General features: G+C 35.8%; 2 protein-coding genes across 2 annotated transcripts; both read right to left on the reverse strand.

Annotated features, from left to right (window-relative positions):
* Window positions 1-42,887: 42,887 nt before the first annotated feature.
* On the reverse strand, window positions 42,888-43,642 carry LOC124541381. Its single transcript, XM_047119236.1, has one exon. The coding sequence runs from the start codon at window positions 43,640-43,642 to the stop codon at window positions 43,019-43,021; it is 624 nt and encodes a 207-aa protein (XP_046975192.1). The 3' UTR covers window positions 42,888-43,018.
* Window positions 43,643-50,204: 6,562 nt separating this feature from the next.
* Window positions 50,205-51,755, reverse strand: LOC124541506 (MFS-type transporter clz9-like). Its single transcript, XM_047119420.1, has one exon. The coding sequence runs from the start codon at window positions 51,753-51,755 to the stop codon at window positions 50,205-50,207; it is 1,551 nt and encodes a 516-aa protein (XP_046975376.1).
* Between the last annotated feature and the right edge of the window lie 15,553 nt (window positions 51,756-67,308).

Here is a 67,308-nt window from a genome sequence, read left to right on the forward strand (position 1 = left end):
TGCCTATAGCAAGGGGTTGAAAAACGAAAAAAAACTTACTCGAGGGGAGTTCTGCAGGGGGTTCATATTGATACAATACCTCTGTAGAATAATCTGACAATTATATTGAGGGATATCGTTATTCTGACCATTATATACATATATGTATATTAACAAGATATTCGCATTTTCATATAAAATAGTTATAATTTATTCATATACAAAATTAAAAATACATCATTACAAATAAAAACCCGTATGTATAATTGACGTGTGAAATATAAATGTTAGTCTTCATCTTCGCTGGATGATTCATCTCCGTACTTTGTTTCTTCAACTTCCTGGACGTCCTCGTCATCTAGAGGTTCTGTAACCATGAATGGTTATGGTAGATCATTGTGCTGCATTTATGTTATGATATTATCATGATATTATATAAAAAAAACGTACCTGAATCAGAAGTGTCACCTCAAATATCAGGTGTTATTACGATGTCTTCATATGCTTCAGGAAGTTGGTTTCCAAGGAACCAAGTCGGCTCCAATTTTCCATCCACATTTCTCCATCCGTATTCCAAAGGTGACATCTCCGTCGGAACATGTTTGTAAGCGTTTCTCCACAAACAAGCGATGTATTTTGTTCGCAGTAAATGCGGTTGGAGCTCCGATCGGCACGGTGGCAAATTACAAGCATCGTAATTACGCACATTGAGTGAGAAAGGTTGTGATCTATCACTCACTTTATACGTTTTATTAAATATTTCCATTCTTGCGGTATTGACGTCTGTTAGCTTCTTAAATCCGTACAAATGGCAGATGAATGACTCTACGATATAAGATGATGCCTCAACATTATATTCTTCAGAGCCCAACTTTTCAAATACTTTTTGTATATTTACTGATCCCATTAAAATATCTAGAGGCTTATTTTTACCTCGTCTATAAAAAGCTGGTTTGTAGTCACATCCCGTGAACGCATGTAGAGCTGGTAGTGATTTTGATACCAGTGGGCCTAACTTAATGAAAAGAGCGGGAATGTCAATGCATCGCCGTGAATTTCCTACTCCGAGATCAATCCAGACTTTTACGGACGATTTCATATTTTCCATGTTGGCTAACATAATGACTACAATATCTGTATCAGAAGTTCTGATGATGACCGTAGAGTCTTCTTTCATTTGACAAGCAAAAAAACAGCTTTTGTGTCTGCTTCTTCATGGTCAGGACACGACAGGTCATGATCAATGGTTCGCGATACTTTATTATTAATAACAGAGTAGACGTAACATAGATCATGGATTAAGAATATTTTCTTGCTGCCAATAATTGATTTCATCTCCTGTCCAGCCCAATGTTCGATAAGAAATTGTACCAATGCTTCTTTAAACTTGATGTTTTTTAATCCTTGGAGAAGTCAGGAGTTCTACTTTGTTGAGGACCAGTAATATAAAAATCTTTATCATCTATATTGCGTTGAAGAGCATGTTCACAATCTTTTATCGAAGGTGTGAAGTAACGATCAATCAGAATTACGATTCGGTGAGTTATGATTCAGTGAGTTATGATTCAGTGAGTTACGATTCAGTGAGTAACGATTCAGTGAGTTACGATTCAGTGAGTAACGATTCAGTGAGTTACGATTCAGTGAGTAACGATTCAGTGAGTTACGATTCAGTGAGTTACGATTCAGTGAGTTACGATTCAGTGAGTTACGATTCAGTGAGTAACGATTCAGTGAGTTACGATTCAGTGAGTTACGATTCAGTGAGTTACGATTCAGTGAGTTACGATTCAGTGAGTTACGATTCAGTGAGTTACGATTCAGTGAAGTCTACCTATCGGGAAATTTTATTCGTTCAAATGACTTTCATCTACCTCATCGACCCCATCATCTTCCTGGCATTCGATATTATAAGTCCTGCGAGTTTGGATTTGGGATAGTTTCTGCGAAGTGGCATTTTGAGAATTATTTGGCGAAGGACGATTTTGGTATTTACGGCTGTTATTGTATTGCCGTTTGCGGCAGTTTTCCAGCGTGTGCCCCATATTTTTGCAATAACGGCAAACTAGATTTCCCGTTGTGATTTCTTGTCGCGCATTTTGAGCGCTAAAGGAGCGTTTAAATAAAACCAGTTATACCTGATTTGAATCGCGTATATTAATTATTTTTGGCATCCCGACGTTTCGAGCACTTTACAGCGTTCGTGGTCACGGGTAGACTAAGGTGGCATTTGTCTATTTGAGGAACAAAGAAATATTATTTACAACTACCGCCAACGATTTCTCAATTGGTATCTTGAGTAACGTTCCGGTTGCACGCAGAAGGCAGTCTGTTGGATTTGGGATTTTAAATTTTTAATAAGTGGATCCCAGGTGTTAGAAAGTCTCCAACCATCTTCTCTATTGAAGTTCGGATGTTTTTGAATTTCAATAGCCTCGCGTATCATTCTAGGAATGAATCTGTGTTCTTTAGCGAGGATCTGTGGTTTATCAAATCGAATAAAATGGTTTCGTTAGAACTTTGTAGAGTATTTAACATTTCGTAGCTGGAATTTATCGAGGCTGCTTCGGAACTTTCTCCCTTGCCAATCATTCCATCTTCATCACCGCTACTTGCCCCATCACTTGAGTCAGAGTCTGCATTCTTTTCAGGCACTGAGGATAAAATCCGCCGCTCTTTCACTCATAGCAGTCTAAAATCAAAGCAAAGAAACATGCAAAACAACCATCCCAACCATCATGTTAGTTAAGCAATAGTGTGTTATAGATAGGTAAATACTTTATTATTGGTCCCATAATGAAGAAAATTATTCATGCAGTATTAATAAATAATGGGTAACACAAAATAATAATAATAGTTATAGTATTTTTATGGGAATCGAGCCCACAACCTCGTGAGTGTCTCAGCAGACGATTTCTAAAAACAACTGGGTAGTACGTTCTTTTTAAATTATAATAAAATTGATTCAGTAGTTCAAATAGAAAAAAAGATTGCAAGTATCTTCAATTTATTTTTAAGTTAAGTAAGTTTAGAGTAAAACAATATTGATATCGTGAAGTTAGCAATGTATATTATTCTATACACATCAAATGAAAGGTAAAATACTCCTATTGTGGCATTGTATAGTATAATATACGTTAGTAAAAAATACGACAAAATCATGCTAATTCGTATAGCGACAACAGCACTTTTATAAAAATATGTAAGTACAGACATTAGAGAATGTTTATTTTATAAAAAAAAACATACACATTAAAGCGCTAAATAATAAAAATAAAATAAAACTTACCTTGGATGAAAAATAACGGTTAATTGTGACAGTTGTTTTTCAAATTTCATATAACATTATCACAGATAACATAATATTTTTATTTTTTAAATATAAAGAAACTACTAGAAATGTCATTTGTTCAATAAAAGTTTGTTAAAGTATATTTGTTATAATTGTATATTTTTGTGAAGTTATACGTATGGTATACTATACAAAATAAAGATAAGGGCTAAACTACTCTATCAGTGTAAACAAGAATTAGTAAAGTAATAATTTTAATCAAAAATCAAAATAATTTATTTATCAAATAACAATCAAAGCAATTTCGTTGATTAAAGCATATTTGTAGTTACACCAGGGTTAAAACAAGAATAGACATTATTTTTAGCAAAATTATATATTTACATTTTAAAGCTATATTTAATAATTATTAAATATATTTTTGGTTCGAATAAGGTTTATATAATATTTGAATGATAAGTTGAAAATTTATACCCTTTCTATGTAATCAGTTAAACAAAATTCAATAAGAAGTAAAACGTTCTTTAACAGTAAGGATATTTTCTAAACTGGTAACCCTACAACTATAAATATAATACATATGTACTCTGTGGATTTAATTTGTCACATACCCCAGATTCCAAGATGTCAAAACTCAAAGCAGTTACAACTTTAAAATGTAGATTTTTTTTTAGATTTTTTTTTTTTTTTTTTTTTTCGCTTGCGTTAGTGTTGGTTAACACACGTGTTAAGAGATTTTGAGTGTTTACGTTTAGTTTTGTAGTGTATTTTACTGTTAATAGTACTATTAGTTGATATTTGGGTTAGTGGTGTTACTAACATTTATACATATTGTGAGTATTTGCTGTATTTTAATATTCTGTAGTTTTTAAGTTTTATAATGGAGGTTGATACTCCTCCCGAACCCCCTGATCCAGGTGGCTCAGTAGATTTAGTTCCCGACAATTGTTCTTCTCCTTCTATACCTTCTCGTAAACGACAAAATACTAATGATTCGATTAATTCCGACTCCAACACAAAGAAAACGGTAATTCATCCCACAACCGCAACTCCCTCCATCCAAACGATTTATACCCATCCTTCCTACTCTGAAGGCCCTAAAAGTTATTTAGACAGTGACAAAGGCCCTTTCATTGTTCATGTGTCCCGGGAAGTCTCTGATCCTGCTTCAGGAACTACTATACGGGCTATCAAATTTGGGCAATTTCTACATACTCACAAAATTAGTGGTATTATTAACGATGGTCTTAAAAATGTAGGACGCAATAAAATATCTGTTGAGTTTTCAACAAGCAAGGCAGCAAACTCCTTTCTAGCAAACCCTGTTATTGAAATGTGTAAATACAAAGCTATTGTACCGACTTTCAATATTACTAGAATGGGTTTGATTAAGGGTATTCCCGTGGACTGGACAATGGATGAATTAGCATCATCACTCGAACTTCCCTCTGGATGTGGTGAAGTTTTAAAAATCAGACGCCTTAACAGGAAAACTTTTACTGATGGTGTTATCACATGGGTCCCAACCCAATCTGTGGTTATCACATTTAGGGGGCAAATGCTTCCCAATAAAGTGTTTTCCTATCATACTTCCCTACCTGTAGAAATGTATAAACTTCCTACGATCCAATGCCTGAACTGCTGCCGTTATGGACACATAAAAACTCAGTGCCGATCACAACCTAGATGTTTTAAGTGCTCCAAATCCCACACAGGTGAGTCTTGTGATGTAAGTAAGGATAACGCCACTTGCTTACATTGCTCAGGTGTTCATTTTACTACGGATAAGGACTGTCCTGAATTTTCACGCCAACAATCCATAAAAATTGTTATGTCCCAAGACAATGTGTCATATATAGAAGCATCCTCACGGTTCCCTCCTGTTCGTAGATCCTATGCAGAGATTGCAAAAGAGATGTTCACCCCTCCTATATATTCTCCAACTATCCCAAACAAATCTATCCCTTCACCTATCAGATCCTATCGTAAGACTGTTTTAAGTACTCCTCGCCCAAGATCACCGCTTGGAAAAGGATACGATAAACAGGCTCACCAATCCATTGTTAGCAATTGTCCCTCTACTACTCCCAATGGTTGTGCTCTCAACCAAAATACTTCTCTCCCCGTAAATAACAATCCCAACTTCTTGGAAATGTTAACGAAGATTCTTCTAAGCATTATTTCAACCTGTAATGATATCCCCTTACCGTCCAACGTTGCTCAAGACTTAGGTCAACTATTCTCAATCCTTAAAAATGGCCCCAATCAGCTTCCTTCAATGGAACTGCAAGAGCGTCCGGCCTAAAAAACATGAACTCCTCTCTCTAATTAATCTCCATAAACCTGTCATTATTGCCATCTCTGAAACTTGGTTGATCCCTGGATCCCGATTTCGGGTACCGGGCTTCTCCTGTTTGAAAAATGACAGGAGTGATGGTTATGCCGGGAGTGCCATTTTTATCCGGCACTCCCTTCCCTTTTCCCAAATCCCTCTATCCCTGTCCAGCCAGCATATTAATGCTGTTGCTGTCAGAGCCCTCAACATCTCTTTTCTCTCCCTGTATATCCCTCACCCTAATCCCGCTTTAATTCCCGATTTATCCGCCATCTTCTCTAGTCTCCCTCATCCTATCCTTGTCATGGGTGATTTTAATGCCCACCATACCTCCTGGGGTTCACATTTTTCTGATTCGTTTGCTCTCTTGTTGATGGACATATTTGATGATGCAAACCTCTGCATCCTCAATAATGGCTCACCAACACGTAGAGTATACCCCAACCAAAACCCAAAATCCGTTGTTGACCTATCCCTAACCTCTCCTGCCCTTGCTTCTCAATTATCCTGGAATGTCCTATCATCCTCTTTTGGTATTGACCACTTCCCTATCCTCCTTTCTTTAAATAACCGATCCATCCCATACTCCAACCCAAATCCTTTATTAAAATATAAATTAAAACATGTTAATTGGTCTGCATATGCTGAATCTGTTGACGACATGATTGACTCCCTCTTTGCGTCGCAAGACTATCGAAATGTAATCCTTTGCTACGACCTTTTCGTTAATGGTATTTTAACTGCAGCTGATCTCCATTTCCCCAAAAAACACATCTCAAAAAATCATTTGCTTTCCACCCCCTGGTGGGATGAGGAATGCAAACGATTAACTGAACAGAGACTAGAGGCTGAAGAAACATACACTATGTGTATGTCTATGGATAATTTTTACAAGTATCAGAGAATCGACGCCAAATTAAAACGACTGATTTCTAAAAAGAAAAAAGTCAGTTGGATTCAATTTTGTGAATCCCTGAGCCCTCGTTCCTCTTCCTCTGCAGTCTGGTCCCAACTTAAAAAATTCCGCCGTTGCCTTAACTCTGACAACCCTACCTCAAATACTCCTTCTGAGTGGCTTAACAATTTTGCTGATAAGCTTGCCCCCCCTTTTGTCCCATATGAGGACAGTTTTCTAATTTCTACGCCAGCATCTACTTTGGATGAAATGGATGCCCCCTTCTCTTTTTCCGAACTTCAATGTGCATTAAATGGTTTATCCGATTCGACACCTGGGGAAGATGGCGTTCCTTACTCTTTTATTTCCAAATTGAATGATAAAGCTAAACATTGTTTTTTAAATATTATAAACTCGGTTTTTATCAAAGGAATCATCCCGCAATCTTGGAAGTCACAAATTGTTATTCCCATTCTTAAACCGGGTAAGAACCCTTCCGATTTCAATTCTTATAGACCTATAGCTTTATCATCTACTTTGGCAAAGATCACTGAACATCTCTTGAAGAATCGCCTGGAATGGTTAATGGAAAGCAGAAACATACTTGCTCCCTCTCAATTTGGCTTTCGGAAGGGGTCGAGCACTATTGATAGTCTAAGCATACTTACAACAGACATTCGAATTGCCTTCGCTAAAGGAGAGTACCTTGTGGGAATCTTTCTTGATATATCTTCTGCATATGATAATGTCCTTCTTCCGTTGCTCAGGCAGAAAATGCAACAGCTGAGTATTCCTCCGAGGATAGTTCATTTCATATGTAATCTGTTAACTTGCAGATCAATAACGGTAAGACACCAACATCTCTCACTTCCCCCCAGATTCGTCTGGAAAGGTCTTCCTCAAGGCTCTGTACTCAGTCCTCTGCTTTATAGCATATACACTCATGACCTCGATTTGTCTGTTAACAACTTTTGTAACATCCTCCAGTATGCTGATGACATAGTTTTATATCATAGATCAAGTTCCGTTGAAAATTTATCATTTCGATTAAACTCTGCTTTGCATTACCTATCCCAATGGCTCTGTGACCATGGCTTGTCGCTGTCGATAGCCAAAAGTCAAGCAGTGATTTTTACGAAAAAAAGACGTATTCCTGCCTTTGATCTGTTTTATGAGGGTCAATGCATTAACTTTGTAGACAAAACAAAATTTCTTGGTATAATTCTCGATTACAAACTGAACGGAATTTCTCACTCCGATTACATAGCCAAGAAATGTGAAAAATCTATTAATGCCCTTAGAGCAGTGTCTGGAGTCTGGTGGGGAGCTCACCCTTATACATTAAAATTGATCTATAACGCAATAGTTCGTAGTCATTTGGACTATGGACTGTTCGTTCTAGATCCTTTTAATAAATCAGCTTCAGAAAAATTAAATAAAATACAATATAAATGTCTCCGTATTATATTGGGTGCGATGAAATCCACCCCTACTAATGCTCTGCAGGTTGAGTGTGTTGACCCTCCTCTACAGATAAGGAGGCAATATCTTTGTGACCGCTTTATCATCAGATTGTTACAGCTACCCTCCCATCATCTACTGATTAGATTAAACAAACTATCCCACCTTTGTAACCCAGATAATCCGGCATCCCCATTCCTATTAAACAGTTTCCTCAAGTATACCAAACTCCCCCATCCACTTACCACTTTTCCCTCTAATCCTCTTTTTTCCACCTCCTTTAAAGCACTTATTTATAATCCTCCGGTAATAACAAATCTTGGACTCGTAAAAGGTTCCCCTGATGCTAATATCCAATTTCAAACAATTTTTCATCAAAATTGGCCTAATCATCTCCCTATATATACTGATGCCTCTAAGCTCTCGCCGACCGGCTGCGTTGGTGCAGCTTGTTGGATTCCTAAATTTAAAATAGCACTATTATTTAAATGTCCCCCCGAAACCTCTGTATTCTCCGGTGAGGCCATCGCTTTACTGGAAGCCGTAAAGTATGTCACACAATATTCAGCAAACAATTATTTTATGTGACTCACTAAGCTGTCTGTTAGCCATTAAAGAGAATCCTTTTCGTAGCAGATCAAGACTTTCAATCGTTTTTAAGATCAGAGAGGCCCTGTTGTCCTGTCATCAACAAGGGCTACAAGTCCTGCTGGTCTGGATTCCTAGCCATTCAGCTATATCTGGTAATGAGATGGCAGACTCATATGCTAAGATTGCTATCCAATCTGGTACATCTGAGCATTTTGCCAACACATCTCAGGATTTGCTTTCTCTTGCCAAAGCTGAAATGATTAAATCCTGGAATTCTTTTTGGGTTTCATCAAAATTGGTCAAGGGTAAATATTATTCGGCGTTACAACCTGAAATTCCGAGGCGACCTTGGTTTTCATCTCACAGGCACGCTGACCGTTGGGTCACCTCCACCATCTGTCGGTTACGCCTCGGCCATTCATGCACACCTACTCATCTAGCAAAAATCAGAGTTCGTGATCACTCGCTGTGTGAATGTGGCCTAGACGAAGGCTCTGCAACCCATATCCTGTTCCTTTGCCCTAAACTTCTTCGTCCCATTTATGACATCCTCCCTCCTAAAGTCCCTCGCCCTATAAATGTTGAATGTTTGTTGACGTTTGTGTTTAGTCCATTTTGTTCAATCTTATGTAAATATATCAAATTAAATAAAATTAAGTTGTGAATAGTCCAATTTTTCATATTTTATTACATATATAGTTTAGAATACTAACAACTATTTTTTTTTTTTAATTATCTTATTATTAACTCTTAATGTTTGTGTTGTTCTAGGTTAAGGATTAACAAGGAAATTAATACTACTATGCTTGACTTTAAAATTCAATTGAGTTTAGTGTCTCAACCGTACCGATCAATCTCATTCGTGTCTTCTCCATCCTACGTGACATTGGCGAAATAATCTGTGCCCTGCCGGCACAACTACAAGCCATTAAACTAAGAATTGAAATTGAAATTGAATTTAAAATGTAGTGCCCGTGGTTAATTTATTGAATCAGTTCATAAAAATGAGATGTGTCATTGAAACGAAGTTGAATTATTCAAGTCTTAATCAGTTACGCTTTGATTTAAGCATTAAGAACAAAATCATGGAGAAAAAAAAGCAAAAATACCCTGAAATTTTATAGGTAATTACTTATTGCATTTTTTTTCTTGTTATTGGACTAGTGACCTGCTGATTACTACTGCAGTTTAATATTAAATTCATCATTTGTCTTGGTACAGATAAAAGCATAACTCAAGCGATAACCTTTTCGAGAAAGCCTTGCTCACGACGTTTTATTATAGAAGGATCATGAGACATAATTGAATAATATTTATTAAAATACTACATGGTGTAGAGGAAATACTATTAAAATACAGTGCTCCCATTTCTGTTTAATTGTATTTTATTTGTAATGTGAAAAGGAATTGAAAAAAGTCTAAACAAAATGGTGAGTTAGTATCATTTACAAACTTGCTGTAATTGTTCATTTAGACTATTTGATTGGTAATAACAATAAATATACATGAATATTAAATATAACTACCGCATGCAATGGTGGCAAGAATGCTAGCAGCGTTTCCCCATTGAATCGCAATTCCAATCCTCTGGGCTAACGAACCAGCCAGTGGAGGCAATGAGGCGAGGTGTTATAATTTTCATGAAGCTTTTTGTACCACTACTCCAAAGGCCAAGCGTTTCGATAGCAAATGGAACAAAAAAGTAATTTGATATAAGACACAAATATCTTTTATGCTTCAGCTTTTTCCGCAGCTTAAATTTTTTTGTTGATACTAGTTGTCAGTCTTAGCTTTGCTTATGTTTGAGGTAGTGGTCATATGTTAGGTGTAAAATTAGCCCTTATGGTACAATATACTTTGAGCCAAATACTATTAAATTTGCTTCAGTATTATCACTATGAAAACATAACAGATAAAACAGTTACTATCACTACACTTTTAGTATTTATATAGATTACATAAGTACAAATAGTGAGTTAATTATGTTCTTGTTTTAAAGGTCGTTGATGATGATGATGCACTTAATTTGAGTTTGATAATATTACACAGAATAGTATGATAATTTATTTATGTATTTATTTGAAACACCATCGGCATATTCACAAAAACACTTATGTAATAAAAGTACACGGACCAGTGCAGTGAGATACACCACATACAGGCATTTACAGCACTGTTAAATTAAATAAAAAGTAATACTCTTAAATACTATTAAAAACTTTAGCTAGAACAAACATAGACAAATACGGTTTAAGGCCATACAAAAACAATACAGGCAATACAAATAAAATAAATAATTATAAGACCCTAAAAATAAATTAAAAAAATAAAAGCATAATAACAACATATTAATGTTATTAACTTACAGCGCATAATAACTATTTCTTAAAACTAAAAATACATTAATTATCATTAAATTTATTTATTTAATTATATAATAATTATACTACTTATTATTTATCAAATTATTATTATGATCTAAACATGTAAGTTATAGCTCAAACAAATTAATTCTCTAAGAATCTGGAGAATTTCACTGTCAGTTATGTTAAGTTGTTATTATATTTTGGTTTACGGCTACTGGTTTTGAGGTTTACTTTGTTGAAGTCTGGAAAAGGTTTTGTTAATTGTTGTTTGTGTATTTACTTTTGAATTAACATTAATAATAAGGCTTTGGTAAAGAAATTCAAGGCCTTTGTTGTCTAATGATGGAAGTAAATGGCGTTCGAGTTGGAGTTTCACTTGATTTATAAAAGTTCACTGCTGGGGTGGAAGAAGTTGTTATATTTGTCTTGTTTTAAGCCTAGATAGATAACATTTTTCACTATATACTAAAGATAACCAAATGTGGACTCAACATGCTAATGTTTGAGTGAGCATATTATGGATTTAGTATATACTAGGTTTATAAATACAAAATTATGTGCCGAGTAAATAAAAAAAACATAACTATTTATTTAATTTTTTATTAAAAAAGGAGAATAAAACAAGGACCTTCTCATTTCACGAAACTTAAACATAAGTAATATCTTCATCAGGCTTATAATTTACCATTTAAACTTTTGAAAATCTACTTTTTGTACTCTATATAATATAAATAATAAAAAACCTAAGTAAATATAAATCTTTAGTAATTTTGGCTCCAAAGGTGCTTAGGGCAGCCGCTAGACTTGTGATCTCCACAAATGGGATTTTTGCAGCTATCACAAATAGTCTTTGTTATCCTTCTAATTTTTGATGGACAAAAGGCACAATATTTTCTTTGGTTCAGGTATACCGTCATCTTGGGTGGAAGGTTCAGCTTGTCTTTTTTGTTAATCCACCACTAATTATTTCTTTTATATTGGTGGGCAAGGTAAGCATTTGCTGCCTCGTCTTCATCCATGGTATCATCAAGGTATTGCTGAGTTTTTTTCATAAAATCTCTACGTCCCAGCGGTTTTTCTTGCTTGGATATGACATTATCACAGTAAATAATGTATGCATTTATAAATTTCATATTCAAGATCCCATAAAACAGCCATGGGTCACTTGTTTGTTTTGCGACTACAGGACATTGACGAGCACATTTGTTCGAAAGAGTCGACTCCTCCCTTTGTTTCATTATAAAAATGAATTATATTTGGCTTGCCGCTCGTAGGATGAATAGTGCCCTCTTCATCACATGACTCGGCTTTGGTTTGTACGACACTAACATCAATGGCCAATCATAGTAAAACATGCATGTTCCTACTCGCCTTGAAGGCATATTTTTCAGCTCCTCAGGTATTTCACGTTCATTCGACCTAATAGTACCGGTTTAGGTCAAGTTGTATGGCTGCCTGAGCAAGTTTTTTACTAATGGAATTAATGTGAACCAATTATCACATGTGACATTTCTATTACTACTACAAACTGCTTTAAGTTCTTTTACATAAAATTCACCGAGTGGGCAGGCCATTGGTTTGAATACATTTGCCTAGATATGGCAAAGCATCAATCACGTATCGCGTAGCACTGTCACAAGTCATTACAATTTTTAGTCCATAGTTACATGGTTTGTTTGGAATGTACATCCGAAAAGGGCACCGACCCCTGGAACCCAAAAGTTTTATCGATAATTAAATAGAGTTCCAGATCCGTTGGATCGGCAGTGGTTTATAAAGATCTCCCATATTTTTCTAATTGGAACAAATGTATCAGTAGACCTTAATTCTGACCGTAAAGATTTTTCGTCCATTCTTAAACACCTTATTAAAAAATCACATCTATCTCTGCTCATGGCCGCAACATATCTGTTCCCGGAATAGGAACAAATAGCTCATCCGTGGTCAAATGGTTATCTTTCATAGCAGCTGTTAGTGTCAGTATGCCAAAAAGAGCCCGAATTTCTTCACAAGTTGTGATTTTAAAAGTGGCCTTAACATCAGGCCTTTGAATCTTTAGTTGGATTTCAATATTGCTCCATTTTGTTATCTCCTCGACAATGTCACCAGTAATAAATATATTGAAACATTCTAACAGCTCATAAAGGCTTTTATTCATTCGAGTGGGCCCCCTAGATGTCCGTATAATATTAGCAGAGTTGTTGTTGTTCTGCCTTTAGTAGCCGTCCAACGAGGATTGTTTTTGCTTTTGAGAATTTGACGCTGCGGCATAATAATAGAATTCAGCTTACTTAGCGAACCACTTTCGGGAGCTTCAAGGTTATTTTCAGATGCATCTTCAGAAACTGCTGATGGAGCACTCACCTCAAGGTCTTCGGCGTCACTCTGTGTTTCGTCTTCTAATAAATTATCTTCAGATTCACTGTCCGACCCCTGAATCTCTTCTTCGCTCGTTTCATGCAACAACTGATTGATTTCTGTATCGTCTATATGAATTTGTGACGTCATTATAGTCTTTTGATCTTGATCTATAAACAAGTAAAGTTAATAATAAAAAAATATGTATAATATTGTCAAAAAAGTCTCAATAACGTATATTGCCAAAAGTCATAAAACTGACACTAAAAATATCTACGAAAGTATATCATTTACCGGAGCGATACGAGTGTGTCCTGCAAGCTCTGACGGCCGACTGAGGTGGCGGGAACGGCGTATTTAGGGACGCAAAAAACAAAAAAGTTATATCGATTTTGTAAAATCGATTACGTCGATTCAACGTAGGTTATCTATCTAGGGTTAAATACAATAACTAACGCTCAATAATACTTTGGCCTTTTCTGAAAAAACATATTATTGAATCTCGATAACACCATGACATTTATTCCAGTAATATCGAGAAGAAAAGAGAATAGTGCCAATGGCCATCTGTAATTCTTTCCTGATGTCGAAGACATTTTTAATTTTTTTTATCAATTTCATCAACACCAATATATGTATATATTTCACATACCCCTGGGGGTACAGGTACCACTAATTGAACCACCGCTCTACGTGTGTCGAGCACCCCAATCTTCCGCTGAGATACTCTTAAAAGCATCTTCAGTAATACTCATTATTTTTTTTGGGTCTTGGGACATATTTTTATCCACCACCTTTCTTTTCACAAAGCTCCAGATTTTTTCGATCGGGTTGAGTTCGCAGTGATAAGGCAGCAATTTCTAAACCTCATGGTTGTGAGCTTTCAATAATTCATCAACAGCATATGTCGGCGGATCTTTATTTTGTATGACGAGATCAAACAATACAGCTTTTGTCCAGGTATTTTCTCGCAGCCACTCTTGCAACTTACATTTAATGCTCGACATTGTGGACGCTTTGTTTAAATGTGTACAGTGATAAGGAGCGTTATCCACAAGAGACCTTTCAAGTAGGTTAGGAATCAATTTAAGGAAATTTGTTGAGTTCACGTCATCGTGATAATCTGAAGACTTTGATTGGGATTTGAACACCAACAATGCACCATATATGAAACCATTTTCTGTCCCTGCGTGAGCAATTATCCAGCGACTCCCTACAGATTCTGGGACCATCAGTTCCGGCTCCTTCTCACTTTGCCAACAACTTTTTGTATGATAAGTATTATGTATATAGGTCTCGTCTAAATATACGATAGTCCTTTTTTCCAGAGTGCGATTTCTTCGGATTTTTTCCAAATATCTTGCACGCCATGCGATTATGTCATGGCGTTCCATAAGAAATTTACGTTTGGATTGGCATCGCTTATACTTGAAACCAATGTTATGTAATATTCTGTGCAATGTTGTGATGCGTCCCTGAAAATTTTTGCCTTTTCTCAATGCGGCACGTAGTTTACCCAATGTCGGTAACTCCTTCCTCACAATATAAAAACTGTGAATTTTTTTCCGTATGGCGCACGGATAAAACCCATCCAAGTCGAACTTTTTGGGACGTGGACGACTTTTCCCTGGTGTGACAATATTTGAAGTACTCGCTACTGTTATACCTTCTTTCGATTTCTGGTCACAGTTTTTTCGGACACGCCTGTAACTAATTTTACAGTTGTAAGTTTTGATATTGCTGTAGACGGTTACGTACTGCTTACAGGTGTTGGATCAATATAAGTTTCTATTTTGTTAAACTCGGAATTTTGTTGTTCTGTGATTGTTTTCATGGGGTGTTTAATTTGTTGAGAGAGAACAGTAATTTTCTTTTTTTAGTATTTTCATACACTTCTATGATATTGGAAAATACAGTATATCTTGGATGTTTCATTTTATCATTGGAAGGGACTATACATTTATTGATCCAGCCATAGAAAGTTACGTACAGATAAATGAAAACCATATGATTTACATTTATGAATATCTTTAATGACAAATAGGAGATAAACATAAAAAGTGCAGACAATTGGTAGTAAAACTAGTAAACTACAAAAATTCACAGTAAATCAAAAGTCATAATAAGTAAATGGGTAATTGTCTACCTTTTTACAGGTGTTCTAAGATTACTTGGAAATTAAAATATAAGTCAACATGGTGAAAAGCTAATTGATAAAATAAAACATTATAAAATTAATAAAAATAAGGCGACGATCGGAAAACAGTCTTAATCGGTTTTAGGTCAAAATGTTAAAAATAAATTAAATTAAGCAAAATTAAAAATGTATAAATATCATTTTAAAAAAAAGTTTGAATGCCAAATTTTTCATAAGGTTATCAAATGTATAATTAAATCCCACGCAGTTCCAAAGTTGCGGTAAAAATAAATATGTAAAAGTTACATACCGAAATCCAGATGTTAAATAAATATTATTCAAAGTATACTTTATTCAAGTGGGCTTTCACAAGCACTTTTGAATCGTCATTTAACAATTAAGTGAAGCTACCACCGGTTCGGAAAGTAGATTCTACCGAGAAGAACCGGCAAGAAACTCAGTAGTTACTCTTTTTCAACATTTAAAAAAATACAGTCAATTATGACGTTTAACTTCCTTTAAAGTCTCTAAAATTCATCTCCAAGAAAACTTCTATTCACATCTTCAAAATATCCAAAGAAATCAGGTTGAAAAGTTCTTCGAAAAGCGTTGAAAATAATCCACTCGAAGATACAGACAAAGAAAATAATTTGAGGAATTATCCTTGAAAACAACTTGAGAATACAGTTGTAGAAAATAACTGTAGAAAATAACCCTTGAAAATAATTGTAGAAAATAACTAAAAAGAGAAACAATTCTGATTAGAATCTAACGCGACTCTTGAAAATCTATAGTTTCACTTTAATGATCCAAACAACTTACCCGGTTAATCCCGGTTATTTTCCAAAAATAACGAAATGCATCATGAGAAATATTCTAAAGATTCCCTGTAAAGAACCACAATCGTTGTTACGAAACAGAATAATTGAAATTAATTTAAATTTCGAAGAAAGTTTTTCGACTTACCACGAGGCGACAAATATCCAAATTAATTTTTGTAATCCGACATGGATTTACTTCCAATTCATTAAATTAGAACACATCGTTCCTTAAAACCACCATTTACAACAATATTCAATAATTTAAACCAAATAAAAGTTATAAAAACTTTGAAAATAATTTAGCGTCACATTTCGACTCAAAAAGCGGAAGGAAAGTGAGCAGTATAGTAATATAAATACCTGGATAATCAGGGATGGAAATCCTTTGCGGTTAATATATATATAATAGATGACCACCATCTACATTTAACTTTTTAATCCTAATATGAGTACAGTCAATTGCACCAATTACTGTAGGGAAGTTGGCTATTCTAGGATTTTTTTTAATTTCGCATTGCTTCCTCTTGTTCTGATAGTGTAGCAGGCATTTTTATAAATCTGTGTGATATTTGAGCAATGGCGTCTGCAACTTTTTTACACGTTTGACTTATAAAAGGTTGTGAGAGTCCATGTAAATCGGCTGTGTCATCCTGGATCTATAAAAAATAAATATAATAGCGTATATTAGTATGAAACTTAGGGCATAATTTAGTACACACTAATACTGGTACTAATGTGTTTTAATTAAAGATTTTAATCTACTTACTTCATGTCGAGCCCTGCTTCGTAATGCGCAAACGACTTGTATTTCGGGAGACACTGAGCATCCTCTAGGGTCTCTGGTTAAATTTTCCCGTATTAAATCACTTATTTTCATTGCGTAACGTTTATTAAACCGATACTCTTGCTTGAAATCTTAATCGGATAGCTCAATGAAAGGATTTCTTCGCAGACGATTTCTGTTATTCACGCGCGGTGTTTGTAACAACTCGATGACTTCCATGTGCTCGATATCCATTAAATCAATCATGTCCATGTCCATTTTTTTACGTTAAAACAGTATAACACAACAAAAAGAAAATAAAATTATCAACTGATTGTAACTTTTAAACTTATAACAGAAACTTTGACAGATACGCTTTAAACCATCGTAAAACTAGAGTCACTGAGGTTTAACGTTAGTCCACAGTATAATCTATGGTTTATCGTTAAACCCTTTTTTATAATAACGTTTTTGCTTAAACCGTAGTTTAAACCGGAGTTTTTAGTTAAACCAATGAAGTTTTAAATTTGCTAATATCATAATTACAATCATTAATAGGCAAATCATATCATAAAGTTTCCATTAGTGGGTCATTTACTTGTTGATACATGTTTATTTAATACTAGCAAACCCGGCCACGCGTTGCTGTGGCTGAGTAAATTGATGATACAACGGACGATATCGAAGAATATAGTTGTCCTGATTATGTCTAATCATTAATCGATGCGCGTAGTAATTCATTGAACTAACTTTTTTATTTAATTCATTACCATTAATTGGATCACGCTGTTTGATATTGATGTGATATTCGTCTTGTCCTTGCCAGAATATCAATGGGTACTGGAGTGCGTCGAACGAACGGTGTATATCTGAAATTCTACTCACAGTATTATCTCGGCGGGTAATTTTATAGATCTGTTGTCAACTGGATCACCGACCATAATAATCGCAACTTCATCTACAGTTGGCGCATTGAACCTGCCAGCGTGTCCTCCCTGATTACTTTGTCAGCTTTAATGACGATTTGATAATTGTCACATTTTAATTGTGGTGATACTCTTTTAAACAATTGAATCAGATGATTACGGTTCTCCAAAAAATTTCTAACGATACTACAATTGATCTCTCTTCTGCTTGTTCAATAAAATTATACTGGCATCGCGTTGTCACACGTTCTTCACAACTGCCAATAAAATAGATTTGGAGAAATTTTGGATCTTCATTTGGCATTGGCATCAATGACCCTATTTTATGGTACACTTGTCCTTGTATTTTAAATGTTGTTTCAAAATTACGACCATCAGTTGAGAGATCGCAAATTTTTGATGCTCCAAATGATGTCATTTGAAAGCAAGAATTAAACTTTCGTGTCTTACGCAAAAATAATTTTGAATCATTTGAAATGCCAAAAAGAAGAGATTTCAAAGGTTCAGGCGGAGTAGGGAGTGGTAATAATACAACTTTCCCTGAGGCACAACACATGCCAGGTGATTCATTCCGAAATTTTAACGCCTGACAATGTTTGCATATTTTGTTCATAGCACCGATAGTAACTTTGGGATCAGCTGAGTAATTAATGTCTGGTGCGTGTTAATGCACGACTGGTTCGCTGCCTTTCTCGGTCTCGTTCTCTAATTGAATGTATGTGTTGTCCACGTGCAGCTCTTGTTCTCGATAAATATTCTTGGAGACGATTATCACGCTGTTCTCTTGATTCATGCGCACGAATATCAGCTATGCGAATTCTTTGAGCTTCATTTTTTTCTGCTCTTTGTTCGACTGATTCGTGAGCTCTTTCAAGACGCCGTTGTCGAGCTTTTTTGCTACGGGCATTGTTGAGGTTAGATTTTTTTGGTGGCATTTTACTGAAAATTTTATGTGAATAAATTCCTTGTACTATTATTTTGTTGTTCTTATATTTCACTGCATTATGTAACTGTAAATTAGTAGCTATATAGATATCCAAAATAATATACAACAAATGAAAATAAAATTAAAAATGATCCAGAAAAAGCGATGTCACAGAGAGTATCGATCAAAAAATGGCCAGCACCACGTGTAGTGGAAAATGAAATCTAAAATTCAACGGTAGCGCCATCTATGATAAGTTAATGATAAACGGTCTGACAGATTTCTGTAAAAAATTCTATGTGAGGCGCCATCTGTTCGAAATTTTCGTAACTTACAATTAATAACAACAATCAACTTTGATAATCAGTTTATTGTTATTTATAAATCATTGAGGCCCTTAATCGAAATGAAAACTATCCTATCTCTTAAGTTGGACCAAATTACACATAAATGCCAAATTTCATCAATATCGGTTGAGTTGGTGAAGAGTTCACTGGGAACATACATTGTGACACTGGATTTTTATATATTAAGATATTTAGTATGTTTAAGTAATAATAATTCCTATAGGTGAGGAAGCATCTTCAATAGGCTCTTCGTAAGGTGACACATTATTTATTGGTGGTGGTGTAATTCCAGTCAAATTAATAACTGGTAACAACTGAAACATTAAGAAATAATATAATATATACAACAATAAATGTGCCATATACTCATATACAAAAAACTCATTCTCATTATTATATTATTACTTAAATTTTTAATTACACTGATTGTACTTGAAGATTTTTTCTTCAAGTTTTCTCATAAAATATAAATTGATATATATGAATAGCATAATAAAAAATAAAATATTAAAAACCCTATGTTTAATAAAACAGATCAAACAAGCAATTAACATACATTATATAATTGTATACATCAAATTGTTAATTAATAATCTTGTTACCTCCACACCAATTTCTTCTATTTGCGTCAGACCTGATGCAGCTTGGTAACCAATTAAGGTTAAAACCAGGCTCCAGGTATGACAATGCTAGTTTAATCGGTGGACCACCACCCGTGCTTGTTGCAGCTTTATTAATTTTAGCTGCCTTTTTTTATATGTTATTTAGTACGTCACTCCAAACCTTACATGCAAAGCGAGGAATAATTATTATTAATAAAGGGATGCATATTTTAATACATAAATTATATCAAAAATGGTGTGCATGCGCTATTAAAAGGGTGTCATATTAAAGTTTAAAAGATAAAACAACAAATGCATGCATGCATGAATGCATGCAAACAACAATTTTTAAATTTCTAACGGTATATATACCAATATAAAAATATACGTTTTTAATCTTTTATCGACAATTTTATGAATACACATTGAGTTTGAAATGTAATTCCTATAAAAATATATATAAAATTGAATAAATAAACGAGTGCAATAAATAATTCCGCCTATCTCTTCCCATATATTATTCCTTCTCTGTACGTCAATATTTGGGATGTTGTAGGTCGTACAATTCCTTGTACTGTTCTACTAAAGAAATTAATAATTCTTCATCCATGCCGTACTTAACCTAAAAGAACCACACCAAACACAGATGTTTGTCTTCGGTTTGACGAGATCAAACAATACAGCTTTTGTCCAGGTATTTTCAAAATAGATACCTTTTTCTCGCAGCCCCTCTTGCAACTTACTTTTGATGCTCGACATTGTAGACGCTTTGTTTAATTGTGTGGAGCGTTATCCACTACCACAAGAGACCTTTCAAGTAGGTTAGGAATCAGTTTTTCCCTCAGCCATTTAAGGAAATTTGTTAAGTTCATGTCATCGTGATAATCTGAAGACTTTGATTGGGATTTGAACATCAACAATGCACCATTTATGAAACCATTTTCTGTCCCTGCATGAGCAATTATTCAGCGACTCCCTACAGATTCTGGGACCATCAGTTCCGGTTCCTTCTTACTTTGCCAACAACTTTTTGGATGATAAGTATTATGTATATAGGTCTAAATATACGATAAGCCTTTTTTCCACAGTGCGAATTCTTCGGATTTTTTTCCAAGTATCATGCACTCCATGCGATTATGTCATAGCGTTTCATAAGAAATTTACGTTTGGATTGGCATCGCTTATACTTGAAACCAATGTTACGTAATATTCTGTGTAATGTTGTGATGTGTCCCTGAAAATTTTTGTCTTTTCTCAGTGCGGCACGTAGTTTACCCAATGTCGGTAACTCCTTCCGCACAATATAAAAACTGTGAATTTTTTCCCGTATGTCGCACAGATCAAATCCATCCAAGTCAAACTTTTTGGAAAAGTTTGAAAAGTCGTCCACTTTTCCCTTGTGTAACCATTTTTGTTTGAAGTACTCGCTGTTATACCTTCTTTTGTAATTCTGGTCACAGTTTTTTCGGACACACCTGCAATTAATTTTATAGTTGTAAGGTTTGATATTTGCAGTTGACGGTTTCGGAATGCTTACAGGTGTTGGATCAATATAAGTTTCTATTTTGTTAAACTCGGAATTTTGTTGTTCTGTGATTGTTTTCATGGGGTGTTTAAATTGTTGAGAGAGAGCAGTAATTTTCTTTTTTTTAGTATTTTCATATATGTACTTCTATGATATTGGAAAATACAGTATATTTTGGATGTTTCATTTTATCATTGGAATGGACTATACATATATTGATCCAGCCATAGAAATTTACGTTCAGGTAAATGAAAACCATATTATTTGCATTTATCAATATCTTTAATGACAAACAGGAGATAAACAAATAAAGTGCAGACAATTGGTAGTAAAACTAGTCTTTACTAATTACAATCAACGCTTAAAAGAATCTTGAATCTTCGTCTGCCGGAGCAAGCCTACCCGCTTACGAGCTGCTAGATCACGTACTTTTTTGAGAACAGATTTTTCTTACTGGTCGCTCTCGGCCTGTGTTTGAAACAGCGCAAGGCAATACCTAAGCAAGTAAACGCTTCAGAATCACTGCAACAAAAATACAAAGTAAATTAAAAGTCACAATAAGTAAATGGGTAACTGCCTACTTTTTTACAGGTGTTTTAAGATTACTTGGAAATTAAATATAATTTAAATTATAATTAAAATATAAGTCAACATTGTAAAAAGCTAATTGATAAAATAAAACATTTTAAAATTAATAAAAATAAAGAGACGATCGGAAAACAGTCTTAATCGGTTTTAGGTCAAAATGTTAAAAATAAATTAGCAAAATTATCGATTGTGAGTTTAAATACATTGTTAGAATTTGTAAAATGTCATAATCAAAATAGAAAGTTTGAATTATACATAGGAATATTAATTTTCAGTTTTTATGTAACGTCTTAAAACTAGGATAACCGTTTGGAGTTACTGAGTTGTTATATTCTATGAATTATAATTTATGTATTATATGTACCTACCTCATTTTTGAATCGATTGTTTTACATGTTGAGCACACGTCTGTGTTAGGAGTACCTAAACATAAATTAAATTCTTAATTAAAAATATGGCGGAAGTATGTCTGTTTTACAGGAGATTGGGTCTTTTCGTGTCTAAACATTTTGTGTAGTTTATTTATACTCAAGTCACTAGATAGGTATTTGCGTTCTTGAGAGGATGATCAATAATGCAATACATATAAGATTCATAATATAATGTCGAATCGATTCCGTCTGATCTTTTAATTTGGAATAATATTCCAAGATGGCTGGATAGTCTCGATGTACTTTTGCAATCATCACATGGAACATCTCTTTAGATTCTTTAAGAAGAATCGCCGGCACCAATAATTGGTCTACCACGCAGAAACGTGCGCGGTGCAATAGGCGGTGGATTTGGTTCGTGCACTTTCGCTTTCAGGAACTACCAGTTCATATGGATTGTTGTCCCAGGAGCACTTGCGCTTCTCAAATCGAAGTTCTTCCTCGACGAACTTCAATATCGTAGGCAGCCTCACAAAATCTCGTTCACCTGGCGGCCCTCTAAAATAGAAGCCAGAGCCAGTCCCAATTTATGAGCAAACTATCTTCTTCCGGCCTTGTTGCATCGAAGTTGTAGTTGACGAGCCATATTTCCTCATTGGGAAAATTTTGCGTCCCGATTTCTCATCGACCTACCAAACTGTTGATATGCAGTCATGGAATGTATTAATTCGTTAAAGGCAAAAGGGACCCCGCGGATCGTGAAGATGTCGACCGGGAAAGTAAGTGCTCCGTCTTGATCTTCTTGAGACGTCATGTTGAATTCTCTATGTACGGAGCTTCTCCGTCTCCGTGATGTTCCTCCGCGAACGTTTACCGTTCAGTGTGCGGACATCGACTACGCGCAAATCAATTTATACTAAGCCCGCCGTACGCAATAACAAATGAATTTGCAATTCCCAACCCAAAAACCCGCGGCTTACTCTTCGGCGTGGTATAACCGTCGTTTTCTTAACGAAACACAACTCCCAATAATCATCGCGTCCCTTTTGTTTTGGCACATTTATAAGGTAATTGGTAGCCATTTTGACGAACAGTTTCTACGTTTCTATACGCGATAATTAATACGATTATTCAATTCTACTTTGCTATCCTATCTTAAATTATTAGTCCAGTTTTACTAAAGTTATGTTCACAGGACGTTATGTTGCGACCGTATTGCAGCTGGTGCTATCTGCTACATTTGGGTGAATGTATCGTTGACTTTACCATCAGGCTTGAGGGTTGTTAAAATTACCCGAGACGTCTTTGCGTCGTGAAATGTCATCGTCGATAAACATTTCAACCTCTGATGGCTTTAGAGAGAGCCGTGCCTTGTTGATTGGTAACTGTACTGGACATTATCTTGTCAAATATGTTCCATGCAGTGTTATTGCTACTTGGGCTGATCTCAGCTGCTGGCAGCCACCATTTCCGTGCAATCAGCTCGACATGATTTTGCAGGCGGCGCATGATATTTTCAGCGTTTTTTTGGTCCATAAAAGCGACCATCTTGGGGTCTAAAAAGGTACATAAAGAAAATGTACCGTTTTTTCCACATTCCCTAGCCTTCTATTAAAATTGTGCTGCAGAGTTTGGAGAAATTGTTGTATTATTTCGTTATTAAGATTCGTTGATCCAGAAACATTTTCCAATGAATGGCTTAAAATTCTTGTCACTACAATCACGTCGCTTGCAGTAACGTACTTTTCACCTCTCATACAGGCAGTCACTTCATCGAATTGCTATGTGACGCAAATCTGAACATAATGACCACACTTCAGATATTATGGGTAAATTGTTATTGAGAAGAGCCATAGAGAGTAACTTTTACTTCATCTTTTAAATCAATAATTCTTTTGATCATGTAATAAGTGGAATTCCATCGAGTTTCTACTGACTGTACGAGCCGTTTCGGTGTTTTGTTTTTTATAATCTGTTATTGGTTAAGCTTTTCACAAGCAGTAGTACTTTTATGGAAAAAACAACAATTTTTTTTTACTTTAGTTAAGGAAACATTAAAAATTTCTACAGAATCCTGTGGAACCAAATTAAGTGAGTGGGCGTAGCAGCCGTAATGTTTCCAGCCTAAATGGTCTTTAACGGCATTAGTGACATTTGCAGCGTTATCCGAAACTGCAAAATTCACTTTATGTGTCAAATTCCAATCGTCTAATATGAGCCTTAATTCGGCAGCTATGTTAGCTGCTGTGTGCTGTCCATGAAAACTACAACAATCTAAAAGAATATTTTTTAATTCCAGACGCAGCAATGTATGATTCAGTTTTACGTTAAGTCCAAAAATCCAATGTCACAATATGTGTCTAATTGTGGCTTTAGTTTTTGTTTTGCATCACCAACGCATCAATTTAATAAACGATCGTTCTACCACAATGCTGAAAGTATGAAACGAGTCTTTACATAATTCTAACACATCGCGGTCAATCAGCTGCTTTTGATCTTTCGATATTTTCCTTGAAACATTATTATCAATCACATTTTGCCTTTTCCGCTTTGATCCCGAGTCTAGAAATACCTGAGCTTGATTATCTTCACGTGAAGCTAAATCAATTGCTGTAACTGCAGCAGCACTCGTAGACGGCATGGGTTCCGTACTGCCCGAAAGCGACTGAGTGGTCACCGTAATGTGACGCAATTGGGACTCAACCTTTTGCACTTGAGAAGCACATTACACGAAGTTTAACCATTTACCACATGATTTTTTTGTTGATGATAAAAATATGTGTGATAGTTAATAAGAAATAAAAGAACATGTGTTTCAGCATTTTTTAATTTATTGAAAAATAAAAAAAAAAATACATATATGTCAATCACTTTAACGTAAGTATTTAAACTTAAGAAGTTTTAAATTCGGAAATATCATGATTACAATCATTAATAGGCAAAGCATATCATTTTCAAGTTTTCATTAGTGGTTATTTACTTGTTGATAGATGTTTATTTAATATATTTAGTATGTTTAAGTAATAATAATTCCTATAGGTGAGGAAGCATCTTCAATAGGCTCTTCGTTAGGTGACACATTATTAATTGGTGGTGGTGGTGGTCGTTGTGTAATTCCAGCCAAATTAATAACTGGTAACATCTGAAACATTAAGAAATAATATAATATATACAACAATAAACGTGCCATATACTCTACAAAAAACTCATTCTCATTATTATATTATTACTTAAATTTTTAATTACACTAATTGTACTTGAAGATTTTTTCTTCAAGTTTTCTCATAAAACATAAATTGATATTATGAATAGCGTAATAAAAAATAAAATATTAAAAACCCTATGTTTAATAAAACAGATCAAACAAGCAATTAACATAAATTATATAATTGTATACATCAAATTGTTAATTAATAATCTTGTTACCTCCACACCAATTTCTTCTATTTGCGTCAGATCTGAAGCAGCTTGGTAGCCAATTAAGGTTAAAACCCGGCGCTCCAGGCCTGACAATGCTAGTTTAATCGGTGGATCAACACCTTTGCTTGTTGCAGCTTTATTCACTCCAAACCTTACATGCAAAGCGAGGAATAATTATTATTAATAAAGGGATGCATATTTTAATACATAAATTATATCAAAAATGGTGTGCATGCGCTATTAAAAGGGTGTCATATTAAAGTTCAAAAGATAAAACAACAAATGCATGCAAACAACAATTTTTAAATTTCTAACGAGAAGGCATGTAAATGTTTCTCCATTTAAGTAATATCATGCATTGCATAGTAAATTAAGAGTCAATTGGACGTATAGAACTATAACGCTGCCTTACCTTTTTCCATTTTTCCACCGGTTTTGAATCCCCGGTACAGTCCATATTAACCCTACATAACTAAACTATATTTTGGGGTTACATAATAACTAATCTTTCGTCGAATGGACTACGCAAATAAAAACACATATTACAACGACATTATTTAACATTTATCCAAAATACTTAAATGGCACAGAAGGAAAGTTAAAAAGCAAGTAATAAAAAATAATAATTAAAGTTTACATAATTCGGCACAGTTGCTACACATGTCCACATTATGGGGTCCGCAAATTGCATTTTTGCACTTAATGCATCGGTGTTTTGACATTCTTCGAGCCTTTGAAGGACATAGGTAACAAATTTTGCGCACATTCGATGTAGAAGGAGTTGGTGCCTCTGCATCAGGTACAATACCTAATATATCTTGTATCATGTTTTTGATATTACGCCTCAATGTTACTGTTTGCAGTCGCTGCTTTAGCCAGGGCTCTACGAGTTGGTCTCCAATTTTCATGACAAAATCACGTCGGTTGAGTTTGGATGTGCGATTTCTTAAATTGCTATAAAGGTAAATGACGTAGGAATTGATAATTGAAAGATTTAGCATATTATAAAAAATACATAGTGGCCATCTTTTAGTTTTTCTGTTGGTACAAATATTCGAACACATTTGGTCAACGGTGTCGACAGCTCCCTTTGTACTGTTGTAAAAATGAATAATTTCTGGTTTCCCTGTAGTTTCATTGATGATAGGTTGATCGTGGACTGTGGACAATAGGAAAACAACTTTGTTCGATTTAGGCTTGAAAGAGACTAGAGTCATTTTATCGTCGGAACAGAACATCGAAGTGCCGATGCAGCGCGTCTTTGAATTTTTTAATTGCTCGGGTATTTCACGCTTGTTACTTCTCAGAGTCCCTACTAAAGTTAAATTGTATGGTGATTTCAACAGCTCCTCAGCCAAAGACAGAGAGGTAAACCAATTTCAACATAAATTTTAAAGCAGACTATAACAACATTACTTTGAATTATTGCAGATAGATTAAATTTTATTGTTATTGATTTTATATAAGATGTTACGCGTTTTAAAAAGTTTTCGAATTTAATTCCAAGAAAAATATAATACAAGCTGTACCTAAACCAATGCACAGAAAAAGTGTCTATACTTAATATTGCTTTTAAGTAGTTAAAGTAACTAATTAAAAAAACAAAAAACAATATTTGTGAGTCGATAAACAAATAGTTAAATTTAAAACTCAAATAGACGTTTGACCAAAAACCGTCATTAAGTCATCCTCCGAGCGTATCCTGTGTGCTGCTGTTTCCTTGCTACGCCGTGCATATATACGTCCCCCGCGGGTCCATACATAACGCCAGCCGTTCTTATGGCCCTCCTCCCTTGCTTTAAAGAAAAGGAACCGGTTTGCTCGCGTCAGCCGCTCGTTGATGTAGAATCGCTTCGGTTCCTTATCTATTTCGAAGCCCGATGAATCCGCCCCGCGGCGCACGCGTGCGAAGCGCAGTAGTTGTTCGCGGAGCGCGCGACGCGCCAGCCGTACGACTATGGGGCGCGGCCTTAGTCGTTCACTGTTCTCCACGTGAGCCGGTCGCGGGCCGGAGCGTTCGACGTAAACAACATCCTTCTCATCAATTTGCACGCCTATTTTGCAAGCTACGAGCCCCAATACATGCGGCAAATTCTCTCCTGCTCGTTCCGTTATGCCTGTTATCTCGACGTCATTTGTCAAGCACGATTGATCACGGTCATTTAGCTCGGACTTCAGATGCGCAATTTCCTCCAGGAGGCCGTTATTCGGATTCGACGTGGATGTCTCCTCAAGCCGAGACAGTCGTATCTCTATGCTGTCGACTCGCTTGCCTACTTCCGACATTGTATTTTTTAGATACATGAGTTCCTGTCGAAAGGAAGACACCTCATGTGTCACCGCCACCAGCTCATTGCGTAGCAATTTGATTTGCTCCAACAGTGTATTGGCAACTTCTGCATCCTCCTTGAGTGTCAGCAATAACGGGGAATCAGTGTCTGGCTCATTTGTCCCACTCATGGATATCGAGGCAGTGACCGAGGCAGGTGAGCATGGCTTCGGCTTACAGCTCTTGCATATCCATTTCGGTGCCTTAGAATCGGGGCTTTTATTGACAGCACAAGTCCGATGAAATAAAAAGGAACAGCGAACACATTTTACCGTATCAGCCAACGCAAGGAACTTTCCACAGCTATTGCATTTGTTTGCCATTTTACTGTGTTAATCCAGTTACCGTGTTTTGTTTTTAGACGCCAATTATAAAGTTATTATTAAGGAAGAATTGTTAGTGAACGTAGGAATAGTGCAAAAAATATACGTGAGCTGCTACACTTTGCATAAGGTGGGTACGCAAACAGCTGACCCTCACTTCGTGCTATTAGATGTTAATTTATAACACTTCCCTATATAAATAGTTTCTAATAACACTATCACTACTTTAAGATACACTGTATATGAGTTTAATAAAGTTTTTATATCGCAATTACTTGTTTTGTTATTTTTCTCTAATTATAAAATATTATATCGTAGCAAAAAACTGTCACCGCTGTCAGCGCCCTCTACTCTATATTTATGTTTATTTTTCCCAAACAGAAATCGGGAGGCTGACTGAAGGATACGAGGATCACGAGAATCTGAGTTTTGAGGTTCGAGTGATTCTTCGCCCGAAGAATTATCACTGTCTATAATTTGAGTTCTTTGTCTTTTTCTTGAAGATATGATTTCGTCTTCTGACTCAGAAGACGCACCGCAAGAATCAGAATTGCCATCGGTGTCATTATGTATTTCCTCTTCGACATTATCCTCACTTTCCGATACTGAACCGTCAGACAAGCCACATTCTGCTTCACTATCCTCTTCGAGCCATTGGCGTATCTGCTCGTCTTGGCTCCTCAAGTCCATCTAAAAATAAAAAGCAAAACATTCATAAAATTTCTTATCTACATACACTACATTCATACCAACAAAAAGTAAAAAACACACAAGTTATAAAAAAAGAGGGAAAAAAAATGCTTAGCACTTTATAATTCAGTAAAATATTTGACTACATAAACATTACTACTTTATTTTACATTGACAAACAGTGATTGCAGTTTTAATAAATAGTAAAATATATATAACGGAGCAGGCATGTCCGAGCGCGTTTTTAAAAAACATGACGTCAGCATAGCTGACGTCACGAGTGTCAGAGTTTCGATCTTTAACCATCTTCGGTGGTATGAAATAAAACTTAGGAAATAATCCTTTCTGATTTATTCCAATATGAGACGGTCCGATCGCTCCGACGGCTCGACCAAGTCTGTCGAAACCGGCGGGTGCTTGACCTTTTATAACAAAAATAGGTGGGTAGACTTATTCACTCAACATAACAGCTGTTTACAAACACTAAAATGTTTCAGACGAATTTAACATTTCAAAATTCACTAAAATTATTAATTCAACAATCAAACAGTTTTGAATTATTAAAATAATCATAAAATAATAATTTCTGGACACTGTATTTCTTAAATTCGTGGTTTCGCGCCGACACGGCCATTCTGACAGGCGGTGCGCGCTCTGCACCTGCCTAAGTTGTGTGATTGGAAATCTGCGAATCAAAAAACATTTTTGAAGCAGGTATCTGTAAACAACACATCATGTTGACCTTTGATAATAGTTTTGTAAAACAGTACACAAAGAAATCTCTCATGCACCTTTATCATAATAAATATGGGCAGATTTTACGCATACTATGCTCATAACTGTGTCATAACTGTTAAAGGTTCTCGTAGATCTGTGGTGTATACATGTCAATACCACGGTCCACAAGGTCTCCCTACGGTATCTCATGGTTCTCTGTGGATACATCAAGGATCCGTGGGTAGCTCGAGGGTAACACGTGGTTAGCTCAGAGGTATCACTCTCCAGATTATGGTATATACTGGCTACTAAAGGTTCTCGTAGATCTGTGGTGTATACATGTCTATACCACGGTCCACAAGGTCTCCCTACGGTATCTCATGGTTCTCTGTGGATACATCAAGGATCCGCGGGTAGCTCGAGGGTAACACGTGGTTAGCTCAGAGGTATCACTCTCCAGATTACGGTGTATATATATGGCTAGTTATGGTTGCATGAGGAATCTCCACGGTAATTAATATTCAAATTTTTTTTTTTTTTGTTATTGCTCTTTTTTTATTTCTTTTTAGATTTTAAGCTTTTTCTTTTTAGATTTTAAGAGGTAAGATAAGTAAATTTTGCCTCACAGTTTTATGCGATGATTAGTTCTCGTCGATGTTGACCACTCGCACTGACTGACCAGCTCGTGATATGGATGGTAACTCCCACTGTCACGGCCATTCTGCGGGACGGTGCGCGCTCTGCACCAGTCGCATTTCTTGGTCGCCCGGCTGCGGTGCACGACGAAGCTGATCACGAGCGCCCTCTGCCGACCACCTTCTCCACTGTCGTTATTCTTATGAAACCTGCAAATCTCGAAAGACACAATTAATTAATCACATCAAGTAATGGTGGTTACGTGGACTCTTTATTAATGTCGATCAGGTTTAAGAGGTTCAGGTGGTATGCAATGTTTTCTTTGTGTAAAAAGTGGGTGGTGCAACTCCATATACTAGATGCACTGTTCGGTCTCGCAGTTCTTCATTTTTATTAACTCGTTTTTGAGGGTAGTAATAATTCTTTCCACTTGGCCATTTGCTCGGCTGGTTCCTGACGTGTTGTTTATCTTAGTGTGTCTCATTTCCCCGTGTTATCCATGATCTCCGTGATCCACATGATCACTTGTTGATTTTTCAATTAAGATGTTCCACACATATGAACAGCATGGCAAATGAGGATGCCCTTGAAGCGTATTGTTCTTAATTGTAGGAAGTAGCCGCCTCAAGTGTTGACGAAGTGGGTACTCCCGCACTAGTCGGCCTTGGAGCTGATGAATGATTTATTGGATCCGTGGCTTGCGGTCCTGCCATATAGATGGGTCCCATTACACCGAAGTTGCAGGCAGTTAGTGTGAAGTGCTTAGAGATCTTCTTATCACTTCGCAATATGGTTCTTTCTTGTAGCGATCCTTATGTGACAGGTGGAACCGAAGCTGATGAGGACGTAGCAGAGATCGGAGCTTTTTCCAATCCCGCTTCTGATAACGGAGCAGGCATGTCCGAGCGCGTTTTTAAAAAACATGACGTCAGCATAGCTGACGTCACGAGTGTCAGAGTTTCGATCTTTAACCATCTTCGGTGGTATGAAATAAAACTTAGGAAATAATCCTTTCTGATTTATTCCAATATGAGACGGTCCGATCGCTCCGACGGCTCGACCAAGTCTGTCGAAACCGGCGGGTGCTTGACCTTTTATAACAAAAATAGGTGGGTAGACTTATTCACTCAACATAACAGCTGTTTACAAACACTAAAATGTTTCAGACGAATTTAACATTTCAAAATTCACTAAAATTATTAATTCAACAATCAAACAGTTTTGAATTATTAAAATAATCATAAAATAATAATTTCTGGACACTGTATTTCTTAAATTCGTGGTTTCGCGCCGACATATATAAACAGTAAAATAGATGTTCATCTTACCTTTAAAACTTGCGTTATTACTAAACTTTCGTCGAGTGGACGATTGAATAATCAAAACTCACTCCCTAATTAGCGTGGGACCACAATGGCGTCACGCGATGCACTGTTTACACCAATCAGGAAGGTAGAAAAAAAGACGGCGGCGGGGTGTGCGCGGAAGTACATGTACTTGATTTTTGGGAATAGGTGCGTAGTCGTATGGACGAATGTTTAGTTATCCAGGGTTAAAATAATTTGTTTAATTTTACTTTATAATAACTAAGTTCATAACGAAGAGACACAAGAAGATTTTTTGCGATACTGTTATTGGGCATTCTCCTTTGTTGTCATGTCATCGTGATAATCTGAAGACTTTGATTGGGATTTGAACACCAACAATGCGCCATTTATGAAACCATTTTCTGTCCCTGCATGAGCAATTATCCAGCGACTCCCTACAGATTCTGAGACCATCAGTCCCGGCTCCTTCTCACTTTGCCAACAACTTTTTGTATGATAAGTATTATGTATGTAAGACTATTGATCTATTATTATTCAGTTAGAGTCGGCAAATTAAAAACGTGTTGCTCTGCAAAAACAAAGATTCTTTTATTTCAACCATTTTACATTTCTAACGAAACACAAAGTATATCTCTACAGATATTACTAACCTGTAAAAACAAAGAAACGACATTTACAGTTAATTTGTCGATCTGTTTCGAATTTAATTAAATTAATATTTTTCTACATTAATAAAATCAATATTCTGACAAGTCACCATCTTATTCATTTTTAAAAACCTCACTTATACATCAATACTGGTTTATCGATCGTCTCTAGATAGCGCCATCTTTAGAGTCAGCGAAGACAACAGTTACCGACCCACTGACACGCCGCAATTTAAACACATAAAGGAATCTTAAGTATTCCTTTACATATATACAGGTCTCGTCTAAATATAAGATAGGCCTTTTTTCCACATTGCGATTTCTTCGGATTTTTTTCCAAATATGCACACCATGCGATTATGTCATGGCGTTCCATAAGAAATTTACGTTTGGATTGGCATCGCTTATACTTGAGACCAATGTTATGTAATATTCTGTACAATGTTCCAATGCTTCCCTGTAAATTTTTGTCTTTTCTCAGTGCGGCACGTAGTTTACCCAATGTCGGTAACTCCTTCCTCACAATATAAAAACTGTGAATTTTTTCCCGTATGTCGCACAGATCAAACCCTTCCAAGTCGAACTTTTTGGAAAAGTTTGAAAAGTCGTCCACTTTTCCCTGGTGTGACAGTTGTTTTTGAAGTACTCGCTGCTGTTATACCTTCTTTCGATTTCTGGTCACAGTTTTTTCGGACAGACCTGCAATTAATTTTACAGTTGTAAGTTTTGATATTGCTGTAGACGGTTACGGAATGCTTACAGGTGTTGGATCAATATAAGTTTCTATTTTGTTAAACTCTGAATTTTGTTGTTCTGTGACAGTTTTCATGGGGTGTTTAATTTGTTGAGAGAGAACAGTAATTTTCTTGTTTTTAGTATTTTCATACACTTCTGTGATATTGAAAAATACAGTATGTTTTGGACGTTGCATTTTATCATTGGAATGGACTATACATATATTGATCCAGCCATAGAAAGTTACGTACGGATAAATGAAAACCATATGATTCACATTTATGAATATCTTTAATGAAAAATAGGAGATGAACAAAAAAAAAGTGCAGACAATTGGTAGTAAAACTAGTCTTTACTAATTACAATCAACGCTTAAAAGAATCTTGAATCTTCGTCTGCCGGAGCAAGCCTACCCGCTTACGGGCATCTAGATCACGTACTTTTTTGAGAACAGATATTTGATACTGGTCGCTCTTGGCCTGTGTTTCAAACCAGCGCAAGGCGTATTGCCTTGCCTAAGCAAGTAAACGCTTCAGAAGCACTACAACAAAAATACACAGTAAATCAAAAGTCATAATAAGTAAATGGGTAATTGTCTACTTTTTTACAGGTATTCTAAGTTTACTTGGAAATTAAAATATAAGTCAACATGGTGAAAAGCTAATTGATAAAATAAAACATTATATAATTAATAAAAATAAAGAGACGATCGGAACAGATTAAGCGGTATTATGTCAAAATGTTAAAAATAAATGAACTTAAGAAAAATTATCGATTGTGACCTGACATTGATAGAATTTGTAAAATGTCAGAATCAAAATATAACTTACCGTTTGGAGTTATTATATTCTATGAATTATTATTTATATATGTAAAATAATTGAAGGGAGCCAATGGTTATAGTTGGCTAAAAAAATTTAAATTTAAAAATATTAATTTTCTTCGAGGCAAACTAAAAATTCTGTGGAGCTGGACAAGGGTTTTTAAAATAAACAAATCCTCGAAAGAATGTGCTCCGGAAGTCAGTTAAACAACCCTTCAACCTTACAAATAGATTTACAAAAAGGCAAATCTATGTTCCAAATTAATTTATTCAAAAGAATAATATATCAAAATAATTTTAACAATTATAAGTCTTAAATTTAAACAGTAACTACATCGGGCGCCTGGATGTTTACATCCATTTAAAATACACTAAATTAGTGGTTTGCACCGGAGCGAAATCTGGCGGATCGGTGATATTCTCCGGTGATTTGCCGAACTCCGGAGATTCACCGGTAATATCCGGTGAAGAAAACCATTAATTTCAAAATATGTTTTTTATTAATTGAAAAAAAAAATCACAATGGGAGATTGATAGGACTTTGGATCTTATTTCTAAAAATATGTATTATAAAGATAATAAATTCTGATTTTGATTTAAAAAACATAACATATCAATTGCTTCATGGCGCAACATATTTCTTCGATCATTTAATATGTGACCTGTCGCAGAAAATACTCTCTCAGACCGAACAGAAGTTGCTGGCACAGCTAGATATTTGAACGCTATTTCGTCCAAAGGCTCCAAATGTTTATTAAATTTCCAAAATTGAACCACATCATCCCAGTTATGGCTGTTATGTGGAAATTGTGTTTCCGTGTACATTTTTATTAAGTTTATTGCAGTGGCTGACGTGATACCTCCATTATTAAGATTCTTTTTTAAAAATCCTAGCAAATCTGGGCGACCTGTTTCGCTAGTACTTGCAATACTTAACGTGTCTATGTCTGTGACTTGGGGTAGGTTTCTGACTCGGCTAATATTACTTATTTCTGCCTTTACGGCTTCTTTAGCAGCTAATTTATTATTCAAATGTCTGAAGCTACTCCTGAAAACGGGATGCAGTATGGTGGATATCCGACAAACTGTTCGAGATTTGTAATCCAATAAATGATTGTTCATATTTTTTTTTAGTGCTTGCAGAAATATTGTACCGACATTTGTGGAGACTCTGGGGCCCAAACTTTGAATGTTATCAAACAACCCATAAATAATCGGTATTATTATACTAGATGTCGGATATTGATCTCCGCTTATCATTTCAGTGGCTTGCTCAAATATGTCTAGTAAAATCACTACATCTTTTAAAATATTCTCTTCTTCTGGGCTAATCATATCAGGCGCTTGGGACAGTTTTCTTTGTGCCGCGGTTATACTGTCAATTAATTTTAAAATACTTTTTATCATATAATAAACGCTATTCCAGCGGGTGCGAACTTCCTGTATCAATTGTAATGGTTCTACATTTGGGTTTCTTTCTTTTTGTTCTTTGCGAAGTGTCAGTGTGGCAATATTAGATTTTCTGAAATATTTAACAATTTTTTTGCACTTTTCTATCAAATCAATAAATCCAGGAACTTTTAAGGAATATTCTACAACCAAATTTAGAGTATGTGCAAAACAAGGCATGCTATGTAGTCCTAACAGTCTCACCATTTTTACTATATTGGCCCCATTATCTGTCGTGATGCAAATAACTTTTATTTTATTTTTTATTTTTATTTTAATTGGGAAACATACAGTACACACCACATACATTATAAAGCAATTAATTCGTTCACACACCAACCAAGTTTCCACTTAAAACTAATTCATGCATTAAACAAGCAATTAAGTAAATTATAAATATTAACTATTTATACACTGCATACTAGTGAAATATATATAAAAACAATGACTAAATTGACAAATGCTCACAAACTTTTTTTTAAATGTATTGAGCGTACAAGAAAACATGTCCACGTCATTAAATTTCATATTGTAGCTCTTACAGGAGCGATATATAAATTCGTTTTGTGCATAATTGGTTCGAGTGGAGGGTAAGTGGAATAAAGCACTATTACGTGTATTCACTTTTTTACACCTAAAGTAAATTTTGCTAAAAAGATATGGACTATCATTCAAGTAATTAGTTATTAGTTTAAATAAAAAACTTTGATCTCGCAGTGTACGACGATCCAATAGGGACATAATTTCAGGCGGATTTTGATTTAGAGTGAAACATTTGGAATTAAGATATTTAACGAATTTATGTTGAATTTTTTCTATTGTATCAATATAAATTTTATATCGTGGATTCCAGACTACAGAACCATATTCTAGCAATGAACGGACAAAGCAATTATATAACAGGATAAAAGTGGTATCATTTTTAAAATCTTTACTTACTCTGAGTATAAAGCCAAGCATTCGAAATGCCTTGGTCACTATATACTTTATCCCGGATTTCCCATTCAGTCAATATTTGATGGACAACATCTTTTAAATGATCTGCTGTGTGTGACTTTGTTAAAAGTGTAGTAGTTAGTACACAACTTTTAAGATCATCTCTATAAAAAAAGTGTACAGTAATTGTGATGTATGACTCCATAGAATTACTTGTCCATGCATCTGTGGTCAGTGACAAGTTATCAATATCAGTTAAGATTCTTTTTAACTTTGCTTTCAATTCGTTAAACAATTTGGGCATTAATTCGTAACGAATCGTTCGTTTTTCTGGAATTCTGTAATTTGGGTTAATATACCGTACAAAGTTTGTAAACCCCTTATCATCCACCATCGAAAACGGTTGAAAATCGGTAGCTAACATCAAAGTTAGTGCTTCGTCTATTTCCTTAAAATTTGGACTAAGAGACTGCTCTATAGTGGATACGCTATTATTGTTATCACCAGATGATGTAGAAGAATTTGTTTGTGTACTCACAATCTCCGAATGCTTTCTTTTCAAATGTGATAACATATTTGATGTTCCGCCTCCAGTTGTTAGCACGGCAGAACACAATTTACACCGCACTTTGGTCCCGCTTTCGTCTACTTTGTCAAAGTGACCACTAGTTTTTGACTGTACTTTTGGCATTCTGAAAATTTATAAACAAGTTTAAATATGTTTTGACAATATAATTTTTTTTATATGTAAGTATTAATAAGTTTTAGTTTATAATTACTTTTAGTTTTGCACTTTCATTAAACTATATACCTACATATATATATTTTCGATAACGTAAGTAGTATTATAATTTCCCACGTAACTGTATTCTTTGATGTATATAATTTACAAGAGTGAGTAAATACGGTACGCAACGAATCTTTTTTGTAAATATACTTTTGGTGAATTCCCGTTTCCAGAGACAATGACAGTATTTTTGTTTATGGAATTATGGCCCTTATGCAAACTCTATGTCTAAATCCGTGGAATTTAACGTTTTTCTTGCAAGATGGAAACTCAAGGTAAGTTTTAATTATTTTAATTTAATTGGTTCCCAGATTTCATACATACAAGAAAATATAACATGTAAATAATTATTTTTTATTCTACTTAAATCAGTTCGAAGACTACGTGCGAAGGAAGAGGATGACTCCACAAGAAGGTTGGATTCCTATAAATTGTACAAAAATGTAACATACGACAGGATCTTCAACTTAAAAATGATCATGCTCAATGCAACGAATTCTTTCTAAAGCTGGTAGCAAGTGAACCATATAAACTGCCAAGAGCGCTCTGAGTAAACCCTGTTAATTATTTCGGTGATGACCGAAATAATTAACCACATTCGAAAAAAGCAAATCAATAAATATCTTAACTACATATTAAAAATTGATGATTACTAAACACTTCTTTAAATTCAGTTATATTATTATTTTAAATAAAAATATTCCATTTAGATATAATACGATCACCGGTGCTTAATCGGTTAACAACCGATTGATTCAATCGAGTACTTTTACCGGAGAATAACCGGTTATTCTCCGGTACTCACTGCTCCGGTGCAAACCACTACACTAAATTTAATGAAATATTTACTTATTGTAAATGTTTTAATGTTAGCAAAAAATATTTTAAAGTTAGATTAAGTTATGTAATTAAAAGTTACACACAAGTCAAGAATGTTTCCAAAAATATTCAAATATAAATTATCAGAATTAAGTTTAAATAACGTTACAACGATGTATAAGTATCATTTTTAAAAAAAATGTTTGAATGCCAAATTTTTCATAAGATTATCAAATGCATCATTAAATCCCACGCAGTTCCAAAGTTGCGGTAAAAATAAATATGTAAAAGTTACATACCGAAATCCAGATGTTAAATAAATATTATAACGTTTAACTTCCTTTAAAGTCTCCAAAATTCATCTCCAAGAAAACTTCTATTCACAACTTCAAAATATCCAAAGAAATAAGGTTGAAAAGTTCTTCGAAAAGCGTTGAAAATAATCCACTCGAAGATACAGCCAAAGAAAATAATTCGAGGAATTATCCTCGAAAACAACTTGAGAATACAGTTGTAGAAAATAAATTTCGAAAATAACCATTGCAAAATAACCCTTGAAAATAAATGTAGAAAATAACTGTAAAAAGAGAAACAATTCTAATTAGAATCTAACTCGACTCTTGAAAATTTATAGTTTCACTTTAATAATCCAAACAACTTAACCGGTCAATCCCGGTTATTTTACAAAAATAACGAAATGCATCATGAGAAATATTCTAAAGATTCCCTCTAAAGAACCACAATCGTTGTTACGAAACAGAACAATTGAAATAAATTTAAATTTCGAAGAAAGTTTTTCGACTTACCACGAGGCGACAAATATCCAAATTAATTTTTGTAATCCGACATGGATTTACTTCCAATTCATTAAATTAGAACACATCGTTCCTTAAAACCACCATTTTCAACAATATTCAATAATTTAAACCAAATAAAAGTTACAAAAACTTTTTTATAAATCTGTGTGATATTTGAGCAATGGCGTCTGCAACTTTTTTACACGTTTGACTTATAACAGGTTGTGAGAGTCCATGTAAATCGGCTGTGTCATCCTGGATCTATAAAAAATAAATATAATAGCGTATATTAGTATGAAACTTAGGGCATAATTTAGTACACACTAATACTGGTACTAATGTGATTTAATTAAAGATTTTAATCTACTTACTTCATGTCGATCCCTGCTTCGTAATGCGCAAACCACTTGTATTTCGGGAGACACTGAGCATCCTCTAGGGTCTCTGGTTAAATTTTCCCGTATTAAATCACTTATTTTCATTGCGTAACGTTTATTAAACCGATACTTTTGCTTGAAATCTTCATCGGATAGCTCAATGAAAGGATTTCTTCGCAGACGATTTCTGTTATTTACGCGCGGTGTTTGTAACAACTCGATGACTTCCACGTGCTCGATATCCATTAAATCAATCATGTCCATGTCCATTTTTTTACGTTAAAACAGTATAACACAACAAAAAGAAAATAAAATTATCAACTGATTGTAACTTTTAAACTTGTAACAGAAACTTTGACAGATACGCTTTAAACCATCGTAAAACTAAAAACGTTAGTCCACAGTATAATCTATGGTGTATCGCTAAACCCTTTTTTATAATAACGTTTTTGCTTAAACCGTAGTTTAAACCAGAGTTTTTAGTTTAACCACTTTTTGTAATGAGACTGAAGAAGTTTTACATTTGCTAATATCATAATTACAATCATTAATTGGCAAAGCATTATAAAAGGTGTTTAAAAGCTCTTCATTAGCCGTTCTCCGGTACTATCGTATAAAACTATATTTGGATGTCTCAAAGGCATGTTTCTGGTATGACGTGGATCGATTAATTCCGGCAACATATGATCCATATAAAAATCGGTAAGCTTTTCAAGCATTTTTTTCTTCCAAAAGTCTTCACTCGGCGTATTTTTTCGATGGTCATCGTTTGTCCTTCCCCGAGCAATACGGAAAAAATACAAATAGCTCTATTAGTAATCTGAAGCTGGCCCTGTATTTGATAATACCAGGAATCATTCGCGTTGACAACCGTAGTCCCATCTTTGATGGTTCAAAACCTTATTTTTCTTTTCCCAACAGCTTCTTTAATAGGCATGTTAATGGCAGACAAAGGAAATTTGATAACGAGTCTCTCTGGCGTATCAACTAAAACGGTAATACACTGTCTATGAAAAGGCCACAAGATCTTATTTGAAGTCCTTCCTGTGCCGCTAGCTGGTTCAGCGCAGTGGCCTCGTTATCCACACCGTGTTTTATTAAAACAACGTTTGAGATATCACTTTTATACAGCATACCTTTTACAATACTGGCACTAGTAGTAGGACGGCGTTTTATAACTTTGCCAAAGTTGGACGCTGTTAACAAATTCCTTCGAAGTTCCAACCACTCACTGCTATCTTTTTGCAGAACGGTTTCACGTTCGATAGTGGTCCTTTCCTGGTCTGACTTCTAATGTTTTAAGAAACTCTCTTTGGCAAGACTGTAAATATCTTCTTCCATATCAGGTTTGTGGCAGCAGTCTGCCCCATAATGTTGGTCCGTGGTTTTCAACTTATCATTTTGATAAATCCTTCTTGCTCGTAATACCTTTTTTCTACGTAGGTTTTTTTTTTGTATATTATTCTATATAAAAGTTGAAACTTCAAGAGGTAACACCAGCATTAAAAGAAGATTATTCAGAACTGAAGAGAAAAATCCTTATGACATGTTCTCAACCTCAACTGAATCTTCACCGTCTGGGTCACAACTCAAAACTGATTCTTCACCATCTATTCAGTCTTTAGGTCATCAAATAACATCAGATGTGATGCTCAAAATAATGATGTTCAATTAGAAATGTCCAAAATAAAAGAAAAAGAAGAACAAAAGGAATATAACCAATCAACTCTAAGATTAATACGAGTGAGACCTAGGTTTTATATTGGCATACCTAAAAATTGTTATTTTTTAGTAGAAATCATACAAAATCAAACATGTATTCCTTTTGAACATATACTGTTATGTCTGAAAAAAATAAGATTAGACACAAAATTTACTTAACTTGGTAATCAGTTTGGTCTATCAGTTTCTTATGCCAGTAAAATATTTTAAAAAAAATGTACCACTTATAGCAAAGGCATTAAGTTGTTTCATTATAAAAAGTAATAAATCTACCATTGAACAAAACTTATCTATAGCTAATGTTGTCTTAAATTTTCGCGATGATTACACATTTAAATAAAACTATTTATAACGGATGAATCGCGTATATTAATTATTTTTAAACATCCCGACTGTCTGCCCGTGACCACGAACACTGCAAAGTGCTCGAAACGTCGGGATGTTTAAAAATAATTAATATACGCGATTCATCCGTTATAAATAGTTTTATTTAAATTATCTATAGCTTTTAGGCATAAATGCAGACATATTAATTGCATAACAGACTGTTTAGAAATCGAAATTCAAAAACCATTAAAATCTGTCAACCAGGCTCTAACATGGTCGGAATACAAGAAGGCCAATACAATAAAATATCTAATAAGTAGCACACCTGATGGTATTATCAATTACATTTCTCCAGGCTATGGTGGAAGAATTAGCGATGTATCCTTAGTTGAAGATTGCAATTTTCTAGATCAGTTAGAACCTGGTGTATCTATTTTAGCTGATAGAGGATTCAAGCATATTGAACAATTATTATTACAAAAGGGGTTTAATTTAGTGAGACCTCCAAGTGTATCAGCAAATTTAAAGTTAAGTAAAGCTGAAGCTCGGAAAACTAAAGATTTTGCAAGTTTACGGATACACGTAGAGAGAGTCATACGACGTCTGAGGGAGTTCTCAATGTTAAAGCCTCATTCAGTTGTTAATACTAATTTAATAAAATTTTTAGTTGACTATGTTGTAATTTCTTGTGCCTTAATTAATATACAAGACTATAATTAAAATCATTTGAGAAATAAAAGAAAAAATAATTTTGATTGTTGTTTTATTTAATAAATATTAAATATAAATTATTATAATATACTATAGATATTATTTTTCCAAAAGGTAACAACATTACACAATATATCATTTACCATCATTTCATCATACTTATTATTTTTTTCAAAGTGCCAATCTGCCACACAAAATAAACCTTTTTTTAAATCGCTAACATACATTTGCAAAAGAACTTGGACAGCAAACTTTGTTGTGATTTTGCCATTGCATATATAGTTAGCAAACGTTTTTTCGTTAGTTGGACACTTAATTTCTACTACAACATCTTTCTTCAATATTCCATCTGGTGATCCACCATTCGGAATTTTCTGCTAATGATTAAGCCACATTCTTCAATCTTGCCATACTGTTTTTCTACTTCCTTTCGTACCAAGCCTTCCAATTTTCTTCCTCTGTCCATGGCTGGAGTGTTTGGTACTTTAGCTCCCATTAGTAAGGCAATCAAAGAACCATCTGTTGTTTTGCATCGAGAAACATCGAATGCCTTCGATGCAGTGATTCTAGCATATCTGAAAATAACAAAATTTAATTAACAAACAGTATTCTTAACTTCTTTAAATGTAAAACTACCAAAATATACAGGATTGAATGACAAGCAAATCATTATATTTCAGATAAGAACGTGCAAGTTATTTTCTCGATAAAGTTTGTATGCTCCCAAGCTAATGTGACTCTCATGATTATCTAGTATTACCAAGACTGGTGCTTCTTTGGTAGGTTTTACATAAGAAATAAAGTGTTGCAGATAATCAACAAATATGGACTCCTTTATCCAACCTGAATCAGAAACGGTAGCAATCATATCGCTATTACAGCCTTTCAGCAACAGTTCACTCATTTTTTTCTTTTAAAGATGAACATTGGAGGTATATATATTCCATTAGCACTGACAGCACAAACAACAGTTGTGGTGACACCTCGTTCTCCACTTGTCGCTTTTGCTACTTGTTTTAAGCCTCTTGGAGCTAAAATTTTGGAATTCTTCTGAACAGTACTTATACCTGTTTCATCAATATTAAAGATGCGATTACTGGAAAAATTATGTTTTGTTTGGAGGCTTTCTAGTTGATCAAAAAACATTTTGACTTCGGTACATCTTATAGATTTCTTAGATAGAATATCTTTCCATGGTCATCTTTGCGAGCTTTTACGTAATCTTTTTTGAACCACACATATTTATAGTTCTGTTTTATTTTAAGTTCTTGTTTTGCTAGCCACATTATTTGTTTATTTAAGCGAGTCATGCATTCTCTTACGTATACTCTTCCGTTATTGCTAGGTTCCTGGGGGCGAACGTCTGCAACAGTCACTGATGTCGATCGTGCAGCTGCTAACCACTCTGTTTGAGCAGCTTCTTCTTTTAGCTCCACTAGCAGGTTTCCTTCACGATCACCTCTTCCCCTTAGTCTATAGGTATGCTTAATGCCACTTTTGGGAACGTTTAGTTTTCGAGCTACGTTTTCAACTATGACTTGAACATTCTCATTATTATTGTAAGGTACGTTGGAAACTTCAATCTGTTTTGAAAGCTTTTCTTGTTCCATGGCTTGAATTTGTTGTTCGAGCGCACCTACTCTAGTTTCTAAGTTGTTATTTTTATTTGTAAGCTCAATATTTTTTTTCTCTAGGTTTTTAATTGTTTGTCGAAATATTTCTATACTTCCCATTACTTCATCGAGCTTCGCACTATGAAATTGTAGGGATTCACTTATCTCTTTCATCTCCTTTTTAATTGTTTTTTCAACGTGCTTTGATATATTATGGATTAGGGTTTTCGCATCAGGATTATTGTGTACATCGTCTTCTTCGTCATCTTCTTCTGGAATCACAATGGAGGAGTTGCGCTTCGGTGATTCTCGAATGCATTCTAGGCCAGTCCAGATGATGCTGCTTTCAGTACCGCAACCTGCTTGTTCGTTAGCCCGGTAGATTTCGCGTTTATATGTACTAGCCGTTCACACTTGTTACATTCTATACCAGGAGAAGGCTTCGTAATCGCTTTGTTGCAATTATCGCATTTGCTTGCCATTGTGGGTAGATTTAAGTTTGAGAATTGAGACTAGCTACACCACCGCTTTAGACAACAATTTGATAGTGACTGTAGTATGTTTAAGTAATAATAATACCTATAGGTGAAGAAGCATCTTCAATAGGCTCTTCGTTAGGTGACACATTATTTATTGGTGGTGGTGGTGGTGGTGTAATTCCAGCCAAATTAATAACTGGTAACTGAAACATTAAGAAATAATATCATATATACAACAATAAATGTGCCATATAGGTATGCCATATGTGCCTACTCATATACAAAAAACTCATTCTCATTATTATATTATTACTTAAATTTTTAATTACACTAATTGTACTTGAAGATTTTTCTTCAAGTTTTCTCATAAAATATAAATTGATATGATGGATAGCCTAATAAAAAATAAAATATAAAAAACCCTATGTTTAATAAAACAGATCAAACAAGCAATTAACATACATTATATGATTGTATACATCAAATTGTTAATTAATTATCTTGTTACCTCCACACCAATTTCTTCTATTTGCGTCAGACCTGAAGCAGCTTGGTAGCCAATTAAGGTTAAAACCCGGCGCTCCAGGCCTGACAATGCTAGTTTAATCGGTGGACTAACACCTTTGCTTGTTGCAGCTTTATTAATTTAAGCTGCTTTTTTTATATGTTATTTAGTACGTCACTCCAAACCTTACATGCAAAGCGAGGAATAATTAATATTAATAAAGGGATGCATATTTTATTACATAAATTATATCAAAAATGGTATGCATGCGCTATTAAAAGGGTTAAAGGGTATTTAAGGGTAAAAGTCATATTAAAGTTTAAAAGATAAAACAACAAATGCACGCATGCATGAATGCATGTAAACGACATTTTTTAAATTTCCAACGAGAAAGCATGTAAATGTTTCTCCATTTATGTAATATCATGCATTGCATAGTAAATTAAGAGTCAATCATTTGAAAGTATAGAACTCTAACGCTGTCTTACCTTTTTCCATTTCTCCACCGGTTTTGAATCCCCGGTACAGTCCATATTAAGGAGGGCCGCTAACTTATCCCAATTAGCTGCGGACCTCAGCCGCCCCTGGGGTTCATAAACGGGTTTTCGTTAAGTCGCCGTTACTAGATTTGAGATTATAATTTATTAATTTTTAATTGTGGGATATCACATATATCACATTGAAGTAATAAAACATATTTAATTAACCTCTCCATAAAATCCACCATCACGTCAAATTGTGTGCGCGACGTTCTTCTTGCCATGGTAATAACTTAATAAGAATTCAATTCAATTTGAGTTTCAGTTTGTCAATAGGTTGACATAGGAATTGCGCGCGAATATTGTATGAAAACAAGAAAACATGATGAATAATGTCAAATACAATAAAAACGGTCGAATATATTTGTCTCACCTTTTTTAGCGCGTGTAAGTGAGATGGAAATATAAATTGTGTAGTAGTCTATTTCGAGTAGTTCGACAGCTATCATGGTTTAAACGCAAACGAGTAATGTCAAACTCATACTACCGAATACAAATATTTCGTAAACGTTTTCGAGAAGTCGATACGTCATTAACGTATCAAGTATTGAAACTCGTACTAGGGGTACTGATGGCTTTAGAGAGATGTGTGCCTTGTTTATTGGTAACTGTACTGGACATTAACTTGTCAAATATATTCCATGCAGTGTTATTGCTACTTGGGTTGATCTCAGCTGCTGGCGGCCGCTATTTCCATGCATTCAGCTCCTGGACATGATTCAGCAGGCGGCGCATGATATTTTCAGCGTTTGTTTGGTCCATAAAGAGACCATCTTGTGACGAGGGTCTAAAAAAAGTACATAAAGAAAATGTACCACTTTTTTCCACATTCCCTAGCCTTCTATTAAAGTTGTGCTGCAGAGTTTGGATAAATTGTTGTATTATTTCGTAATTAAAATTCGTTGATCCACTAAAAGTTTCCAATGAATGGTTTAAAATTCTTGTCACTACAATCACGTCGCTTGCAGTGACATATTTTTCACCACTCATACAGGCAGTCATTTCATCGAATTGCTATGTGACGCAAATCTGAACATAATGACCACTCTTCAGATATTATGGGTAAATTGTTATTGAGAAGAGCCATGGTAACTATTACTTCATCTTTTAATTGAATAATTCTTTTGATCATGTAATAAGTGGAATTCCATCGAGTTTCTACTGACTGTACGAGCCGTTTCGGTGTTATATTTTTTAAAATCTGTTGTTGGTTAAGCTTTTCACAAGCAGAAGTACTTTTATGGAAAAAACCAACAATTTTTTTACTTCAGTTAAGGAAACATTAAAAATTTCTACAGAATCCTGTAGAACCAAATTAAGTGAATAGTCAAAACAGCCGTAATGTTTACAGCATAAATCGTCTTTAACGGCATTAGTGACATTTGCAGCGTTATCCGAAACTGCGAAATTCACTTTATGTGTCAGATTCCAATCGTCTAATATGATCCTTAATTCGGCAGCTATATAAGCAGCTGTGTACTGTCCAGAAAAACTACAACAATCTAAAAGAATAGTTCTTAATTCAAATTCGCGACTTATGTAATGACCAGTCACAGCAATGTATGATTCAGTTTTACGTTAAGTCCAAAAATCCAATGAGATACAAATTGTGTCACAATCTGTGTCTAATTGTGGCTTTTGTTTTTGTTTTGTACTATTGTATAATAAATTTAAGTGGCTATTCGATGATCTTTTGCGGGAAGGCAAAGCGTAACCAGGTATCCAACGCATCAATTTCATAAATCGATCGTTCTACCACTATGCTGAAAGTATGAAACGAGTCTCTATATAATTCTAACACATCGCGGTCAATCAGCTGCTTTTGTTCTTTCGATATTTTCCTTGAAACATAATTATCAATAACATTTTGCCTTTTCCACTTTCATCCCGATTCATGTACTGCCAAGTACTGCCGACCTCTAAGATTATAACGTGGTAAGGCTGCTTGCACTAATCTTTGAAATCCCACACCTTCTACAAAATTAAATGGCAAGTTTTGTAACGCTATCATTTCAGCCACTAATTTATCAATTTCTTTTTGTTTGGTATTAGTTTCATCCCAGGCACCTTTATTTTTTAACGAATCTTTGAGTGTCAACTGTTTTTTACACTCTTGTAAAGGTGTCAGCTGCTTGGCTGTTTGTAGGTTATTTTGTTGGTTACCTTTTTCCAGTAGCAAAAGTTCTTCGTACTTATCACTATGTTGTGATTTAAGGTGAAGTTTTAGCGATGTAGTCCCACCTCCTTTCCTTGAAAAGCCTTTACCACACTGTTTACATTTTGCGGAATCGGTCATTTCATCAAAAAACGACCAAACTGTACTCGACTTAGGACGCATTTTGTACAAATTCAATCGATTCCGTAACACAACCAACACATTTGTCAAAGAAGAAAAAAAAACAAACAATGCGCGCAGCTTGTGTGTCGGCACTGGCAGCGGCCGGCCGATCAAAACAACTTGTCATAACGTGTCTCAATTAGGCTCCGCCCCTATCCGATGCTATCCGAAACTTTCATTTCGGATTCGGTTACGGTTACGGATGATTTTTTATATCGGATATCCGATAGTTTCGGTTACGGTTACGGAGCTCCCTAACACCCCTAGTAAAAACCCTAAAGCAGCAGATTTTGAGCAGAGTTTGCTTCACAATTAGATCCATTGGAGCGACTACACAAATTATTTACTAATACAGATACAGAGGCAAAGGCTATTTCGGATCCAGCACATGTAGGATTTGTATTGCGTACCCTATGACTGCGAATTGACCTAAAAAAGTTCTCCAAAGGATCCTGATTGAAATATCTAAATATCCAAAATGACCTCAAACAGTAATCCTTTTCCAGTTTTTTTTTTAATAAATTCAATATTCTCAATTGTCCAAATCCAATTATTTATAGATGGCACACTATTTGAATTGCCCTGTTTATCAATAAATTTCATGGTCTTTAGGACCTGTTTTGCATCAGTCCATATTTTTTGATGGGAAGAAAATGGAGTTACAGGACCCAGCAATGGCTTCCCTTGATTTTTCTGTGCATTTCCATAACTGCCATTTAGTGAATCGATGAGGTCGTCAAAGAATTTTATAATATTTGCAGTACCTCTCGTTTCTTCAGGGATGATTTTATGATCTGCAACAATGTAAACAACATGTAAGTTAAAAATTATGCATATTTAGGACTCTGTATGAAAGTGTAAATGAGAGCCTAAGTGTTGCTTACCTGCAAAATATCCCATACACATGGCAACATTTGCACTAAAAACCTGAGATGCACATAGGACCTTCATTTTTTTAATTTTTCCAGGAATCACGTGGTTTATTATATGATCCCATTGACCAATAAATTTTTCATTATCAATTTCACAAATAATGTTTTTTGTGAGCATATTATTTCTGATTCCCTTTAGCATATGTGGAACGTCAAATAGTGGTGCTATTTCTTTATTATTTATAATAAATATGTTATCTTTTAGCTCCTTATTATTTCTCAAAGGCATAATTCTCGTATCGTTTACTAATTCTTTGATGGCACTTACATTTGAAGCCCTGATCACAAATGGTCGCTATGACATTGAACCCAGCTGATTGCACTTCATTAATTATTCTTTTAATTTGTTTTTTTTAATTCCATTTTAGGAGTACTCCCGCCACAAAATGAATAGTCAAGTGGCTGTTATAGTTTTTATTAATTCCTCGCATCATAAATACCAAAACATCGATACCAGAAATATCAATTAGTGTAAGGGACAAAGTACGGTTTTTCAGGAGAGCAAAAAAACGTTTGATTTTTTCTAAATCTGTCTCTAACTTTTTATTGTATTATCTGATTCAGATAGCATCTAGAGCAAAGTACCTTAGATTTTCTCATTCTTTCATACTATATAACGAAAATTTCAGAAAACTTTATAGCATCTAAGATAGCTTGTCCCTTACATTAAAAAATGTGGTTTAGTTATGACTTACGCTACAAGAATTTGATTATAAGTTGTGGCATAATAATGTAGGGGAAGGTGGGGACCTCTCGTACGGTTTTCACATTTTATTTTTTTATTTTTCCATGAATCAAACACATGACAGCTTAAATGTATAGTATAACTATCTGAGATTCATATAAAAAAATACATGTGATTTAATATGATGTTTCGGCTATAATTATGATATAAACTAAATCTGGAATATGTACGAATCTGCCCCAATAACGGGGCACCTACATACAGTGTTAGGTGTACCTTCGTACGCTGTGGGGTAGTTTCGTACGTATGATTAAAACGATACTTAAAAATCAAAATTCTTTAATTAGTATTGAAATTAAACACAAACATAAATATTTAACTTCTATTAAACAAAAATAAAATACTTTTTCTGGTAGTCAGCAAAAATAACATAGTCTTTTTCGTAAAACAAAACTTAAATGACTTTTCTTAAAATTAACGACAGTTAAATTACTTTCCTGTAACAATCAACATGAAATTGCTTCATTTTACACTTAAATAATTAATCTTAAATTTAAAATCACATTTTTTAATATTTGGTGCGGATTAGCACTGCAAAAAGTTGTAGTTAGTGAAAAATTACTGAATAATATAATTAGAAAAATTTACTGAAAAAGTGAAGTTTTGATGTTCTAGAAGTACAAAATTTTGGAGGCTTAGGTTCAGGAAGAATCATTTCGGCATCTGTTATATAAACAGTATGAATATCTTCAACATTAGGAAAAACGAATGTCCACGAATAGCCTGGCTTCTTTCTTTAATAAGATATTTTAAATTCAGTCTTACTGTAGTGACTAACAACTTTTCCTACATAGTAAATAATACTTTTCTTCTTAGGAAATTTCACTAAAACAAACGAACCGTCTTTAATATTTTCTGGTATTATTAATTGGCTATTATTAATTTCAAAATTTTCATGCTCGTTTTCATCTTCATCTATGACAGAAGTTGAGCTCTCTTGAAAGCTTATATCAGATCCATCAGAATCTGATTCTTGACTTTTTGTGTTTTTAACTTTTTTGTTCTTCGTTTTTAAATTAAAGCCAACTAAACTACGTTTCATTTCTCTAGCCCTAGCCCTTCTTTCCTGTTCTAGCTTTTTCATTTCTTTCTCATTGTGTTTATCTTCAATTGCCTTTTTTTCGGGTGTGTCAGTATAAATACGTGATTTTCCTGGCCGTCGTCCTTTGTTTGTTTTATTACTTCTTACAACAGTCGGTTAGGGTCGAATTGCCTCTGGTGTCAAAACAGTCTTCAAAGGAGCTACAATTTGACGGGTTGGTGAAATATTCAAAGCATCTGGTTCACCATCTAAATTAGCATCTAAATTATTTCTTTGTAGTTCATCATCATCAGTTATCAATGGAGAGTTAATAGTTTGTTCTGTAGATTCTGGTGGAATCGCCAAGAAATCTTGTGTTCCTGAAGTAGAAGGATGGCAGATATCAGAGACAACTGGCTGCGGAGTAGGTGCAGACAAATCTTCAACGATATTTTGAGTAGAAGTTACATTTTCTATGTTGCGGGATGTATAAACCTCAGTTGGAGCAAAATCTTCATCACCAAAGGCCAATTCATTCAGAGGCCATATCCCGGGTTTATTAAACCCGCTTATTATATTTTTTGCAGTGAATGATTCGAAATACGCAATTGTCACAAGCTTTGGAGTATTGTAAATGGTCAATGCTTTGCCTGGGTTCATTGTATGCCAATTGTTGAAAGCAATTTTCAACTTTGATAATGCTGCAAAGACTCCAACATCGAGCGGTTGTAGGCGGTGAGATGTATGCGGTGGAAAAGATAGGTAAATTATACCATTTTCTTTGGCGTAGTTGATGGCTTCGAGAGAAACATGGCTTTCATGATTATCGCACAACAATAATATGGGGTTATCTTTTGTGCAGAGTGTATGCTTCTGGATATGTTTTAAAACAGATACAAATATAAAGCTATTTATCCACCTACTTCTATTTGCAGCGCCAAGACTTCCTTCGGGAGCCCCTTCGAGGAAATTATCTCTATAATGAACGCGTGGGAACACGAAAAGTGGAGGAATGGTATTTCCACTGGCAGATATAATGCCACCAAAAGTTACGAGCTCGCCTCTTTCAGCTGATACAATTTGCCCGACTTGTTTTTGACATTCTGGAGCCAAGACTTTCGGAGTAGCTAGAACGGTAGATACGCCTGATTCGTCGAAATTAAAGATTCTGTCAGCAGTTAATGGATGTCGCTCCAACACTGTCTTCAAGTTGGTATAAAACTCGCTAACTGAAGTTTTGTTAAACGCAAAAGATCTTGCAGCGCTTGTGTTTTCGGGTTTGCGTAAGCTAATTTCCGGGTTTCTTCTGCGAAAACCATACATCCATTCTTTCCCAGCCATCTTATCTTCTTCCCACTTTGCTGGATATTTTAAGCTCAAAGATTTGGTATATTCGTATGCAAGCTTTCTTGTTTGAATCGTCGTAAGTCTATAATGCATCTTACAACATTTGATTATATAATCATTTAGCAGTTTTTCTTCTTCACTAGAAAATACTTGGAAACTTGTATATTTAGAGTTAAATGTACGGTTGCTTGACCCTTCAGCATCATTTCTTTTTCTGTATGTTTTTACTCGGCTTTCTAATGTTGACAATTTCAAATTGTACTTGTTCGCGGCTTTTCTATATGACAATACCCCTTGCACAACATCCTGTATTGCTGACTGCATGGATTCCTCATCCACAACTTGTCTAGTTGCGTTTTTTGGTGTATATGTCCGCACCATGTTTCTGTAAAAAAATAACAAGGTATTAAAATACCTATATCATCATATACTCTATGTGTATGATGATTTAGATATTTTAATTAGTAAAACACGGAACAAAGTTAATAAAAAATTAGACATAAGCAGACTAACGCACTATCTACCAGTTGGCACATTCGTACGCGTTCGAATGTGCCCCATCTAGTTCTGTCCGAAAGTACCCCACTAACTAAATAACAACAAAATATTACCTCTTTTGATATTAATAGTAAAACGTCATGAATTAACTATTTAAATCGTATCTTAAGTATATTTTACAAGTTACTAATAGATTACTTTACACGGAAACTTATTTTAGCTACGGTAACAATAGACAAAAACATTTATCAAAATATTACTTACCGAGTGCCAAAACACGTTCGTACCTGTCGCTTCACTCTCACCGCTGCGAATGGCGCGATATTTCGTTGGCATAAGGTTGGTACCGCGACTCACGCACACATACAAAAGCATAACCGCACGTTGTTTCGTTCAAAAGTTATTTTGACTGTATGAATGTGCCCCGCGTACGAAGGGTAGGGATCTTCCCCTAAGTAACTATAAAATATAAACCTATTAAAGTTGTATTAATGTAAGCTATCTTTGCTAAACTTTCAATGTTGTAAGTATACCTGTCCATATTACTGAATTATAATTTATGTACCTATATATATGTATATACATATGTATGTATATATATATATATATATATATATATATATATATATATATGCGTATATAATTGTATTATATAATTTATGTATATATTAGTATGAAATTGAAGAACTTACATACGTAGGTCTAGGTCGTACGTACATACTTGTAGTAATGCAAATAAGAGTTTCCAACCGTTGTGTGTATTGTACTTAATAAACAACAAAAATACCGATAGTGATAAGATGGCTTAAAACAGGAGGTAGGAATTATTTTATATAAATGCATCACTAATATATGTATATCTTATCAATTGAAAAATCAGACCTAAATAAAACAAGTTATTTTAATAATCAACTTTTTATTATTATTATGAAGCGAAAAAAAAATTACATAATTGAAAATAAATTATCATAGTCTTAAACATTAGGTATGGAATGTTTTACAATCAAATTGAAAGCCCATGATTACGCGTAAACAAATTACATCTTTTTCTTAGAATTGTTTTTAGAATCACACTACCTAATTACGACCCCTGATCATAAGTAACTCAAATTATTATAAACGACTTACGGCCGAATACTGAAACGTCCCTCAAATCAAACACTCAGTTGAGCGCAACTTAACTTTGAGTAGCTCCTAAATTTAAATGGTATTCTCAAACGTCACTCATACAATTTGAGGGCGTGATTAGCTGAGTAGCTCTCAAATGTTTGCTTATAAATAAAACAGTCGGTTTTCGATGATCATTTTATTTTAAGTTCGGTTTACGCAGAATATTAATGTCGCAATTACATAATACTACTATACTGTTATACAAATTAAATGATTAAACGTAAATATTATGATTAAGATAAAATTTTTATTGTTTTTATTTAAATTTTATACAACTAGTAAATAAAAAAATGAATAAAATCGAAAAATTAAAAAACATCGTTTTAAAAACTATTACGTACAATGGAATTTATTTATTTATTGGATCGCCAACAAAGTATACACAAATACAGCCATTTAAATTAATACAATTAAGATGCTATGTGCTACCTCAGTTACAGGCAACCACTTCATTCTGAAATAGTAACAGAGTGCATGTAATCACTAAGTTAACATTTTGGTTTAAATACATTTTAGTTTAAATAAAGTGCATGGAGAACCAACAACTATAAACTAAAATCTAAGCTTAATTAATTAATTATACATTTTTTAATTGTTTTTTTGAATTCAAGAGGCCTTCCCGAGAATATATCAATATTAGTATTTTTAAAAAGAGAGTTAAACTTTAATGTCATTCTATTCAAAGGTGAATAATGAGCGAGATTACTTTTGCATTTTTTTGTATTGAATGGAGTATACACGAGCCTTCTTGGGAGTTTTACTGGTGCATTAAAGTATAGTTTTGAAAGTAATTGCGGGCTGTCTATATCTTTATTTACCATTTTGAACAGAAATGTATGGTCAAGTATTTCTCTTCTGTTTTGTAGAGAATCAAGGTTAAAGTATTTTAATCGGTCAATGTAATGAGGGTGTGTTTTAGTTATGTTACAGCTGTAAGACAGGTGCCACAAAAACCTCTTTTGAACCCGTTCTATTCTTTTTATGTATACTTCATAATGTGGATTCCAAACATTGCTACAATATTCTAGCGTACTGCGTACTAAAGTGTTATAAAGATTAATTTTACTGGACACTTTTTTAAAGTCCCTACCATTACGTAATATGAATCCTAGTGTTTTAAAGCTTTTATTTATTATGTGATCAATATGCAGATGAAAGCGGAGCTTTGAGTCGAAGATTACTCCTAAGTCCCGAACACTGGTAACTTCCTTTAACTTTTTGTTTTTAAAAGTATAATAGTACACTAAGTCTGATTTGTTTCGTGAAAATCTAATAAAATGACATTTATCGATGTTCATAGACATGTTGTTATAGTCGCACCAGTCGCTAAGTTTGCCCAAGTCTTCATTCAGCAATTTAGCGTCATTAAGACTGTGAATAGGTTTCATAAGTTTAACATCATCGGCAAATAAATAGTAACGAGAATGGTTAAAACACAATGTAAGATCGTTAATAAAAATGTTAAAAAATAATGGCCCAAGGCGGGAACCCTGTGGAACTCCAGATAAAACTCTAAAAGATTCAGAAAAGTATCCTTTAACAGCTACAATTGACCTTCGTTCACTCAAATATGAAGCACACCATTCTAAAATGCGTCCACATATACCGTGTCCTGAAAGCTTTGAGAGCAGTATCTTATGGTCAACTCGATCGAACGCCTTGCTGAAGTCGGTATATATGACGTGGACTCGCACTTTAGCATCGATCGAGTCACATAAATCCTCGACGTAGGAAATCAAGTTAGTATTTGTGGAGCGAGATCTATAAAAACCATGTTGATGCGGTGAAATAAGTTGTTTTACATGCCATGCAATATAAGGATATAACAGGGATTCCAGTACTTTACCAAGAATTGATAACAAGGATATCGGTCTATAATTATTTATTTGATTGGGGTCTCCGGATTTAAAAATAGGTATTACTAAGGATATTTTCCAATATGTAGGAAAAATACCCGTGGAAAGTGATGTATTAAATATATGGTAAAGCGGGGCCGTTAATGCATCAGCGCAATTAACAATAAAGTAAGATGGAATACCATCGAAACCTGCTCCTTTAGATGGATTGAGACTTTTTAACGCTTTATGTATTTCCTTATGAGACAAAATTATAGAACTGATAGTCCCAGATGAAGCTTCATGAGCAGCATGAGTAGTTCTATTTAAATTTGAAGTATTTGTACTATAATAGGATAAGAAGTTAGTAGCAAAGAGATTACATATTTCGTTACCACTATTAGCAACTTGATTATCAAGATACATTTGGGAAGGAAACTCGGTAGTTTTTTTTCCTTTTAGACTGTATGTAGGTGTAAAAATGCTTGGCGTTCTTGGATAGAGAAGACTCAAGAAGTTCTAAATAATTATTGTAACATTCGGTTTGAAGATGTTCACATCTAGATCTTAACAACTTAAAAGACAAAACGTCGAGAGGATTTCCATACTTGCCTGCCCTGATTCTGTATTTGTTTTTTTCTCGCAAAAGTCTAATTAGATTTTTTGAAAACCATACGGGATAACGATTTTTATTAAAATTCTTTTTGGGAACATACATACCAATTAAGACTCGAAGGACTGCATAAAAAGATGCAACCATCTCGTTTACATCTCCACACTTTGAAAATTTATCATCCCAATCTATATTTTGTAAAGCCTCCTGAATTTTACAATAATCAGCCTTAAAAAAATTATTTCTTAACATGACTTTAGATTCTAGTGACTTACCGTTGCTAAAATTTATTGAAAATTGTAAAGGAGGGTGGTGACCGTCAATTACACTTAAAATATCATAGCTCGGTGCTAAGTTGACGACAGAAACATTGCTCAAGATAAGATCTAAAATTTTATTGTTCTTATTTGTCACGAAATTATATTGTTTTAAATCATTAAGTACAATGAAATTTATAAATAAGCTTGCAAATGAACTATATGTACAATTTGAGGTAGGATTAAAATTTGTACACGGTAAATCTACTGTATGTGACCACTCAATATTACTCATATTAAAGTCGCCTACGATTAACGTTTTATTACCAGTTTCCATAACTCGATTAGTATTAGCAATAAAGTGTTCTAATATGTTTCTCTGAATAGGTGGGGGTAGATATACTGCACAAATAAAAACATGAGATGAGCGGCCGCCATTATCAATATCAACAGAAATCCATAAGTCCTCGCAGGCACTTTCGAAGGATTTAATTCTTTTCGAATTTATTAATTTTGACACCGCGATTAGTACACCACCTCCCGTTTTTTTATTACAAATAGGACTGGATTCCCTATCCCTCCTGTAAACAGTGTATCTGTCGTCAAATAGTTCCGAATCCGAAACACCATTGTGAAGCCACGTTTCACATAAGACAATAATATCGTAATTACAACATATAACATTGTTATAAAATTCTAAAGTTTTTGTATTTAATCCTCGAACGTTTTGGAAGTAGCAATTAAACGATGTGAATTTGAAGAAAAAATAATTAAACTAAATCAATACACAAAAAGAGGAAAATCCCTTAACTTATCTTAAATTATTTTTGATAGGGTATCAATACTATTAACAACAATAATTTTGGAAATTTCGGTCTTACGTATAAATATTTTTCCGCCGCGAACCCACACAAATTTATATTGCAGCTCCTTTGCCTTAAGTCTGGCTTTCATATGAAGGGATTTCAACTCTGGAGACAGGTGCTCGACTACATATATGGGCTTTTTGTCCCTACCCCCACCAATCCCTAGGTGGCTGGAGTTTATTTTATCTGAAGGGTTATTTTTGTTGAATTGTATCACGCCAGCAAGTACATTATACGGGATACGTGGAGAACGAAATTTGACCAATATGGAACGAGGCCTGGAGCTTGAAGGGTCGTATTTCATGGTGCGCGCACAGTAATCAATATCCTTGGCATCGATAGGACATTTGATAACATTACCCAATTGGGCCACGATGTTGAGTAGGTTCTCGGATTTGTGCTCGGGGACACACTGAATTTCGAGGTTATTAGCCCGCACCAAATGATCCAACTGGCTTATTCTAGAACTTAAGTTGTTAACAGTTGTGCGCAACATTTCATTTTCCTTAAGGAGACTGTTGATATTATCCGTCTGTGTTATATGTTGTACCTTAAGATCTTCAAATTTTTCGTTAATAAAATTCATTGATTCCTTGAAAATTGATATTTCTTCATGTATATTTTTCAGCTGAAAACTAAGCTTCGAGTTCAGTATTTCATCGAGGCTACGAACTATTGTTTCGCGGACTTCGGTTTTAATTATATCACGTAAATTATCTTCCGAGATGCAATGACACTGTCCACTATGGCTGGATGTGTCGTCCAAACGGTTTTTAAATCTTTGCGTGACATGTTCATGGTTTATCAAGCTTTCGACTCGAGAATCTAATACCGGACGTACTGGAGTATTCGTATTGTCACGTTTAGGTTGCTTACATATACAGCTTGGACATAACCAATTGCATTTAAATTCAGATGTTAGCTTTGTAGAAGATTTTTGCGATATATTAACGCATAAAAAGTGATAGCTATTTGAACAATTAGTGCATTCCAGAGAATCATTCTTGTTTACGTTTTTACTGCATGCCGCACACTTCGTAGACATTGTATAAGCGGCGCTTGCGATTGCAGTCTACGAATATACGTATGTATATTTTTTTCAAGTTGCAACGACGACGTTTAAAAACGAATGAGTGCCTTCGTGCGTTTTCGGGAGGTGTCGGTGACGTCGCCCGTGGCTCACACTAGGATCTCGTTGACTCGAGAGAGATGGAAAATAACTATTCCTCTCTTTTACCCGAAGTGTGCGGGGAAAGGGGGTGATACGCAATGGTCACTTTATTCAAGTAATTACGTATTTTATGTAGAACATCACTAAGCAAACTTGTCACTTATGTTAACTAATTATTAGTTCCAATTTAGCACGAGATGTGTTTAAACTTTCATAAAATAAGCGATAACACGTCTATCACTGACCATGGCTCGAATAATACTCGAAATATCACTTTTATACGGCATAGCTTTTACAATACTGGCACTCAGTAGGACGGCGTTTTATAACTTTGCTGAAGTTGGACGCTGTTAACAAATTCCTTCGAAGTTCCAACCACTCACTGCTATCTCTTTGCAGAACGGTTGCACTTTCGATAGTGGCCCTTTCCTGGTCTGACTTTTCTAAATGTTTTAAGAAACTCTCTTTGGCAATACCGTAAATATCTTCTTCCATATCAGGTTTGTGGCAGCTGTCTGCCCCATAATGTAGGTCTGTGGTTTTCAACTTTTCATTAGGATAAATCCTTCTTACTCGTGATACGTTTTTTCTACGTAGGTTGTTTTGTATTCTATTCTCTTAAATTTTTTTTGTTCTTAATTCAGGGCTTTTGCCTAACAAAGATTTCTGAATATTATACAACGGTCTTTTGGTATTGAATGCCACAACTGCAGCTGCACATCTGGATTGGTATGTTTGCCGTTGTACTAAATATGTTCCTTTACCGCCTACAAATTAAGCAACTATGCTATTAAATTGTTCAACGACATTACCGTCAAAGTCGTTTCTTAGTTATATGTTCACTGAAAGGAGAGTACACGGTTTCTGGGCACTGATGCGTGTAAGAATTGCGAGCACCTGGAAAAGATATACTCAAAGCAATAATTCATTAGTAAAGGCATGCTCGAGCATTAATGTAGGATATTTGTTAGAGCATTGATCCGAAATACACACACATCATCAAGGGGTATGCTAATGGTTATTGTGCGGTCAAGCTTGTGCTCAGAATATTAAGTTAAAGTCTTTGCTTTAGTTTTTTTTAAGTTCCTATTTGTCGATTTGGAGTGTAGTAAAGTCATTAAATAATAAGTGTTTGTAAAATTGGAATTTTGGTTCGGGAAATAAAGTGATTTTTTTTTTTTTATTAGACTTCGAGAATGTGCAGCAACTATGTTTTATTTCTTCTTCCCAGTCGTTTCCTCATTACTGAGGGTCGTGACCACCATGCTTGTGGCTCTCCTGAACACTTCGTACCACCTTCCTCCAGCCATTCCTATTCTGTGCCATTCGTAGGCAAGCCTGGGCACAAGATCCTGTGGCTGTCTTTATCGTGTCTATCCACCGGGACGGCGCTCTTCCCCTACCTCTCTTCCCCTCCACGTGGCCAACCATCATAAGTTTTTCCAGGCTGTCCTCCTGCCTAGCCACGTGGCCAAAGAAACGAAGTGCGCATTGATTAGTAATGATGGAGAGACGTGTCCTAATCTTTAGCTGGTTCAGGATTGATTCGTTTGTGCGGCGATCTGTCCACTTGATGCCCAACATCTTCCGCCAGCACCACATTTCGAACGCGTTAATCCTGTCCCTGGTTCTTGCCGTCAGGGTCCACGTTTCGGAGCATATAAAAAGATAGAAAAGATAAGTAGAATAAAGATAAGAACATTAAGTTGACTTTGGTCTTCAAATTAATCCCACGGTTCTTCCATATCTTTTCCAACCTTTTGACCGCCGCTTTTGCTATCTGACCCTGTCGCACCACTTCTTTCTCGCAGCCGCCGATTTTATTATTAATGTTTTTCCTGTGCTCGGTGGTCCCCAAAAAAATAAATTATTTCTTATTCCCGGTTAATCCGAAAAAATGTCTTCTAGTTTGTCTTGCGAAGTCGTATTCGTTAATGTAGTTCAACTGTATATGTTCTAGCAGTTTTGCTATTCCGTCGTATATTGTTGAGTTTTATGAGTCGGCGTCTAGGTCTCTTTTGAGGGCCCAGGCTTTTGCTCGCTCAATTCTCTGTTGTGTTGTTTCTTGAAATACCAATGTCTTTGCAATATGTACTGCTGTCTTAAGTCTTTCATCAAACCTTTTAGTAAATTGGAGGGCAATCCCGCTAGGTGTTCCGCAAAGTAATTTCGATGCTTCTCCTTCGTCAAAAGCTTTGTTTTCACATAGTAACATAACAAATCTTTGATTTTGTCGTGCATAGTTTGTAGCTGGTCCACTACCGAACCTTGTTCCCCTTCCCCTGCGAACTGTGCCCGGTTCATCTCTAATATCATTTTCTCCGTCGTTGATATCAATGCCTCCGTGGAAGGGATCTTGTAATAATTCTTCATTGGTTCCAGTAGTGCCTCCACCCACTTGTCTGAGTAGAGCTCCACGTGTTGAGCCTTGCTCCTGAAATATGTTATTTCTCCCTTCGGTACTAGTACTCGGATTGTGTCGGTCGGTGTTAGGATTAAGTCCAAGTCGATGAGCGACGTATTTGAATATTTCTGTATCACTTGTTTGGAGAATGTTTCTATGTGTTTTACGATCAACACCGGTAGTAATGTACTTAGTAATGCACTCAACACATGTAGTTGTGGAACATTTGTATTCTTTTGATCTGATAGCTTGACCAAGTTTTGAATTATGGCCCCAGTTTTTTGCTGTGCTGATGTAAATGAAATGGTAATGGAGCCGCTTTGGTCCTGTATGCTCAGCGATGACTTTCCAAGGAGAGCATTTATTTCTTGGGGTGTCGCACACTCTTTTATTACTTTGACAATCCAGTGTATCCAGTGACCGGAGGCGCCAGGTGGTCGGCGCCGAAGTTATCGCGGTTTCCGGGTGCCATCGTTGGTGGGACAAAATTCCCGCGTTCCGGGAAGAGCGCGCCCACGACTCTCTCCAGTAAGTGTAGCTGGAGGGTGCTAGTGAGTGGGGGGACCAGTTCTTTTTTCCCCTCTTCTTGTTGAGCTTCGGTTGAGCCGTTTTAGAGCTCCCATCCCCTCTCTCCGAGTCCAGAGCGGCGGGCGGCTGCGATGGAGCCGTCACCCGTGCAGCTGCAACCGCAGTATGCGCCGTCTTTCGGTCTGCGGCCAACGGAGGTAGCAGCCGAGGCTCCGGGAGGAGGCGGCGCTCGATGCCCTCCATCCGGGCATTCAGCATGTTGCCGAACTGCTCCCGGTTGGAGCGCAGCGCCTCCTCCATTACGCGCTGGATGGCTGCCTTGTCCATGTTCGCAGGCTGAGTGCGCATCAGGGCCACTTCTCTTCTCAGCTCGGCCAACTGGCCCGAGAGTTGTGTGTTCGCAGCCTCCAGACGGGCCACCTCTTCTGTCATGGTCAGGGCTCTCAGATGCGGATCTGAACCTTTTATGATGTCAGCGGCAGTCTTCAGAACCCTAACGAAGGTGACCTTCAGGTTTCCCGATTTGTCGGCAACCTGAAGCACTACGTCAAGAGCTTGCTGGACCTTTGCGTCTAAGGCGGCTGACGTCTTCGGAATATCGGTTTCTATTCCGGTTGTGGGCGTGCGATTAATAATAGTGACATATTTTGTATTAGCGAACACTGGATCTTGTCACATCAGCTACCACCTAGTATTAATAACTATAAATTGTCAAGTGCGTTCTTTAGAAAATTAACTAAACATGGAGGATCATTAATATACACAAAACAGAATATACATTGTAAAGAGCGAAAAGACAATGTGGATCTTTCAATAGAGCGCACTGTTGAACTGTCATGCGTGGAACTCGAGCATACTATAGCTATGTGCGTGTACCGACCTCCACAATCGGATTTTAACCTTTTTGAATGTGTGATGGAGGACGCCCTTAAGCGAGTCTGTACTGGGCGAAAGAATATAGTTATTTGTGGAGATTTTAACATTGACATTTTAGTGCAATCTTCCATAAGTACTAGGTTCATAAATTTATTTCAATCTTATAATCTAAATAACATATTTTGTGAACCTACAAGAATATCAGCGACTTCCGCAACCTGCATAGATAACGTGTTTTGTAGTTGTGAGGCCTTTAATAAGAAAATCTTATCAAACCTTACATCAGATCACTTTGGCCAAATGGTGTCAATAGGTATAAAAAAAAATCAAAAGAAACGAAAAATCACTTGTAGGCCAATTACTGTAAAAGGTTTAATCAACTTCAATAATGCTTTACACTGTAGCCTTCCAAAATTGAATCTTAGCTCAAATGATCCCAACTCTTTATATAATTCTCTTTTACAAGTAATTAATAACGAATTCAATAAAATATATTACAATACATATATTCATATAAAAGGTTTTTAACTGAAATACCTTTTATCATAACAATGAAATGCAGTTCTCAGACTGGGCCACTACCGGTATCTATATAAGTCGAAATAAATTGTATGAGCTATATGAACTTAAGAAATATAATCGTGATTGTAAATTTATCAATTTTGTTAAAAAATATTCCAAGTTATTTAAACAAGTTTGTCAAACAGCTCGTTCGTTGCATATTAAAAATAAAATCTTAAAATCTAATAATAAAATGAAAACTACTTGGGATATTATAAGTTCGGAAACAGGTAGGTTGAAGTTTGATGCAGGGCAGTTATCCCTTAGTATAAAAGGCAAAATTGTAGGCAAAGATCTAGATGTGGCCAATGAATTCGAAGAATATTTCTCTAATATTTCTCTGAATATTACTAAAGAACTTAATGCGTCTCCTAATGACGCTTTAGACCTACTCAAATGTTATGTTCCCCAGAATGAGTTAGAATTTTCTTTTGAGAATATAACTCCGTACGAAATATTAAAAATATTTAAAACATTAAATCTGAAAAAAACCTGTGATCTTTGGGATTTATCAGTCACAATTATTAACAATGTAATTGTTGACTTGGCTCCTTATTTAGCTATAATCTTTAATAAATGTGTACAATCTGGTATTTTTCCTGATATGTTGAAATTAAGTAAAGTAATCCCATTATTTAAGTCCGGTGATAAAAATGATCCGAACAATTACAGACCGATCTCTATTTTGCCAGTATTAAGTAAAATTTTTGAGAAAGTCATGCTTAATCAATTGCTATTATACTTTAACTCGAATAAGCTATTGCATTCTCAACAGTTTGGTTTTACTAAGGGTCGCTCGACTGCTGATGCGGGTGTAGCATTTGTTAAGCACATTTATGATGCGTGGGAAAAGTCACAAAACGCTATTGGAGTTTTTTGTGATTTATCAAAAGCTTTCGATTGCGTTAGGCATGATATTCTCCTAGAAAAGCTTAAATATTATGGTATCAGGGGCCCTGCATTGAAATTAATTTCCTCCTACCTTAGTGAAAGAGTTTTGAAGGTTGTGGTTAATGGTGCAAAATCAAATGGCGCTGTGGCGCAAATGGGTGTACCACAGGGTTCAATTTTGGGACCTCTCTTGTTCTTAATATATATAAATGATTTACCTTACTTCGTAAAAAATACTTGCGATATTGTACTGTTTGCAGATGATACATCCCTCATTTTTAAACTTGATAGAAAAATAAACAACTATGACGTTGTAAGCAGTGCTCTGTCGCGGGTTCTTGGTTGGTTTGACATAAATAATTTAGTACTAAATGCTAAAAAGACTAAATGTGTTTTGTTTTCCTTGCCAAATGTCAAATCAAATCCTTCTGCAATAACTTTGAAAAATGAAAAGCTTGAGTTTGTTGAGTCGACGGTCTTTTTAGGGATAACCCTTGACTCCAAACTGCAGTGGGGCACCCATTTGTATGCCCTGGCAAGAAAACTAAGTAGTGCCATTTATGCAATAAAAATAATTAGAAAACTTACGGACATAAGTACTGCTAGACTAGTTTATTTTAGTAATTTTCACAGTATTATGTCATATGGAATGTTGTTATGGGGTAATGCAGCAGAGATTGAAGTTGTTTTTATTCTACAGAAAAGAGCTATCCGATCTATTTACAATATTAGCTCCAGGACATCATTACGCGAAAAATTTAAAGAAATAGGTGTATTAACGGCTGTTTCACAATATATTTATGATAATATAATCTTTATACAAAAGAATATTAAAAATTATTCTATCGATGCTGATGTACATACTATTAATACAAGAAATAAGAATAAACTTGTAACCCCCAGTTTCCGTTTGCATACGGTAAATAGAACGTTTTTGGGCAATGGTATACGCATATATAATAAGATACCGGAAAATATAATCAATTTACCATTTTCAAAATTTAAAAATATTATTAAGACTAAATTAATAAATAAATCATACTATTCATTAAAAGAGTACTTTTTAGAAAGAAACGCCTGGAGTTAGGCTCGGGTTCCATGATAGGACGCTAATTACTGTCAATAACAGCATTGTAAATGTGTTTATTTGAAAAGAGCAACTATGCGAGTTTCTTGCCGTTTCTTCTCGCTAGAAGCTGCTTTCCGAAACGGTGGTAGTATTTGATTATTGAAGATTCAAAAACGCTTCATTGTGAAGTTTACTTGAATAAAATTGATTTGATTTGATTTGATTTGATTCCTCGAGCGAGCCGCCCTTTCATCGATCGCCGCCTTGGCCGCTTCGGTGTATGCGGCCAGCGCATCCTCCGCTTCGAACCGCCGTTCCTTCTCCTTTTGGGAGCTGAGCTCAGCTTGGGATTTGCCGAGCCCAACGTACATCCCGTGAGTAGTTGGTCTGCCACGTCCTCTCTTACTCGAGGGTTTCAGCCACCTACTCACTGACGACTCCGATAGTTCTGCGTCGCTAAAATGCGCGCTCGCATCGCTCTCGGAACCCGAGAAGCTGTCCGCCGTGCGAGACCGCTTCTCCCCTTTCCGTCGTGTGTCTTGTCGGGTTTGCGTGGGAGACGGGCCCGACTCGGATTCGTTCCAGTCTCACCACTGGAATTTTTTGGGCAGTTTCCTGCGTCTTTGTTATGCTCGCCATTGGGGCTTACATTTCCACCTCCTTTGTACAACTTATTAAATTTGTTTATTTTATTTACGCTTAAATCTACTCCTACACTCTCCATCTCTGTATCCGTTATGTTCGCTAAATGGTCGTTGTGAAAAAGCTCTGGTGCGACTTTGTTCCCTCCAGATTTTGAAATGGGAGGGTTCGTCCCGTGAAGCGGGTCGGAGAGGGAGTGACACCCTCCTGGAGAATTAATATCTTTAGTAGCACTCATTTTTTTAAGGTTTGCCGGGGCTGCCGGCGAGACGCAGTCATGACCGGAATACCCTCCGGCCATGCATCCCATCGCACTGCGTCGCCACTTGGGATTCGGGTACACAAAATAAAAGAAAAGACTATACAACAGACTATACACCTAAAATAAACTTATTATTACTGAGAAAGACCGGGAGCGACCGGTGGCAAGCCCTCCGCGTCAGTCCGGCCCCGTTGTCCAGGGTGCGCCACGAGGAGGCGACTGACATGCACCCCAGTAGTAACCTAACCTATTAACCTAACCTAATCCACTACTGATCTGAAATTCCTGAAACTACTCCTGAAATTCCCAAAACCGGGATAAAACAGGAAGCATCCTGCACCATACCGGACACCAATAATAGGGTCTGTAAAAGCAACATTAACATCAGCTACCGTCCACTACCCTGGTCATCGTGCCTCACCTCCCCTGGGGCCACCATACCAAGACCTACCCAAATAGGGTAATGTGACGGCTCTACCAACTCCTCGAGAGCAGCCCCACACATCGGCCCCGGCGGAATTAAACAAGTACTACCGGCGGACCAGAATCAAATCACCGAAGGACCACTACTGCAGGACATCGCGCCCCACTACCTACGGCGCCACTGCATGGCGGTACAGTCCCAAATAATTTAATTAATATATTAGCTAGCAATAGATTAGATTAGATAAAATTAAGGTATAGCAAATAAAGACTTCACGCACAAACATTAACCAAACCGCGTCCGGAATATTTCCCTCGAATTACTCACAAATAATAGCAGACACTAATTAAAAAAAAAAAAGAAACATACAATAAACATGGACAGAGGTGACAGTGCATCGCCCTCGACCCGGCTGTCGAACAACTAACACAAGTACCAGAAGGCCGAGGCGACTCCCGATTAGACGAGACACCAACAATTCCAACCACAAATCCATCGCCACCAAAACACACTGCGGAGGAGGGACCCACCGCCTCGAACCCCGACCCCAGGAGGACCAAAAAAGCGCGGACCGGAACTGGGCTCAGCAAGGTATCCATTTTAATAAAAAAAAGAAAAACCACCAAAACTAGCCCTCCTAAGGGACCACTAGAGCTGGGAAGAACCTGGGCCCAGGCAATGTCCGCCCGAAAGAAAACTAAGACCGGGGGTTTGAGGCGACAAGCACTCACAAGGACAGCGCAGATGGCTGCCCGGCAAATAAAGATGGATGACACAAGGCAATTAGCTGAAGTCTCCATGATGGATTTAACAATAGATAACACCATAACCACCCTCGAGACCGAAAAAGAAGAACCGGCACATCAGGGGCCCACCTCGCCTCCAATACGCACTTTCCCCAGAGTAGATCACTATTCAATAGTGATCTCGAACACCCCCACAAAAAAAGGGAATTCCCCGGTCACCGAGAAGGAGGAGGACCCTGAAGACTGGGAGGCGAGCTGGACAGATGTGGAGAGCCAAACTAGGCGGCAAAAGCTAGGCGGCAGAGCATAATCCCACCAATAGGGTCGCACACAGGAGTATGCAAGGATCTTACGACCGAAAAGGCCCGAGAGTATCTGATGACGGGGAAAGATGCCCCCCTAGAAAGCTCAACGAACCTCTAAAAGGTGCTGAGAGCAACAGCAGTGGAAGCTCTCAGCAACCTCTATGAGCTGGTGCTCTCCCTTGCCGACTCCAGGAACAGACACCGGCTCAACCTGGAGCTAGAAAGAACCAGAGCTGCAAAAGAGTTGGTGAGAGTCGAGCGAGCGCACTTCAAAACTCTGGCACAATTGAGAGACCACCACAATGAGCGCATAAGGGAGATCACAGACTCCCTTAAGGAATCGCAAAGCTCAATAACAGAGGTGTAGAGTTGGCTCAATACTGAGCTAGATGGAGTGATTAAGCGCTCCATAAAAACCATCAGCTCTGGAACGGGGAAGACCACAGTCACCAAAAGGTCAGCCAAACCAGGAGACCCCAATAGACAACACTGCCGAAATTAAACAACTAACAGACTCGGTTGCCTCACTGGCAATGGAAGTACACTATCTCCAACAAGACATCAAACAAATGGGTTCCGGAACCTCGCTGATCACCTACCCACAGAATCCTTAAGAGGACATAAAGAGACGGGACGAGCCCTCCTTCTCAGATATAAAAAAGGAACTCAAGGCAATGAGGATGGAAACAGAAAATATGCTTGAAGACATCCTCAAAGCCAAGCCCGTCTCAAAAGAAGAGATAGGCAATGAAATCAGAAAGGCAACGGATCCCATTATGACCAGGACGGAAAAAATATTAGAGGAGGTAGAAGAGG

This window comes from Vanessa cardui, chromosome 28 (assembly GCF_905220365.1).
Source record: "Vanessa cardui chromosome 28, ilVanCard2.1, whole genome shotgun sequence".
In the NCBI taxonomy this organism is placed as follows: domain Eukaryota; kingdom Metazoa; phylum Arthropoda; class Insecta; order Lepidoptera; family Nymphalidae; genus Vanessa; species Vanessa cardui.

Coding starts and splice junctions, on each gene's coding strand:
- LOC124541381 (XM_047119236.1), bottom strand. CDS start 43,642: ATGAAAGAGATAAGTGAATCCCTACAATTTCATAGTGCGAAGCTCGAT.
- LOC124541506 (XM_047119420.1), bottom strand. CDS start 51,755: ATGGTGCGGACATATACACCAAAAAACGCAACTAGACAAGTTGTGGAT.